We start from the raw sequence: 55,798 nt of genomic DNA, 5'->3' as shown, positions 1-55,798 counted from the left end.
GAAATAGATAAGACAAACGTGATTTTCTTATTAGTTGGGCTAATGGATTGTCAAAGAAAACCGCACAACTATTATCTTTTATTTATGTCCTTCTCTTGACACTTGAAACTCTTGAGTTGAGGAGAGTGTGGTCATCCTGAATTGACTCATCACAGTCATCACTTTTTAAGGATTGCCATGTTTATGTTAATTGTTATGGTATGTTATGACTAGGTATTAAATTGCCATCACAAATTTCTGGGGATTTTTCTTTCTTTGCAAAGAAATTTTTAAACAATACAGGGAAGTATTAAATGAATTTTAATACAAACGTATTAAAAATACTACTGAAAATATTTTTTTGGTATAATGTAGTAAAAATATTCAATATAATGGAAATTTCCAAAAATCACTAGAATTGTGCCTATTTTGAAAAGTTATCACTATTTCACTAGATTCTTAAAAAATCACTAGATCTAGTGAAATTTCACTAGACCTGGTAACACTGAGTTGGACCGTCCATGGACGGTTTCTGGTGATTGTTGGCGTCCCTGATCGAAATAAATATCCCTGCTTTATTTTTGTTGTTTTGCGGTGACAAGTGACAGCGACCTTGATTGTTTTTTGAAATATAAAATATAAACATTGAACTGAAATTTAGTATTTAGTTTAGTCAGTCATAAAATCAAATTTAATATGGAAATAAAACAAGAAATTAGCGAGAAAACTATTAAAATAGATAATGATAGGCTTGTTGGTCCATTGGATGCTTTCAAAATTGAAGTTAAGGAAGAACCAAATACAGAAACTGCACACCAAGCATTTGATTATTTAGATCATTTCCTTGTAAACACTAATGTAGAACCAGATAAATTTACAGGATTTGAAGAAAAGAAAACAACAAACGAAGAAAGTAAGTATGTAAATAAGAATTATTAACACATTCCCTGCCAGCCATATTTTCCTATTTAAAGGGGGGTTCTCATTAGTCAACCTCATTGATCAATATCCTTGATTCTATGCTGTAGAAATAAAGATTTATATGAACGTCGATTCAGCGATATTGTTCTATCATATGGTATTTCAATAAAAGTGAAAAGCCTTCCTACTTTTGATGGATCAATGGAATTGATTCTATCAGATAGAACAGTGCTTGACAGTGAGAACTAGCGGTCAGTTGCATTGACTTGTATTTTGTGGGGCTAAAAGGAAGCATATGAGTTTAAATTCTTTGTGAAAACCATAGATATATAATATCATGAAAAATGTCAAATTTTAAGTGGAGAGATAACCATATCTGCGAGTTTCTAGAATTATACCAGAGAGAGGGGTACATATGGAATATTAAAAGTGAACAATACAAAGAGATAATAAAACGGGAAAAAGCTATGAAGCTATTCGTTTTGGAATGGAAATAGAAACCTTGACTATAAAAGATATTAAAAATAAAATTAAAAATATCCGGACCACCTACAAAGTTGAACTGAATAAAATATTAGAAGCCAATAAAACTGGTACCTACACGAAATGATGATCTGTATAAACCCACACTGTTTTGGTTCAGTCAACCTGATGCATTTTTAAGAGTATTTCCGTTGCAAAAGACAGTCAAACATTTTCGTGTTTTCCTATTTTTAATTACGTTTTTTAAATATTCACCCACAATGCGAACGCCAGCATGCACAATTTTCTTCTTTGCAGCCATTTTTAAAATCAGCACTTTGTAGACCAAACTCAATATCCTTGAAATAGTGTGAATTTGAATTCTATGTTCAGTTGCATAGAATCAGCGCTATTGATGAATGCATTTGACTAATGAGAACCCGCCTTAAGATCTAAAGGCGGAAATACACCATTCAATTCCGCTGAACAATGTGAATGATTCAATAAATTACATTGTTCAATCAAATTGAATAGCACACAATACATATACATGCTTCAATTATTTTTCATTCAATTCGGTAAAACAATGTGGATGATTCAATTCGTGGTTTTTATAAGTTGAGAAATGTCGGAGTCTCTTCATCTTTCCTTCTATGCACCATTATTAAATGAAATTATTACGTATTTCTTTAAATAAAATAAGAAACTCACACAACACAAGTCAAAATGAACACAATCGACAAAAGACTAAATTTTCAATCTATCAGCACATAAAACAACATTAAAAATGTTGCTCTACATCCTACCAGATTGAAAACCATGGGAACCTTCTCTGGTTACACCTCCGAGGCTTCTAATATTTGCAAACCATAACGGATGCTGAGACTAGAAGATGAGGGAATTTTACAATTGAATCAGTCATTGCGAACACAATCTAAGTCCATATTTTGGGTAAAATGACGACGCTTTTTGACGCCATGAAATTTACATTTACACATATAAACATTTAAACTTTTTTTGCCTTTCAGAAAGATTCATTTATAACCCATAATACTTATATAAAGTATAGAAAAAGTATGAGAAAAATTACGATATACAATTTTAATAAATAATTTATTTAGGTACCCTTCTTCAATCAAGCCCTTTTGAATTCAAAAAGCATTATAGTACGAAGAATGATATCCACTAGAATTTTCACAATTATCTGGCAACTGAACCTCATTGAATTGATGACCAAGTATTTTACGAACTATTTAACATGTTCGACAATTACTCAAAAATGTTCCGTTAAATTGTTTCACTTTTTCATTTGGTGGCTTAAAATTAAAACTGTTCACACTCAAAAATAGACACAAAAACACTCCATAGTTAATATAAATTTTAATTTCCAACACACGAGGCAAACAGAAAGTCAGAGACCATGTACTTTCAAATACTACTTTGTATAGTATATAGAGCACAGTGTCACACAGACAAATGCACCCTTCTACATATTATACATACATACTTCTAAGCATGTGTCATATTTACGTCTATGCTTATAAGCACCGAATTTTTACACTCTTCACATTTTTCACCGTCGTTTACAGGGTTAAGATTTGATTGTGGAAAAAAATGTATACAACGTTTTTTGTAGCAAATTTTCCATGCTTTCTGATGCGCCCAATTAGAAAACCCTAAGAGATTGATTTCACATGTTCTATGACATTTTTTATTATCATTTTGAGAATATCTAGAATAAATTCCACCCAAAAAAAATAATTTTTTTGCAATATACACCTCACTTATATGTTTTTATCACTGATACTTACCTCACTGTTTTAGTCCACTCCAACAACAAAACGATGTTAGTGTTAAAAACGACGTTAGTGTTAAAAAAGACGTTAATTTGACTGCCTTTTCTTCAATGCAAATGAATGAAATTTTGCAAACATATGCATTCGCGGGAACAGTACACGAATAGTCGATCAAAAATTTTTTTTTGTGTTTATGAATTGTTTAAATAAAAAAAAACGATTTTAATGGAAAATGCTTAAATTCTCTTGTTTTTTACAATGTAGAAACTTGAAACTTTGACAGATTGTAGCTAATTATATGAACTATACATAATTTCACTTTTTACGTTAATTGTTTACGTTATGCTTCATACATAAATAATAAAGTTTCAAATTTATCCAGTTTCTGTCCGATTTCTATCCAATCTTAAGCGAAAAAAAGTTATGTCACCGCAGAGAGACGAATGCTGCCCTTAGTATTGTCCTAGTCTTTGACTGTCCATAAAACGCAAGGTTCGACTGTTGACTACGCTGTCGTGAACTTGGGCCCAAAAGTGTTTGTGTAAGGACAGGCTTAAAAGCCTGCATTGAGCCTGTAAAGCTTACGTTGCATTGAGCCGAGTGCGATCATTAAGATACGTATCCATACAAGGGTGAACCCCGCTCGGTGTAGCTGCTCAAATGGATACGGCATGCGCTCCCCTGCATATAAACCGCAAACCGATTGAATCGAAGAGGGTAAGCGCCGAGCGGCGATCACCGACGTATCCACTATGTGGAGCTACTACACCGAGCGAGGTTTACCCTTGTATGGATATGTACCTTTAGATAGCTTGGGCATCGAAGAACTGCAATGTGAGAAATTAACAGAGTCTACACCGTGCAATAGTATAGAGATGGGAAGACTGCAAAAACTGTAATAGGTGTAAATAATGATTTTGATTTAAGAAATGGATGAAGAAATTACAGAAAATGTACAATGTATGTATCAAAAGTTGAAATAAATGCAAAAAATGTATCTGTCATCCTTTTTTTTAAACATGACGATATATTTTAATGTTTGAAAAGTGTAAGACTAAAAAGTAAAAAATAAAAAAATATGAAAAAATAATTTTTAAGAAACTCTTTTTTTTAGTTATGAGTGACTAAAATTTAAAATATAAAAAAAATCAACTAAAAAGCAAAAAATAAAAAAAAATCAAACTCGAAGGATTATTCGAAAAACAAAAACGTTCGTTAAAAAAATGAAAAAATCTAATACATTCGTTAAAGAAAAGCGTCTCGTCTTAACTGAATAAACGGTGCAAGGATAGCGCCCCACGCTTTTCTTTAAGAGGATGGGTACGTATTTTCGGCTGCAATGCTATTCAAATGGGGATTCATTTTTTTCGAATCCTGAAAAAACTAATAAGTATTTTTGAAAAATTTGAACGCAGAATGAAAGATTACCTTATTAGTGAGGGCCGAAAGTCCCTGAGAACTTCTATAATGTTTATTTTAATAAGTTACAGAAGTTAAAATCTAAGAGAAAATTTAGTGTGATTTTTAATTTCAAATATCTTATTCAAAATAAACTTTTTATTTATTGTAAGGGACTTTCGGCCCTCGGTAATAATTTAGTCTTTCATTCTGCGTTTAAATTTTTTAAAAGTATATATTAGTTTTTTCAGGATTCGAAAAAAATGGACACCATGTCCGTGCTAATATTTTCCAAATCTATCTTTGTCTTACAACGCACTAAGTGGAATACAATATTGTCAGCATATTGTCAGTCAGTCATTGACAATCAGTGACAATTTTAAATATTTGACATGGCATCGGAAATATTTTGAGTTGTTGATTAAATAAGCAATAAAATTGATCCTCCAAAACAGTACGTGTATTTTGTGCTCCTCTAAATTCAAGTTTTTGTGTGGAAATACTTAATAATCAAAGTTAAGTTTGGTATCAAAGTAAAGTACAAGTGATAACCTTTCATCTGATCAGAAAAACTTCGTAAAACAGTTTTATTTTAATGGTCTACATTGCATTAAACTGGTAATTAACGTAATTCTTTTTACCAATATAAAAACTAATTTCATTTTTATGGTGTGAACCAGGTCATTTCTGACTCGTTTTGTTTATGTTAATGAGTTCTGAACTCAAAAGGCAGTGGCGTATCAATTTTGAACTTGAATAAATTTTATTAAATAATCCAGTACCATGGGATCAACAGGAAAATGTGCTAAATGTAATTATGATTGTGTGTTTAAAGAAAGCAAAACGGAATTGTTTGGTTTTCCTTGTGACCTATGTAAAAGAATTTATTGCAAGAAGTGTTCCAACCTCTCCTCTTCTGAAATTCGTGTTATAGTGATGGTATCTAGAGTTATGCCTTTTTCTTGCCCCCCATGTCGAGAAAATGTAATTGGGATTCCAGATCTTATAAAACGTATCAATGTATTAGAAGAGGCTGTTCAAGATCATAACTCCAACACTCAGGGAAAATTCATTTCTATTGAACAACGGATCATAAGAATTGAGGATACAATTAATAATTTAACTACTGCCGCAATGAGTCTTCGAGCATTAGTTCTAACAGTAAGCATGTCAAAATAGATGCTACTAACTCCATCTGCCCATTGGAAAGTAACGTTGATGCATTTCTGGAAGAATTGGAAGAAAGAAAAAAGAAATCAAGTAATCTGATTATTTACAATTTGGATGAATCTACCAAGCCTACAGTCCATGAGAAAGAAGCTGATGATCATAGCAGAGTTGTAGCTGCTCTAACTACCATTTGCAGTAGTGTGAATTTAAAACATGTTTTTCGTCTTGGCAAAAAAACTAATGTAGTCAATGCTAAGCCTAGGTTAATCAAAGTAGTATTAAACTCTGAAACAGAAGTGCTTAATATTTTGAAAAATAAAAATAAAGTTGATAAGACTGTGTTAGGTAATTTACAGATAAAATCTGACTTAACTAAACTTCAACGTGATTATCTTTTGAAAGTAAGAACTGAGTTAACTAGTAGGGTTGCGAATGGTGAGACTAACTTAACCATTAGGTATATTAAGGGGATACCCAAAATAATGGCAGCAAAAAACTAACAACTTCCAATACAGTAAACCAACAGCTTTCTTATTGTAATAATGTAAATATAGACAAGGCGGAAACGGCGGGTTCGTTGGGAAAAATATTCCCATGAGATATTTTTGCATAATCACATTCGTGAGACATCCCAGAATAAGGTTCAAGAAGTCGCCCACGAGAAAAGTTGGCCAATTTTTTTTAACAATTTTTTTTTAATCAAATTGCAAAAATCAATATTTTTGGCCCGAACTAATTTTTTTTAGGTTTTTTGGACCATTCTGGACAAAAAGGGTCTCTTATAATTTTTCTCTAAAGTTGATCTTTTTTGAGTTATAAGCAAGATAAAATTTGAAAAACGCGAAAATGGCCATTTTTAAGACTTAATAACTCGGTCAAAAATTATTATTTTGAAACTCAGAAAGTGACTAAATCAAAGTTTAAAGTCGCCGCTACATGATCCTGAAGAAATCTGTGTCATTAATTTACTACTAAGCTGTTATTTTTAATTAATAACAATGAGTGGTTAGATCGTATTGACGCTGCTGTAAATGTGAGTGCGAGTAAGATGCACAATTGGACTGCTGGAATGGCTTCTCACTCGCACTCAGCATTTACAGCCCCGCACACGTGCATGGCGCTTATTATTATTACTTAAAAATAACAGCTTAGTAATAAAATAATGAGAAAAATTTCTTCAGGATCTTGTAAGGGGGGCTTTAAACTTTGATTTAGTCATATATTGACTTTCATAATAATAACTTTTAACCGAGTTATTAAGCCTTGAAAATCGCCATTTTTCGTTTTTTTCAGTTTTAAATTGCTTATAAGTCGAAAACGATCAACTTTAGAGAAAAATTATAAGAGGCCTTTTTTGTCCAGAATGGTCCAAAAAATTAAAGAAAAAATTGTTCAGGCCAAAAATATTGATTCTTGCAATTTGATTAAAAAAAGTTGGCCCACTTTTCACATGGGCGACTTCTTGAACCTTATTCTGGGATGTCTCACGAATGTGATTATGCAAAAAAATCTCATGGGAATATTTTTCCCTTCGAACCCGCCGTTTTCGCGTTGTCTAATAGTATTTATCAGAGTATACCTGTTAATACGGATATTATATATGTAAATGCTCAAAGTATAATTGGTAATTATGATCAAATATGTCAAAGTTTACTTTGCTATAATCCTAAAGTGTTGCTACTTAGTGAAACTAGAACAACTTCTGATGTTGAAGAGAAGGAAATTTACATTGAAAAATACAAATGCATTCGATGTGATTCAACTAGTCGCCATACTGGCGGAGTCTTAATATATATTCAAAGTAGTTATGAGTATTCTGTTGTGAAAACTTTTGTTCTGAACAAAAATTATTGGTGCAAGGTTGTTAAAATTAACTTTTTATCATCTATTTGGTTGGTGGGTTGTCTCTATCATTCGCCTTCAAGTTCTGATGCTAAGTTCTTGGATGATTTTGAAAATATGTGTGATTGTATTATTGCTAGGAATTACAATTTTGTATTAATCGGTGACTTTAATTTGAATTTTTTTGCTGATACTTTTTATGTTAGGAAGGTTAAAAACCTATTATCAAACAAAATAAAGTTGATAAGACTGTGTTAGGTAATTTACAGATAAAATCTGACTTAACTAAACTTCAACGTGATTATCTTTTGAAAGTAAGAACTGAGTTAACTAGTAGGGTTGCGAATGGTGAGACTAACTTAACCATTAGGTATATTAAGGGGGTACCCAAAATAATGTCAGCAAAAAACTAACAACTTCCAATACAGTAAACCAACAGCTTTCTTATTGTAATAATGTAAATAGTATTTATCAGAGTATACCTGTTAATACGGATATTATATATGTAAATGCTCAAAGTATAATTGGTAATTATGATCAAATATGTCAAAGTTTACTTTGCTATAATCCTAAAGTGTTGCTACTTAGTGAAACTAGAACAACTTCTGATGTTGAAGAGAAGGAAATTTACATTGAAAAATACAAATGCATTCGATGTGATTCAACTAGTCGCCATACTGGCGGAGTCTTAATATATATTCAAAGTAGTTATGAGTATTCTGTTGTGAAAACTTTTGTTCTGAACAAAAACTATTATCAAACTATGGTATAAGACAGGTAATAGACAAATCAACACGCATAACAAATACAAGTAAAACGTTAGTTGATTATGTACTTACAAATGAGGATCAAATCACATCCAACGTTCATGATTCTCCTAAAATTAGTGATCACTCAGTAATATCAGTAAATCTTAATACGAAATCCACATCTAATATGATTATTAAACAATATAGAAATTTAAATGAAAAAAATTATTTGAAAATAAAAACTTAATTTCATATAACTGGAATTTGGATTCTACTGATGTGGATATTATCTACCAACAAATACATGAAAATTGTAAAATTGAAATTGATAATAATGCACCTATTCAGACTTGTAAACATAATCCTAAATTACCATGGTTTGATAATGAGGTTTATAAAAAAATTAAAATTCGTGATGATGCATATAAGAATTTCAAATCATGTGGTCATGAAACACAAAAACAAGTTATGTGGAATAATTTAAAAAAACATAGAAATGATGTAGTTAGTACTTTAAAGTCCAAAAAATCTGCATACTATTATAATCAAATAGATAATTATAGATCAAATCCTAAAAAAATGTGGAATACACTAAAAAAATTGGTCAATACAAATACAAAAGATACACCTAAATGTGTTCAATTTCGATGTAAAATCACTGGTGAAATAGCCGTTAAAAGAGACAGTATGGACATATCTATGGGTTTTAATGAATATTTTGTTGAGAGTATTTCTAGTATTGTTAAGTCATGCAGATTTTTTTAATGACTGGATAAATGTAAATTGTAATATTTATTTGCCATTTGACAATTTTGTACAATTAACTTTGAAAGAGTTAGGTTCATTTATGAATGTGTTGGATAATAAATATTCTAACTATGAAATTTTAAATGGTAGAACGTTAAAGGAAATTTATGAGACAATTGGTCACATCATACTAAACTTAATTAATACGTCACTGGATGCTGGTAAGGTGCCAAATCAGCTTAAAACTAGTACAATTATTCCTATCCAAAAGATCAGTAATACAAATAAGGCTGATGAATTTAGACCTATTAATACATTGCCGACAATTGAGAAACTCCTGGAGCTAGTTGTGTATGAGCAATTAATGGAACATGTAAAAAGGAATTCAATTTTAATAGAAAATCAATCTGGGTTTAGAAAGAACCATTCTTGTGAAACTGCATTACAACTAACAATCTGCAAGCTAAAGAATGATATAAAAGATGGTAAATATACTATTGGAGTTTTTTTTGGATCTGAAAAGAGCTTTTGAAACCATTGATAGAAACATTTTATTAGCTAAAATTGAACAATATGGAGTTTCCGGTAAGGTTTTAAGTTGGTTTGAAGATTATCTAAGCAATCGCAGGCAAAAAGTATGTTTTAATAATACAGTATCGACTGAGAAAGACATTTTGGTAGGGGTACCTCAAGGTAGTGTCCTTGGACCACTCCTCTTCATACTGTATATAAATGATATAGATTTGTTTTTGGATTGTGAATTTATCAATCTTTTTGCTGATGATACTTTGATAGCATGTAGTGATGTTAAGTTAGATAATGCTGTAGAGAAGATGAACAGAACACTTGATCGAGTTAATAAATACCTCAACGTGAATAAATTAAAACTAAATATTGATAAAACCAAAGCTGTTATTTTTACTACTAAATATAAGTATAGTTTAATAAATTTAAATCTGATTAATTTACACATTAACAATGAAGAGATCAAAATTGTAAAAACGGCAAAATATTTAGGTTTTCAGCTTGATAACGTATATAAGTAAAAAAATTAGTATTAAAAAATATTAGAGTATTAGTTTTTGTTATACATATAAATTATTACAATCACTGAATACATAGTTAGTGAAAAAATGATCACATTTATTAACTGAATTAATCATTTGCAATTATACAAATAACAGTTATCCAAGAACATTCAAAAGCCATCTCTTTAAGTTAATATGACATTTTCAAGTAGAATGACATTCTAGTAATGTTTACATATCCATACCAGTGTGAATTTTACTACACGTAATTTGCCGTGTAAAGACAGAAAAAGTAGGGATAGCCGTAAAATATTTGCGAATTATGTACCCATGGCCTTAACGAATGTGTTAGATTTTTTAATTTTTTTAACGAACGTTTGTTTCGAATAATCCTTCGAGTTTGATTTTTTTTATTTTTTGCTTTTTAGTTGATTTTTTTATAATATTTTAAATTTTAGTCACTCATAACTAAAGAAAAGCGTTTCTTAAACATTATTTTTTCATATTTTTTTTCTTAGAAGCTTTTCTACTCTTCCAAATACCCTATCTTCTGGCATATACGAATGGCCCCTGAGTGGAAATACAAGTAATGTTTCTGTTACTTTGACTGGAGCTTTAAATTTAAGTCAGAAGTACAGCGAATCAATAATATGGGAGTTTTTGTTTTTCCACCGCATCTGTCGCAAAATAGGTGAAGTTACAAACTACTACCATAGGCAAAGAAGTATACTTCTTTGTTTGTGTTAAAAGGAAGCGAGAAACAGCATAAAAAACCTGCAATAAGTACCCACGATATTATGGATTTACATCAGAGATGGCGAATTAATTATTTAAAAGATATATCGGATTTTGCTTGAAATTTGGATTTATCGGAATTTGCTCGAACTGGTCAACTTTGTACATCATTTTAAAGGGAAAATATCGGTTTTTGTTGGAATTTTATATTCTAGAAACAGAAAGGGCTACCAAACTTATGTGAGTCCATATTCAGGTTAAAAAATACAAAAAAATGGATTTATTGGTTTTGCATGTATGCTCCTTAATTAGCGTCTCTTTGCAAAGACGATGACGTCAACGTTGCTAAGTACCAAGACACTTACTCAACACACATACTACACATTACACTAGATACGTGATTGGAAAAATCCACTGTACCATGCCAGTGGCCATTAGTTGTCATGGCATTAGGCTAAATAAAAAAAATAATAGTTTAAAAAAATTTATACATATTTTCCTATCCTTGATGCTTCTTAGCATATATGAACAAATTATTTTTCTAAAACTACAGTCAACTCCCATTTATTCATGGAGTTGAGTGGCACGGTTGTTGCAGATAACGAACATCGTGGATTAGCCGTAAGTGGAAGTCAAATACATAAATGCAAAAAATAAAAATCCAAGGTAACTCGTTTTTGTTGGTTACTTTATATTGCAACAATAGAATAATTGTATTTCTGTTTATAATAATAAACTACAATTTTCTTTAAAAGTTGATAAAACAGCTTTTCATTAGTATGTATTAAAAAAAGCTTCTACAGAGTCGCGGATAATCTGCTCATGGACAAATGGGACTGTATTTATAATAAAACATCCTTCATTTATTAATCTCTTAATTTGAAGCAAGTGTTGTTGTTTGCCTATCCATATTCATATCCATTCATTTGTACCCTAGTGTAAACCCAAAAAACACAGTTTAATTGGTACACCCGGTATTCCAATTACAATTTACCTAGCAACAATATTATTACCGCGATATTGTCAAGGTCATGGGTACATAATTCGCAAATATTTTACAGCTTTCCCTACTTTTTCTGTCTTTACACGGCAAATTACGTGTAGTAAAATTCACACTTGTATGGATATGTAAACATTACTAGAATGCCATTCTACTTGAAAATGTCATCATTAACTTAAAGAGATGGCTTTTGAATGTTCTTGGATAACTGCTATTTGTATAATTGCAAATTGTTAATTCAGTTAATAAATGTGATTATTTTATTCATAGGAGATTCTGACCAATAGAAAGCTACATAAATCTAAATTAAATCGATTATTTTTTAATGATTTTAACTTCCAATCGTATAGTAAGATATTTGATCACGTGTTTAATTCTGTCCAATCAGATTAAAATTATACTGAGAATTATCTACTGTAGGAAATTACCGATATAATTTTTTTAAGTAGATTGTTTCTGTTTAATGGCAACCAGTTTCCTAGTTTTGACAACTGTCGTCACATTATTTTCGAAAAACTGTCGTATTATTTTCAATTTATTCTCACTCTCTTGTGATATTATACCCGATAATTTTGATTATTTCATTCATAGGAGATTCTGACCAATAGAAAGCTACAGACATGCAAATTAAGGTGATAATTTTTGATAATCTCCCGTCGTTAAGCATATTACGTCAGATGCCCTTCGTTGCTACGAAAAAATACATTCAGTGACATTAATGACAAATGTTTTAAAAATTATAAAAGTTATGACTTTCAACCGTCAAATACATATTTATAACAACTGTGTGTTTAATTTCACTAATTGGTACTTACATATATAAATTACAATAAAATTTTGGTTTTGAACAGTTTTATTCATGAAATAATCGCAACAAATTGCACTCGAACTCTAAAATTAATATAGAATTTTTGCCCTCGTGACACTTTGACATAATTTCACTCGCCTTCGGCTCGTGAAATTAAAACTGCCAAAGTGACACTCGGGAAAAATTCAATAATTTTAGAGCTCTTGTGCAATTACTACTGATAATTTCCCGTCGTCAAGTATATTACGTCAGATGCCCTTTGTTGCTACGAAAAAATACATTCAGTGACATTAATGACAATTAATGTTTTAAAAATTATAAAAGTGATGACTTTCAACCGTCAAATTAATATTTATAACAACTGTGTGTTTAATTGTACTAATTTGTACAATTTTTTAATTGTACAATAATTTTAGAGCTCTTGTGCAATTACTACTGATAATTTTTTCACCAACTATGTATTCAGTGATTGTAATAATTTATAAGTAAAACAAAAACTAATACTCAATCGAGAAAAGAGGAAAAGTGTTAAAGTGATTTTTTAATAATATATTGTTACTATGGAACGCTTACAATTTTGAACATCTTTAACAACAAAATACTCAGATCACAGAATATATTATCCTGATGTATTCTCTGCTTGGATCTTCCACAAATAATACACAATAAATAACTTTCTATTAAATCAATTATTTATCAAATACACTATAAATCAATATTATTTAATCAACAACTCAAAATATTCCCAATGCCATGTCAAATATTTAAAACTGTCACTGATTGTCACTGACAATATTCTATTCGACTGAGTGCGTTGTAAGACAAAGATAGATTTGGAAAATATTACCACGGACATTGTGTTCATTTTTTTCGAATCCTGAAAAAACCAATAAATATTTTTGAAAAATTTAAACGCAGAATGAAAGACTAAATTATTACCGAGGGCCGAAAGTCCTTTAGAATAAATAAAAAGTTGATTTTGAATGAGATATTTGAAATTAAAAATCACACTAAATTTTCTCTTAGTTTTTCACGCCTGTATCTTATTAAAATAAACATTATAGAAGTTCTCAGGCACTTTCGGCCCTCGCTAATAACGTAATCTTTCATTCTGCGTTTAAATTTTTCAAAAATACTTATTAGTTTTCTCACGATTCGAAAAAAATGAATCCCCATTTGAATAGCATTGCAGCAGAAAATACGTACCCATCCTCTTAAACAATAAGGCTAGAACATATTTAAAAAATCACCTAAATCGGACATGTTTAGGAAATTCGAGACATCAAAAATGACCCATTTTGTGAGGCGCCCGTTTTCTCTGACGCGCATTGTATAACGTCGTAGTACTAATACTGTCGCTGCGAGTTATCATCAAAGAGCTGTGTTGGTTCTCGTTAATCACCATGGCCGCTTGTCTAGCGAAAATTTCGCATTGCGATGTTGTCGTCGACGCACAGATTAATCGCAGCAATGTGTTCATTCCTTTAATCTTCTTTAGACTTAAACTTCTCATCATCATAATCAGTAGCTCCACAACCCTTTTTGGGTCCTGGCTTGTTCTAGGATTTTCCGCCATTCTGTTCTGTTCCTTGCTTTGTTCTTCCAATGGGTAATCTCAAGTGTTTTCAGATCTTGTTCCACTTGTTCCATGTATCTAAGTTTGGGTCTTCCCTTTGACTTTCTCCATACTGGTGTTTGCTTCATTATATGTTTTGTTGTTTCGGTCTCCAACATTCGTTCAACATGGCCCATCCAGCGCAGACGTCCGATCTTTATGAATGTTATGACGTCGGGTTCGTTGTATGCTGCGTATAGTTCAAAATTATATCTTCTGCGCCATACGACATTTTCTTTCACCCCCTTATATATGTGCCCATATATACCTAATAATACCTTATATATGTGTCCATGTCTCTGATCCATATATAAGGACCGGTTTTATCAGGGTTTTGTATATTTTGCATTTGGTTTTTCTGATGATGTTGTTAGATCTTAGATGTTTAATGAGTCCATTATATGTTTTATTAGCAATATGTATTCTTCTCTTAACTTCTTCGCTGACATTGTTATCTGCGGTAACTAGTGAACCTAGATATGTAAAAAAATTTTACGTTTTCGATGTTATAGTCTCCTATTGTCAGATTCTGTAGGTTTCTTTGGCCTGTCGATTTGCTGGCCTTCATGTATTTGGTTTTTATTTCATTAATATTTAGGCCACTGTTTTGTGCCGCTCTTTCTATAGCATTAAATGCTTCTATCATTTCTCTTTTGCTTCTAGCTATGATATCAACATCATCTGCATATGCCAATATTTGTACACTTTTTGTTATTATTGTTCCTCTGGTGTTGACTTTTGACTCTCTAATTATTTTCACTAATGTGATGTTGAATAGAATACAGGATAGGTCATCTCCCTGTCGTAGGCCCGTTCTAACATGGATTGTATCTGTTAGTGCGTTTTGAATTCGAACTCTGCTTTGTACTTTAAGTGTTTCTTTTACTATATCAATTAGAGAGACTTAAACACAGAAGTTAAAGACTTAAACTTCTACAAATGTTTTAAAATCGAATCCTTTTTATCAAATCCTAAAAAGCTATATTTCCAACCGACATTTCCTAGTCAAGCAGGATAATGAATACACAAGCCTAAGACCAATAAAAGCCGGAGTACCACAAGGAAGTGTCTTGGGACCGATATTGTACTTGCTCTACACTGCTGACCTACCCACAAGTAACAAAACAACGTGTGCAACTTTTGCTGATGACACTGCTGTACTAGCCTCTCACCATGATCCAAATACAGCATCCAGAACCCTTCAGAAAGACCTTAATAATATACAAATATGGCTTAAAAAATGGAAGATAAAGGCGAATGAGAGTAAATCCATCCATGTAACCTTCACCATGAGAAGACAAACATGTCCATCTGTAACACTAAATGAAACTCAACTCCCACAAACCGATACTGTCAAGTACCTAGGAATCCATCTTGATAGGAGATTAACTTGGCAAAAACACATTTTTACAAAAAGAAAACAACTAGGAATAAAATTTCGAGAAATGTACTGGATCATCGGTCGTAAATCTCAACTATCACTTGAAAACAAACTGCTGATATATAAAACTATATTAAAACCAGTGTGGACCTATGGTATCCAACTTTGGGGGACAGCCAGTCAAACTAACCTAGAAATATTGCAGAGATTCCAGAACAAAGTCCTTAGAACAATGCTGAATGCCCCTTGGTACGTGCCAAACTATGTGATAGAGCAAGACCTCAATGTGCCATCCATAAAAACAGTAATAACGGAATATTACAAAAAATATTCCAAGAGACTAGAATCTCATCCAAATGAGTTAGCCAGCAACCTTACTGATGACCACAATGATGTACGACGCCTGAAGAGATTCAAAGTAGTGGATCTAGCAAGAAGATTCGAATAGTCTGTGATAACTAAACTTATTTTAATTTGTTTTAATTTAATTTATGTAAAGAGGGTGATCACTGGATCTCCCTCTACAGGTCAAAATTTTCAATTTTTGTCAAATAATCTACCTATTGTTCTCAGTTGAGGACAGATTGTAAATATTACAACATTAAATAAAAAAAAAAAAAAATCTTCTGCGCCATACGACATTTTCTTTCACCCCCTTATATATGTGCCCATATATACCTAATAATACCTTATATATGTGTCCATGTCTCTGATCCATATATAAGGACCGGTTTTATCAGGGTTTTGTATATTTTGCATTTGGTTTTTCTGATGATGTTGTTAGATCTTAGATGTTTAATGAGTCCATTATATGTTTTATTAGCAATATGTATTCTTCTCTTAACTTCTTCGCTGACATTGTTATCTGCGGTAACTAGTGAACCTAGATATGTAAAAAAATTTTACGTTTTCGATGTTATAGTCTCCTATTGTCAGATTCTGTAGGTTTCTTTGGCCTGTCGATTTGCTGGCCTTCATGTATTTGGTTTTTATTTCATTAATATTTAGGCCACTGTTTTGTGCCGCTCTTTCTATAGCATTAAATGCTTCTATCATTTCTCTTTTGCTTCTAGCTATGATATCAACATCATCTGCATATGCCAATATTTGTACACTTTTTGTTATTATTGTTCCTCTGGTGTTGACTTTTGACTCTCTAATTATTTTCACTAATGTGATGTTGAATAGAATACAGGATAGGTCATCTCCCTGTCGTAGGCCCGTTCTAACATGGATTGTATCTGTTAGTGCGTTTTGAATTCGAACCCTGCTTTGTACTTTAAGTGTTTCTTTTACTATATCAATTAGAGAGACTTAAACACAGAAGTTAAAGACTTAAACTTCTACAAATGTTTTAAAATCGAAATTAGCTAATTCGATTCAGTCATTATGGAGCTGTTATAAAAAATATATATCCTTCTTACGGTGCCTTATCCTTAAGGACGTCAGCCGTCATCCTTAAGGACGACATTTGCCCATTTAATCTTATTTGCAGCCGTCCTGAATAGTTCTATGGAGGTCATGTTCGTCCATTGTCGTAGGTTTTTAAGCCAAGAGTTGCGTCTTCTTCCTGGTCCGCTTTTGCTATTTATTTTGCCTTCGATTATAAGTTGTAGCAGTTCATACTTTTGATTTCTTATGATGTGACCAAAATATGTATTGTTTTCCGTTCTTTTTGTGTTTCCCCATTCGTTGTATGGCTCATGTAGGATATTCTGAGCATTTTACGTTAACACCAGAGTTCGAATGCTTGGATTCTTTTTTGTGTTGCTTCTGTCATTGTCCAGGCTTCAACACCATAGAACAAGGTGCAGAAAACATAGCATTTAAATATTCTAGTTCTCAATGAGATGCCCAGCTGTCGGTTGCATAGAACTTTTTGCATTTTGTAAAACACTGTACGTGCCTTTTCTAGACGCGTTCTTATCTCTAGTGAGTGGTGCCAAGCTTCATCAAGGTTACTTCCAAGGTACGTTATTCTTGTTACTCCTTCCAGATCTGTTCCGTCGACATTAACGTTCACCCATCTGTAGTGTTGCCCAAAATCGGTCTTGGTCTTGCAGTCTTGGTCTTGTTCTTGCATTTTCGCAAGACCAAGACCAAGACCGCCTAATTTTAGCAAGACCAAGACCAAGACTGACCGTGCAAGATTTGAGCAAGAACAAGACTGACCCTGCGAGACACTTGCGTCTTGCAGTTAGGACCGAATGTCGTTTTAGGGAGTGTAGTAGTTCGGGTATATGCTTAGATGCATAGAGGCTCTATGAGACGCAAAAAAATATGTAACAAAAATTTGGAAAATTGGACTTACGCGCATTACGAATAATACCATAAGCATACATAGCCAATCAAAATATCCATTAAAAGAAAACTTGACACATTTGATACGTACTCAGAGGTCATAAAACTACAATGTAAAAATAAAACATTTTAAACAGTCTTTCCCATAGCAGACGATTTTTTCGCTCTGAAATTAATTGTCCAGATTTTGATAATAGGCGCCACAATACCCGCCGTCTAATCGTTTAGAAATATATGTCATCTTAGCTTAGCCGATAAAAAATATAATAATATAATAAATTTTGTCGGCCCAAATTATTAAGACTGAACATCGTTTGTGCTGAGTGTGCGCAGGGACGTATTTAGGGGTTGGCGAAAGAGGCGCCCGCCAAGGGCGCAAGAGGGAGGCGGCGCAAAATTAGCGGAAGAAAAACTTTTAGGAAATCCAAGATTTTAATTTTATAAACTAAGCATTTTTCATACTTTCGATGAAAAAATATGATGCCGTATTCTAGCAAAATTAAAAAGATAAGAGACTGCATAAATACCGGTACGGTGTCAGTAATATTATAAAAATAATTGTAATATATAAAGGATTTTAAGCTTCAAAATTTAACTTTGACCATGTCATAAATGAATTCGCATCTATTAAAGCACGCAAAGTGAAATTTTAACAATAATAAAAGATACCAGGTTAATTCAACAAAATTAAATTGACTAAAAATTTAAATTTTAAATCAAAACTTCATGAACTGTTGTTAGTTCTGTCGCCAGGCGGCCTCCTTAATTCAGATGGACTTACCCAAGTTTTTTTATGTATTTTGACCCGTAGAACACGAATTTTTTGGGTAACAGTTGATATGGATGTCGAAAAGGTTGTTATAAACAAGGAACTTGAGGAATTACATAACAGCGATTTTTCGCAAAACAAAACATTTTTTTGTATTCTAGGTGATTCTCAGCAAAAATGGTCTTACAAGTTTTTTCGTAGGATGCAGATATGCAGAATTTCGAGATAAACGCGGTTGAACTTTCAAAAAATCGAAAAAGTGAAATTTTTTAACCCGAATAACTTTTGATTTAAAAATAAAATAGCAATTCTGCTTACTGCATTTGAAAATTCAAGTTAAATTCTATCGATTTTGATTATTTGCATTGCTAAAAATTAAGTTTTTATTTGTTAAACAAAGCCATGAACACATAGTGTTTCCTGTGCAAAATGCATGCGTTTTAATGTAAGTAATCTACGTAGAAATTGCTGTATGCGCGCCTACTCGTTCGATTTCAAATGAGAAATGCATTGAAAACATCATTCAATCATTATGTGTTTATAGCTTTGTTTAACAATAAAAAAATAATTTTTTAGCAATGAAAGTAACCAAAACCGATAGAATTTGACTTGAACTTTCAAATGCGGTAAGCAGAATTGCTATTTTATTTTTCATTCAAAAGTTATTCGGGTTCAAGGATTGCAATTTTTCGATTTTTTTAAAAGTTCAACCGCGTTTATGTCGAAAACTATGCATCGTACGAAAAAACTTGTAAAAACATTTTTTGCTTAAAATGACCCAAAAAATACAAAAAAATGTTTTGTTTTTCGAAAAATCGCTGTTATGTGATTCCTCAAGTTCTTTGTTTATAACAATCTTATCGACATCCGGATCGACTGTTACCCAAAAAATTCGTGTTCTACGGGTCAAAATACATAAAAAAAACTTGGATAAGTCCATCTGAATTAAGGAGGCCGTTGCACTCCCACTGGCGACAGGACTATGTAGGCTATTATTTATTATTATATATCAATATGTTTTCGCTTAAAGTAATGTACCATAAGTGCATAGTTATGATAGTTTATGTAAGTATGTAAGCACATTTTCTCATGAATGTAACATATTCACAAATTGTGAACCACAATATTACATGTAAAGTAGTAGTGAGTAAAATAATTTTATACTTAAGTAAAATAAATAATGTTTCAAAAATACCTCCTTTATTGTTATTGTTTTTTGAACCCATAAATTGATTAGGGGACAAAAAATTTTACGAAAACCTCCAAAAAAATAAAGGATGGATGAAAATTTGGAAATAGGTAGTTAAAAGCTCTATTATTATATAAGAAAAAGTTTAGAATTCTACATCCCCTCCATTTTACAAAAATTGGGATATGCGGGGTGAAAAATATTTTCTCGGGAGTGGAAAAATATAAGTTCAAAATAAGTTCGAAATTGTATAAAATGACTAATTCTAAGTATCTTTTGTTCTATAGAGTTTTTTCACTAAGTTAATACTTTTCGCATTATTTGCGAGTGAATATGTTCATTTTTGACAAAAAAAAACATGTTTTGGACGATTTTTCGCAGATAACTCAAAAATTAAGTATTTTGCAAAATATAGCTTATAAAAAACTGAAAAAAAATGATGTATGCATGAGGTCTGTAGACCCAGCAGGAGCAGAGTTGTAGCTAATGAAAAGTAGGTTCTTCTTCGTCAAATTCCAAATCGAATATTTCAATTTAAAATAACCCAAAAACGGAGCCCTTTTTGGGGAAAATTCATTACAACTTTTTTAAAGTGGTTAAAAAAAGGTTTATTTGTGTTTTCTAAAAAAACTTCTAACATTAAAAGTAAGTGAGTTACGCTTAAAATATTGCTGGTCTTTTTTATGTTTTGCTAAAAAAATCGCGAAAATCACCTTCTAATTAATTTCCCAAATAAAATTAATCGATTCCGCTTCACAAGTTACTTTACTTATGTATTTTTTATATTATCTATAAGTTTCATTGGTTCAAAGTACTCATTTTTGAAAAAAATTGGGTTTAAATTAAAACATTTTTTTTTAATTTTGAAAAAAAAATTAAATTTTTATGGAATTAACTTAAAAATTATTAGTAATACCAAAAATCTCAAAGAGTGATAAAATGTTCGTCTTGCTTTTCTGAATATTTTTGATTTTTTGTTTTCTTGCTAGACAAAAATTGGATATCCTATCGCATGGCTGTTCAAAATTTGCCTTAACTCGTGATTAGTTACTCGTTTAAGTCATTTTAACTACAGCTTTTTCAAGAATAATACATAAGCAAAGTAGCTTGTCAAGTGGTAATGATAAAATTTATTTCTGATGCTAATTAGGGGGTGATTTTCGCGATTTTTTTTTACCAAAAAAATAAAAGGGACCAACAATATTTTGAGCGTAACTCACTGACTTCTGTTAGAAGCTTTTTTAGAAAACAAAAATAAACCTTTTTTAACCACTTTAAAAAAGTTCAAATGAATTTCCCCGAAAAGTGCTCCGTTATTTGAGTTATTTCACATTGAAATATTAGCTACAACTTACTTTACTTTTCATTAGCTACAACTCTGCTTCTACTGTATTCTACTATATTTTTGCTATGAATATTTTTTCAATAAAATACTTACTTTTTGAGTTATCTCCGAAAAACCGTCCAAAAACATGTTTTTTTTTGTTAAAAATGAACATATTCACTCGCAAATAACTCGAAAATTATTGACTTAGCGAAAAACTCTATAGAACAAAACTTGTTTTGAATTAGTCATTTTATTGAATTCCGGTCTTATTTTGAATGTATATTCTCCTCCATTTTTGTAAAATTGTAAACTTTTTCTTATATAATAATAGACAATTTCAACTACCTATTCCCAAATTTTCATCCGTCCTTTATTTTTTTTTGGGGTCAGATTGTTCTTTAATCGTGCTACCAGGCCTAATAAATTTTAAAGTAGTAGTTGTAGTAATTTGCCTACAACTATTTAAAAATTGTTACATTACACAGTCCTGTGAATTTTGGATGCAATTAATGGGAGTCTCGTTTTTTGTGGGAATGGGGGTGGGGCGGGAGCATTGAATTTCGCCAAGGGCGCACGAATGGCAAGATACGTCCCTGAGTGTGCGATATCGGTTAAACAAACCAAAATTTGCTGAAAAAGCGCGGCTAACTATCAAATAACAGTCTATTTCTATTATATTGAACATAATGAACAATAAGTTTCTTTGACATTTAGTGGAGTCACTGAAGGTTTTCACCTCCGGTTTCGTTGAACCTCCATCGATTTTCATGAAAATTGGTGAGTAATTAGAGGATACCTCAAGGAACAAAGGTGACATGATGCCAACTTGCGCTTTTACCCTGGGGGTGGATGCCACCCCTTCTCGGGGGTGAAAATTATTTTATTAAAAATAATACCATAAGTCGATAGAGGGACAAATTATAAGCAAAATTTGTTATATCAAGTTATTAATATAAATCAACACTTTTTGAGTTATTAAAGACCAAAGATTTTATTTTTTAGTAAAAATGCATATTTTAAATCGGTTTTTCACGTATAACTCAAAAACTATAAGCTTTTACAAAATAGTTATTCTTACTGAAATTGATGATAATAAAAAACTGAATACATTCCTCACTTAAAGAACTAAACTAATGTTAGTTCAAAGTGAGTTATTGGCAATTGAATGTGTATTTTTTTCGACGAGTACCCAAATCTAAGTATTCAAGCTTCATTAACGGGAAAACGATGCAATGTATAAAATATACCTGCTAATCATTTATCAATGTACTTTAGAATAGCTAATTAATGAGCTTCAGAACAAGTTAATGTCGTCAAAATTAAGCAAATTATGATGAAAATAAAAGAACCCTTTCGAATTTTTTAGGAAAAAGTGAAACATAAAATATACGCCATTTCCACAAAAATTAAAATTTATAGTAATCCTTACAAGAACTTCTTTATATTAGCATAAGTAATGATTTCAATAATTTTGACCAGTTTAGAATGCATATTTTTGAAAAAAAGATATAATTTAAAAAAATCATAATTTTTTAAATTATTGTAATTTTCATATTCTTTTGCTAATAACTCCAAAAATACTCAATATACGTAAAAAATGATAAATGCCCAAATTTTAGTTTTTTCTGTGACAAATATTTTACCTGTTTTACTATTTCCATAGGGTAAAAAATAACCGAGATAGAAACGTTTAAATCTTAAATTTTGCTGAAACCAAATTTTGTGAAAACCATGCAACCGGGGCCATTTAACCTTTTATTTAAAAAAAAAATGAGGGGTCTAAAATATTAAATTCAACGTAGTTAAATAGCCCTTGCAATTAACTTTCAAACGGTTTTTAAATAAACCAAATAGATGGAGTTATTAAAAAAAACAATAACATTTTTTGGAAACATTTTTAAAAATAAATTTTGAAAAAATTTTGGTGCATAAATTTTAATGCTATCAACATGTTCGGGGGCTCGTTTGATAGATATTTTTAAGTACTTTAACAAATGTTTAATAAGTTTATGTTCTAATATGCATGCATCATTTTCCCGTTATTTCAGCTTGAATACTTAGATGTTTTTACTCGCCGAAAAAAATATATATTCAATTGCCTCTAACTCACTTTCAGTTAACATTAAAAGGTTTTTCTAGTAAAGAGTTTATTTAGTTTTTTATTAGCTTCAATTTTGGTAATAATAACTTTTTTGTAAAAACTTATAGTTTTTGAGTTATTGATGAAAAATCGGCTAAAAACATGCATTTTTCTCAAGAAAAATTAAAATCTTTGATCTTCAATACCTCAAAAAGTTTTGATTTATTTTAATAACTTTATATAACACATTTTTCTTAGAATTTGTCCCTCTATCGAATTATGGGGTTATTTTCAATAAAATAATTTTCACCCCCGAGAAGGGGTGGTATTTACCCCCAGGGTAAAAGCGCAAGTTGGCACCATGTCAACTTTGTTCCTTGAGATATCCTCTAACCAGTCACCAATTTTCATGCAAATCTATGGAGGTTCAACGAAATCGGAGGTAATAGCTCATATCCACCTTCAGTGACTGCACTAATTGTTTATGACACCGACACATATGTCGCGTTGTTAATCACGAAACAGATTATGATACCTTTTCGATATGTATATCTTTGATAAAGAAATTTAAACTCATCATTCGACACACACAATATCCTACTTAGGGTATTGGATAGTAACGAGTATAAAAGAATCTTTGTATTAATTCTTGGTCAAAAAAATTAATATAAAGATAAAGTAAAGGCAAAGCAATTGCGTACTGTTCTGTAATTTAATTTGTATTGTATTTTACTTTTTATTTAAATAAATGGCAAATTGTATAACGCTTTTATTTTATTCCATTTCATATAAGGTGAGGGTCGATCATTCCTTTTCTAGACAGATAATGTTCTTTGAAATACAGTCAACTTTATGTCATTGTCATTAATTGGTTTTTTGTATTTTAACCATGTTTTAGCACATGTAAGCTTATTAAATGCAAACGTTTATTAAGAAACAGACTGTCTCCCGTGGGTCATGGTATATATTTGTGAGAGTATAGGCACGGATCGCTTAGATCGTGAGTTCATACCGTACCCAATGTCAGTTTAGACATTTATTAATTTTGTTGGTCATTATGCACCATGGCTACGATAATTCAAGATTAAAATGTACCTACTCTGTTACAGTTTACATATTCTAAAGGTGCCGGTGGGGGATGGCGTCTATGCGCAGTATTATAGTCGGTGTAAAGAGAGAACGTATTCGAAATAATGAAATAACAAATAATATAAAATTTGTTATTTCATGATTTTGAATACTTTCTTTCTCATAGACCGACTATAATACTGCGAATAGACGGCGTCCCCCACCGGCACCTTTAGAATCTGTGCACTGTACCTACGTTGTTCTAAGATCTAAACGCTTAAAGAATAGCAATAGGCTAATGTGTAACTGCGAGACTTGCAAGACTCTTGCTGCAAGACCAAGACCGAGAGCGCAATACCAAGACCAAGACCAGGTGTATTGGCGCAAGACCAAGACTGTTTAAGTCTCGTCTTGGTCTTGCATTTGGGCAACACTACCCATCTGTTTTGGTGCTTGCTGATGACCATCGTTTTTATCTTCTTTGTATTCAATTTCATTCCAAATTCTCTACAGGTTGTCGTTACTCGGTCCATTAGGAGTTGCAGTGCTTCAGCATTATCTGGCAGAATGACCGTGTCACCAGCGTATCGCAAGTTATTTATACATTGCCCGTTTATAATTATACCATCCGAGGTGCCTTCCAAAGCTTTCTTAAATATCTTTTCAAAATAAACGTTAACAGCTAAGGTGACAGGACATATCCCTGTCGTACTCCCTTTTCGATATTGATTTTTCAGATGTTTCACTTTTTATTCTGATTTTAGCCTTTTGTTCTTGATAGAGGTTTGAAATTATCCTTAAGTCTTTATCGTCGATATTACATGACCTTACTTACTTAATCCAGAACTCGTCTACCTTTCGGTGTGAGTTGTTACGGAGTTAGGTTCTCCGTCGTTTTCTTCCACATTTCGTTCCATTTCTTTCTAGCCATAGCCAATGCTTTTGTTTCCTCCCATTTTATTCCTCTTTTGTCGGCCGCTTCCCTCACTTCTTCTGTCCACGTCTTTCTTGGTCGTCCTCTCTTCTTTCTTCCCATATCTCTCGCTTCATATATCTGTCTTACTATTTTTTCTTCTCCTCTTCTCAGTACATGTCCGAGCCATCTAAGTTGTCCTTGTTCGATTGTTGTTGTAACTGGGTGTATTTTCAGATTTTGTCTAGGTTTGATTTCTAATTTTATCTTTCCTTGTTTTTCCCTCTATTGTTCTCAAAAATCTCATTTCTGTGCTTATTAGTCTATTCTTTTGCCTTTTTGTTAATGCCCAAGATTCACAGGCATAGGTTAGAGTGGGTTTCACAATCTTTTTTACTATTTCGGTTTTTATATTCTTAGGTATTTCTTTATTTTTTAAAAAGTTACTCTTAATATTATTGTACAGCTTATCAGTCTTTCCAATTTTTTCATTTATCTCATCTTCTAATTTTCCATTCCGGCTTATGATTACCCCCAAATACTTATATCTGTCTACCTGTTCAAGTTGCTTGCCATCTACTTCTATTTTGTGTTTTCCGTTTTGTCTTCCAATTATCATTGTTTTTGATTTTTCTTTGTTTATTTTCATGCTTCTGATTTTTAGCTCTTCATACAATATGTTAATATTTTCTTGTAATTGTTTTTCTGACTCTCCAATGATCACCAGGTCGTCTGCATAGCATAGTTCTGTCATTTGTATCATTCTCAACTTCCAGTATCCTACATTATATTTTCTCCATTTGTGTTTGCAGTTTTTTATTACGTCATCTAGTACTAGGTTAAAGAGTAGTGGACTCAGGACACAACCCTGTTTTAATCCAATGTTGCTGTCGAATACTTTTGATTTTTCATTTCTTTTCCTTACATAGCTTTTCGTTTTTTCATATAAACTCTGGATGCATCCTATTAGACCTTGTTCAATTTTTCTCTTCTTTAGTATTTTCCAAATATCTTCTCTTTTAATTCTGTCGAAAGCTTTTTCCATATCTATGAAACATGCATGTATTTATTTTTCTGTTTTAAGAGCTTTTTCTATTATTTGTCTGATTATGAAAATCTGATCATTCGTCCCTCTTTCTTTTCTGAAACCACTCTGGCTCTCCTCAAAGGTGTTCTCTAGTTTTTCTCTTAGCCTGTATTCTAGTATACTAGCATAAAGTTTTCCTACTGTGCTTCCTAGTGTTATTCCTCTATAGTTTGAGCATTCTTTGCTATCTCCTTTTTTATACTGTTGTAATGCCTATCTGCCAGTCTAGTGGTACTTTATTTTCTTTCTTAGCTTGGTTCATGATGTTTAATAATTCTTGTTGTCTTTCTTCATTCATGTATTTGACCATTTCTGCAGTTATATCGGCATGTCCTGGTGCTTTTCCCAGCTTGATTTTGTTGATTGCATTTGTTAATTCTTTTTGTGTTATATTTTCTATCTGTTCCTGTTGCTCTTGCGGGGTGTGTTGATTTTTGTTTTGTTCTAACTTATTTCCTTCTACTTGTTCCACTTCCAAGAGTTCTTCAAAGTATTCTCTCCACCTCTCCATAATCTCATTCTCTTCTGTGAGTATGGTTCCATTCTTATCCTTCACGTTTTTCAATGTATTTGGTTTTGGTTTTCTCATGCTCTTAAGTGTGTTATAGAACAATTTCTGGTTTTCACCGAATGCTTCTGTTAATTTATTTCCAAATTCTACCCACGTCTGTCTTTGTTATTTTTAACCATCTGTTTAACTTCTGTTCTTTTCTCTTTGTACTTGTCATAGCTTTCTTGTTTTCTGTCTGTTAAGTATTTTTTCCACAGTTGTTTCTTTTCTTGTACTATTTTTTCTAAGTCTTTTGTCCACCATGCCGTGCGTTTTTTGGGGTTATTACTTATTTTTGTTACTCCACAGCTCTCTTTTGCAGCTACTAATAGACTATGTTTATAATCTTTCCATCTTTCTTCTATATTTTGGTACTTATTTTCTCTTTTCTTATGTTCCTCTAGACATTTCTGGTATCTTAGTCTTTTTGCAGATGACACATTAATTGTATGCAGTGGTGATGATATTGTGGAGGTTGTTAGAAGGATGCAGTGTTTGTTAAAAAGAATTGAGGTATTTTTGGATGCTAACAAGTTAAAACTTAATGCGAGTAAAACAAAGTCAATGATAGTCTCTAGCCGATATAAATTAAATAATATAAGTATGGAAAATTTGAAACTAAAAGTTAATAATGAATGCATCAAATGGGTCAATGAAATTAAATATCTTGGATTTATACTGGATAGCACACTCTCTCTGAAACCTCATTTTCAATATATTTGCAAGAAAATATCTAAAAAATTATTTTTCTTTAATAGAATTAGCAAAGATCTATCATTATTTTCAAGGATCACTGTATTTAGAAGTATAATTCAGCCCCATTTTGACTACTGTTCAAGTGCTTTATATTTAGGTGATAAAGGATCAATTCAATCATTGCAAATTTTGTATAACAGAGGTATGAGAACAATTCTTCGATGCAATCGCTACACGCCAATTGAGATGATGTACTCTACTTTAGGTTGGTTTTCAGTTCAACAAAGGCTTTACTACCTTACTATGGTTTTCATTTTTAAATTAAAAAAAGGAATGCTGCCTGCATATTTTAATGAATATGTTACATTGAGGGGTCAAGTTCATTCATATACCATGAGAAATATTGAAGATTTTGATATTCAAAAAACTAATAAACATAGCACAATGACATCCCTGTTTTACAAATGTATGAATGAATTTAACCATCTTCCCCCCAGTGTTAAGAATGCACTGACAGTTCAAATTTTTAAAAAATTACTAAAGACATATATTTTACCTAGATAAAAAAATAATTTTTAATAAATCTGTATGTGTTGTATAATATTGCATGTATTGTATACTTATTGTATTTAATTAAGCAAATTCATATTTAAATATTGTTAGTAGGATTTCTATTTCAATAAAGAATTTCGAATTTCAATCTCTTTTTAACTTCTATTTCTTTCAGTTTGTAGCTTCTGATTTTTTCTTTTATTATTTTTCTCTTTTTGTCATTTTGTATGTCTTTTATTATTCTAATAGTCCGTTCTTTAACGGTAAAATATTGCAAAATCTCTAAATTTTAAAGAACCGCTTGGATTGACATGAAATTTGGCATACACATAGCTAACAAGTCAAAGAAAAAAAGTGATATTGTGCCGATCTGTGCTTTTGCCCTGGGGGTGGTTTTCGCCCTCTCTTGGGGGTGAAAAAATATTCGTCCAAAGAAAGTCAGGAAATGGATAAACTGGCTAATTTTAAGTAACTTTTGTGCTATAGAGTTTTTTCACTAAGTCAATACTTTTCGAGTTATTTGGCAGTGAATATGTTCATTTTTTCAACAAAATAACCACGTTTTTAGACGGTTTTTCGCAAATAACTCAAAAAGTAAGTATTTTGTCGAACAAAACATTCTTAGCAAAAATATAGCCTGTAAAATTTTTTAAAAAATGGTGTATATATCACGTCTCTACACCTAGTAGAAGCAGAGTTATAGCTAAGGAAAAATAGGTTCATATTCGTCAAATTCCAAATGGAATATTTTAACCTGAAATAACCAAAAATGAAGCACATTTCGGGGAAAACTCATTACAATTTATTTAAAGTGTTTAAAAAAAGCTTCATTTTTGTTTTATAAAAAAATTTCTAGCATCAAAATTAAACAAGTTACGCCCAAAATAAAGTTAGTCCCTTTTGGTTTTGGTAAAAAAATCGAGAAAATCACCCCCTAATTAGTATCTTAAATGAACTTAATCGTTACGACTTCACAAGTTTCTTGACTCGTGTATATGTTGTTTGTATGATCATGTACTTAAAGTACTTTTTAGTATCATTCACTCGCGCATATACACCAAATTAGAAGAACAGTTGAGTGAAGTTCAATTTGGATTCAGATCAGGACTCGGAACGAGGGAAGCACTTTTCAGCTTGCAAGTTCTAATACAGAGAGCTAGGGATGTCAATTGCGATGTGTATGCATGTTTCATAGATTTCGAGAAGGCATTTGATAAAGTCCCACATGGAAAACTAATCGATATCCTAAAAACATCAGGACTCGATGGTAAGGATATAAGACTCGTTTCAAACATATCTCCAACAAAAAGCAACAGTTCGATTCGAAAATGAACTGTCCGAAATCTTCACGGTTGAAAAAGGAGTCAGACAGGGTTGCATACTGTCACCAACATTATTTAACATATACTCTGAAAACATCTTTAGAGAGGCCTTGGACGAATCAGAAGATGGTATTGCAGTAAATGGACAACTTATAAATAATATTAGATATGCAGACGATACAGTATTGCTGGCAGATAGTGCGCAGGGGCTCCAAAGGATCATTGATAATGTTGTAGAAGCATGTAACAAATACGTCCTAAAATTAAACTGTAAGAAGACAAAAATAATGATCATTAGTAAAAACACCAACATAAACGCCCAAATTACAGTAAACAATACACCCCTAGAGAGAGTACAGAAAATATGCTACCTGGGCTGCAACATTAAGGATACTTGGGATCATAGCTACGAAATAAAAACTCGTATTGAAAAAGCCAGAAGCTCTTTTAACAGTCTTAAGAAAATTCTCTGCAACTTGTCTTTAAGTATCAATATACGCATAAGAATTCTTAGATGTTACGTCTTTAGTGTCCTCCTATACGGAGTTGAAAGCTGGAGCCTGACAGAAGATGCCATAAAACGGTTAGAGGCGTTTGAAATGTGCTGCTACCGACGTATGTTGAGGGTCTCATATATACACCACACAACTAATATAACTATTCTCCATAGGCTAGGAAAAGACAAAGAAATAATTAACACCGTAAAGAACAGAAAATTGGCTTACTTCGGCCACATTATGCGTAATGAAAAATACCGACTGCTGCAGTTGATTCTACAAGGCAAGATTGAGGGCAGGAGAGGCCCTGGACGTAGACGTATATCCTGGCTGGCCAATCTTAGGAAGTGGACTGGTCTAACGTCAACTGATCTATTTCGAGCTGCCGTAAATAGAATACGATGGGTCAATGTGGTCGCCAACATCCCCAGAAGATAGGCACTTTTAGAAGAAGATGATCTGTAGGTTTCATCGGTTCAAAGTCCTTATTATTGAAAGGGCTGTAGTTAAAAGGGGTTGAACGAGTCACTGATCACGAATGTATCCAAATTTAGAAACACCAAATCTTAATCAATTTTTGTCTAACAGAAAAACAAAAAATACATGTTATTTAGAAAAGCAAATCTGACTTTTTTTGTTTTTCGAGATTTTTGGTATCTCTAACAATTTTTAAGTTATTTTGAAAAAAAGCATATTTTTCAAAATTTAAATTTTTAAAAATTTTACTTTGAAACCAAATTTTTTCAAAAATAAGCATTTTGAATCGATGAAACTTACAGATCATATAAACACAACATAAGTAAAATAATTTGTGGAGCGGTAACGATTAATTTCATTTAAGTTGCTAATTAGGGGGTGGTCTTCCCGATTTTTTTTGCAAAAACAAAAGGGACCAACTTTATTTTGAGCCTAACTTGCTTAAATTTAATGCTAGAAACTTTTTGTAAAAACAGAAATAAAGCTTTTTTTAAACACTTTAAAAAAGTTTTAATGGGTTTTCCCCAAATAGTGCTTAATTTTTTGGATATTTCACGTCGAAATATTCTATTTGAAATTTGGTGAATATGAATCTATTTTTCATTGGCTATAACTCTGGTTCTACGAGATCCAGAGACCTAACGCGTACACCATTTTTTTTTTACTTTTTTATAAGCTATATTTTTGCTAAGAACGTTTTTTTCGACAAAATACTTACTTTTTGAGTTATTTTCGAAAAACCGTCTAAAAATGTGGTTATTTTGTTGAAAAATGAACATATTCACTCGCAAATAACTCGAAAAGTGTTGACTTGGCGAAAAAGCTCTATAGAACAAAAGTTATTTAAAATTAGTCAGTTTACCCATTTCCGGACTTATTTTGGACATATATTTTTTCACCCCCAAGAGGGGGTGAAAGTCACCCCCAGGGCAAAAGTACACATCGGCACAATATCACTTTTTTTCTTTGACTTGTTAGCTATGTGTATGCCAAATTTCATGTCAATCCAAGCGGTTCTTTAAAATTTAGACCAAAAACCGTGAAAGAATGGACTATAAAGCTCATTTTGATTAGATAGTGGTCACTTCCAATCTCTGCGCTTCTTTTTACTTTAATATTTTTTACTGCTTTCCATATCTCGGAGTTAATTAGGAAATAATCAATTATTGATCTCTCGCCTCTACCCCTCTCTTCCCTTGTGTATTTGTGGACGTCTTTGTGTGTAAACTTTGAATTCCGTATTATCAGATCATTTTCGATGCATACATTTATAGTCCTTGTTCCATTATCGTTTCTCGTCTCTTTTCCCTCTTTTCCTAGCCATTTTTCTATACCCGCATTTTGTTTTTCCACTCTTCCATTCATGTCGCCCATTATTATTAAATTGTTATTCTCTGTTTTGTCTATTATTTCTTGAAGTTTTTCAAAATACTCATTTTTTTCATTCTTGTTTGTATTATCAGTTGGTGCATATGTTATGATGTAACTATATTTTTCTTGTTTAATCTTTAGTTGAACTGTTAAAATCCTCTCGTTTGTAAATTGGGCATCGATGATGTTCTTCATTTAGGATGGAGTTACAATTACTGCTACTCCTGCTTTCGCTGTGCTACTTTGGTCCACTCCTGACCACCACATATTGTATCCGTCTTTTATTTCTTTCATTCCTGTTCCTTTTTTCTTTGTTTCTGTGACTCCTAATATGTCAATTTTCAGTTTTTTCATTTCTTCGACTATTTCCTCTTCTTTACCATTTATTCCTCTTGTGTTCCAAATACCTATTTCTATCGTTTCGTTATTTATTAGTTCACGCCCTTGCTGTTTTCCTTTAATATTGTTAATTTTATTATCGTTGTTTGTTTTCTTTGTCCTTATTCCTGCCTTTTTCGTCTCCACTGTTTCCGTCGTATTTTCGTATATGTATCAGTTTTTTGAATTTTTCATATTTCTGACTTCGAGTTCTCCTTTTTCTTTATTCCATATCCATTCTTCATTTTCTATTATAATTTTTTGATATTTAATCTGTACTTGTTTACCTTTATTCTTCTCTGTTTGTGCCCTTTTTCTTATGTGGTAGTCTATTTCCCTTTCTTTTGCGGTGAGATCATTGTTAATATAGACTAGATTTCTCTTTTTCTTTAATTTATGTTTATTTTCTATTACTTTCGTTTTTCCTTCTGTATCTAACAATTCCACTAGGCATTTGTTTTCGCTGATTTTCTTAACTTCTTTTATTTCTGGTTCCACTTCTAGTTCTTTTCTTATGAAATTATTTATTTCAGTTTTCATGTCTTTTTGATTTGTGCTTTGTAGACTCATCCCTGTGATTACGACGTTATTTTTCCTTTTATCTTTCTCTAATTGTTCGACGTGTTCATTCAGTTTCAATATTTCTTTCTTTAAGCATGAGTTTTTTCTTTTCAGTTCCATAATTACTTGCAGGTACTCTTGTGACTGTCTAAGTCTCGTCTTGGTCTTGCATTTGGGCAACACTATCCATCTGTTTTGGCGCTTGCTGATGACCATCGTTTTTATCTTCTTTGTATTCAATTTCATTCCAAATTCTCTACAGGTTGTCGTTACTCGGTCCATTAGGAGTTGCAGTGCTTCAGCATTATCTGGCAGAATGACCGTGTCATCAGCATATCGCAAGTTATTTATATATTGGCCGTTTATAATTATACCATCCGAGGTGCCTTCCAAAGCTTTCTTAAATATCTTTTCAGAATAAACGTTAACAGCTAAGGTGACAGGACATATCCCTGTCGTACTCCCTTTTCGATATTGATTTTTTCAGATGTTTCACTTTTTATTCTGATTTTAGCCTTTTGTTCTTGATAGATGTTTGAAATTATCCTTAAGTCTTTATCGTCGATATTACATGACCTTAAAATATCTATTAGTTTATCATGTTTCACCAGGTCAAAAGCCTTCTGAAAGTCTATAAAACACAAGTATACATCAGAATCGACATCTCTATGTCTTTCATCTAGCACACGTATTGAAAAAAGTGCTTCTCTTGTTCCAAAGCCATTCTTAAAACCAAATTGAGTTTGACCAGTGTGTTCGTCTAGTTTACTGTATACTCATTGTGTATTATTTGAAGGAAAAGCTTCAGCATATGATTTATCAGGCTAATAATCCTATGGTTTTCACATTTCTTGGAGTTTCTCTTCTTTGGTAGTGGTATAAACACCGATGTCAGCCAATCATTTGGTATTATGCCTGTTTCGTATTTTTTGTTAAATACAGTGGGTGATCATATTATTAGAGCCACCTCAGAAAATTTTACTTTTGTTTAATAATGGTATGTAAGTTTTTTCTTTATACGAACCACGTTGCCTTTGAAACTTTAGAAATGGATGCTATGTTTCTGTTGGAGTTATGAGTATTGAATATTAAAGTTTTTATTTCTGCTATTTTCCTTGGTGAGATATTTTTGGATTTGCCATGATATTCTGGTACCACTAGTGTAATGAACGCGCAATTTTTACTAAATTCACAAAAAATAGTATAGGCGTGTCAGAATATCACTCGAGTGCAATGGAAACTCACAACGTTTATTATAACTCTACACCAAGAATACAAAATAATAGGCACACGAGTTGCAAGCTAGGCTGGGAGCACTGACAAACAATGGCATCCGAGTCACGCATTGCCACACAAGCGGGTTGCCACTATTGTCAAACTATTTATTGCACTTTCATAAAGTGTAACAAGACAGCCAAATGGAAACAAACCCATTAATATATGATACAGCTCAATTATATACCCTTCCTCTAAAACATTGAATTTTACTAGGTGGCTCTAATAATATGATCACCCACTGTATAATATGTTCGGTCGAAAATGTTTATTCATTTTTAATATCTTCCATCACTTCGATGTGTTCGTCTAATAATATCTTTATTATTTCAATTGGGTTATTATCTTCCCCAACAGCGTTTCCGTTCTTTATTTGCTTTGCTGCTTTGATAGTTTCTTCCTTTGTGATATAAGGTCCAGTCGACGCATCCTACACACCAATGTTTATCCTCTCTTGGTCTTGAAACATCCCTTCCACGTATTCTCTCCATCTACCTATTTGATCTTTTATGTTCAGTAGCGGGTTCCCATGCTTATATTCGATGAAAAATGTAGGCGTTTATTTCCATATTCCAGCTGCTTCTTTTACTTTTTTAAGTATTGAAAGTATCATGCCTTTGTTCCAACTCTTCAATTTCTTGGCATCTTTCACTTAGCCAGGTTTCTTTGGCTTGTTGGATCTTTATTCTGATATTCTTGTATATTTGCTTGTATGTTGTTTCATTTTTACCTCTGTATTTTCTTCTTTCGTCCATCATGTTTAAAATTTCTTCTGTCATCCATGGCTTGTTCTTTTTTCGTGTCTCTTGTTTAAGGTAGTCTTCTGTTACTCTTGTCAGTGTTTTCTAATATAGTGCCCGTCTTCCTCGAAAGTTTTTGTCGACTGTACTGGTCTTTTGCTCAAGTGTCTATGTATTTCTTCCCTTATTTTATTGCTGGTGGAAGTGCTTTTAAAGCTATTTGCTTTAAAAAAGATATAATGACGTTTATTAAACGTCATTCAATGTTTACACTTTGAAACCGTACCCGATAGACAGTCTCGGCGCATTAGGATTTTATAAGATTATATATTTTCTCATTTTTGTGTTCTAGTCAAATGTTTATAGTTGGTTTGTATTTTAGGTTGTTCCCAGGAGGAGAACACAATGGACATTATGGGAACGTTACATTCGTCTCATAAAGATAAATATACAGGTCACCATGTTGATGGAACAATATTAAACACAAATATGGAATTTGGTACTGGACAAAGACCTTACAGATGTGAAACATGTTTCAAGCAGTTTTCTCAAATGAGCCATTTGAAATCACATTTCAGAACGCACACTGGTGAAAAACCTTTTAAGTGTGAAACTTGCTTTAGGCAGTTTTCCCGAAAAAGTCATTTGCAAGCACATTTGACACTGCATACTGGAGAAAAATCATTCAAGTGTGAAGTTTGTTTAAAACAATTTGCTACAACGACTCATTTAAAAAGACATTTGGACATTCACAGTGAAGAAAAACCATACAAGTGTGATATTTGTCTTAAGGAGTTTTCTCGACCGAGTCATTTAAAAATACATTTGGCAATGCACACTGGAGAAAAACCGTACAGTTGTGAAATTTGTTTAAAACAATTTGCTACAACAAGTATTTTAAAGAGACATTTGGAAAGTCACAGTGGAAAAAAACCTTACAAGTGTGAAATTTGTTTTAAGCAGTTTACTCAAGGATCTTCCTTGAAACTACATTCGACAATGCATACTGGAGCAAAACCGCACAAGTGTGAAATTTGTTTAAAACAATTTGCTACACCAGGTCAATTAAACAGACATGTGGAAATTCACAGTGAAGACAAAACATACAAGTGTGAAATTTGTTCTAAGCAGTTTTCTCAAGCAATTAATTTCAAAACACATTTGAGTGTGCACACTGGCGAAAAACCGCACGAGTGTGAAACTTGTTTAAAGCGGTTTATTACTACAAGTGATTTGAAAAAACATTTAAAAGTGCATACCGGAGTAAAACCGCACAAGTGTGAAACTTGTTTTAAGCAATTTATTGAAGCAGGTCATTTGAAAAGACATTTGAGAGTGCATACAAAAGAAAAATCTTACCAATGTGAAATTTGTTTAAAGCAGTTTAGTGAAGCAGGAACTTTGAAACTCCATTTGAGAGTGCACACTGGCGAAAAACCTTTCCACTGTGAAATCTGTCTTAAGCAGTTTGCTCGAGGAGATTACTTGAAAAAACATATGAGAGTGCACACTGGAGAAAAATCTGTGAAAAAAAGTGTGAAATCAGGTTAACACTTTCGTTGTGCATGACTCCCAACGGAGTGGTCCTTTGCTAGGTGCGCTAGGACCCTTATCCCTGATGTAGTGAGGTGGTATGAATGCAGACACAGGCGCGTTAACTATTATTTCACACAATTTTTGACGGGGCATGGATCCTTTCGGTCATATACATATCGTATAAGAAAGACTGAGGACGATCTGTGTACCGAGTATGGAGTAGTGGATGACGCGCACCGCGTGATATTCGTATGCCCTGTATATCATGCAGGGCGAACCTCGCTGCAGCTGAGGATGGGGTACCCTCTGGGTGAGCCCCAAGAATTAATGCATAAAGCCATTATGAATGAAAAAATGTTTGACTTGATCCTTGGATTTGTCACTGAAACGATGAAGCATAAGGAAGAAAGAGAGAGGAGACTCCAACAAAGATAATCTGTTTGTATTTCTTTTGAACATGTGTCGTTTCGCGCCGACCGGTGTGGGTAGCCAATATACAACTCCCACTTCTGCCGGGACAGAGTCATTTATAATAAAAGAATTTTTAATCCTAGTCTTAGTTAATGTTAGATGTTTTGTTTTTCATGTGCTTATATCTTGTGTTGTGAGTGTATAGATGAATGGGCCACTCCTACAGGGGGTGGGGAATGAAAGTTTAGTTGTTCGCACTAACTGTTTAGTAATTCTTAGCCAGTTTACGGTGGATGGGATGATAGCGTGGTCGCGCCCCCTCACCCATTATCATGCAGATAGGTCGATTGCCTTACGGACCCTGGCTGGCTGCATGCGTGGATGGGGTGGCGAAACCGGGTTGTCATGACAGTCACAGAGCGCACGCAGAGAGTGCTAGACGGGGGTGACGAGCAAAGCTGGTGGGTCAGAGCTATGCCCGCTAAGGTCGGTTCCTGGCCCGCCGGTTGGAGAAAGAGGTGAGTTTAGTTGGTAGGCGGCTCGCTACGGTTAGGCGTAGAGAGCTGAATCCAACACACCTGGGACACCTTCCCAGAAGTCTTTAGAAGATTCTCACCTCCCAAAAAAAAGGTGCGCATGATCCGATCGGGGACAGTAACCCGTTGATTTTTAAAACGGTATATTTTACTTAGTACGACGCCGACGTTAGTTAATGTTGTCAGGGTGTGAGTGAGGATTTAAAGTGTCAAAAATGTTTACCCCTTCTTTGCTGTTGTTGTTTCGTGATTCAAAATGGCGGAAAGTATGTCGGGCCATTAAAAATGCAAAAAACAAAAACTTGTGTTTAAAAATCTACAAAAAATTTCCTTCAGACATAGTATTTCAAAAATTCCTATGGTCAATAAGGGACGAACAAAGAGAAAGCGTTGCAAAATATGCTCCGAAAACAAAATTAGAAAGCAGACAACATATCACTTCCAAAAATATCCTGATTATATATTGAAGAATGCTTTGAAATTACTCATATGGGAATAAAATGTCTGTATTCTATGGAAGGGGTCACCAATTAGCGGACCGCGACATCCGGACCGTAGGCTAGTTTTGTGCGGACCGCAATTAAATTCAGAATATTGTGCTTTGCAATTCTGAAAATGTTTGGCCATGAAATTGTATACTATGTTTGGCTCAACTTATATGTGCGAAGCCGATTTTTCAGGAATGAACTTTATTAAAAATTGGTACAGATCTCAGCTAACAGATGAATCTCAACTCGCTAATAAAAATCAGTTGCACTAAACTCATTCCAGACTTCAGACAGGTTGAACATTTTTTTTACATAGGAAACCGGTGTTTTAAATAATGCCCGAAAAATGTATTTTTAGGTTTCTTGGGCGATTTTAAATAAAAAAGGTCTCTTGTCATTTTTCTCAAAATTTGATAGTTTTCGAGTTATAAAGCCATTTATAGTATGAAAAATTCGAAAATATGCATACGCATTTTCGAGGCTTGAAAACTCATGTGTAAATTATCACCGGTGTTCCGGTTGGCAAGAAGTGCCTAAATTGAAGCTTATACATTCTATTTCAAGGTTATAACGAGTAATCGGACCTTATTTCAATATAGACCGTTGTATTTTCATAGTCGGGCGTCCCACTCTATAATGCGACTTTGTCGCATATATACATATTATGTACTTATGCGAAAACATAGTTTTTTTTAAATAATTTCTTTATTTATTCAATTAATTATTGCAAATGTGCTAAATAAATACGCCAATCATATAGTGCGATACGCACCATATACGTGCATAATTAACAATTAAAAACAACGGTCTAAATTGAAATATGACCCGGTTACTCACCAGAAAATTGAATGTTTAAACTTTAATTTAGGCACTTGACAACCTCAAAAATAATAATTTGCAATGAGTTTTCAAGCTTCGAAATGTTTATTTTCGCATTTCTCATATACCTATTAAATCCCTTAAAACTCGAAATTTGTTAACTTTTGAGAAAAAGATATTTTTTGTTTAAGATGGCCCAAAAATGCTAAAAACATATTTTCGGGGAGAAAACGTGATGTTTTGAATTTGTTAAAAAAGTGTTAAACAATATCTGCCTAAAAACTTCGCCCGGCCGCCTTCTGATTTGTTATTATGATGGGGATGATATTTTTTATCAAGAATCCGCAAAGAAACCTAATTAGAATAACCGGACACAGGTATCATTAAGTCCGGACCCCGGAAGTGTCAATTGACCCTCAGGGAACATAATTAGTTACCCCTGTCCTATGGAATAAATAACTTATTTTTTCTAAAATTCCATTATACAATTATTTCTCTAGAAAAACGTTCTAATTTGCCTTGTGCCGATGACTCATCGGAGTCAAAAATTCAAATAGCATTTTATAAATATACACTTTATTTATTTAATTTAATAGTGTTATGTATTCTAATATCAATTACAATAATATTTTAGAAAAAAGCTTTTGCCGCTCCTGGGTAACACCTTTCGAAAAAAGTCAGAAGCGAAAGTGTTAAGTCATTTTCTCAACAAATACTTTTAAAACATTTAATACTCTGCGCGCCAAAATTACCGCATGATTTAAAATTCCTGGTAAATCAAATAATTTTAATGTTTCGATTTCTGTGATAATATATTATTGTTACCTCCAATATATTGTAAAATTTGCCGAAAGACGGGTAAAACCTGCTGATGTTTTTATCAATTTTTATAATGCTAGTTATGCTTCATTTAAATTCGAGTAAGTTTGGCTGGAATACGTTGTGTTGAATGTTTAAAGACGTTTTTAAGTCTATTTTCTTTTGAAATGAAACACTAGCAGCAAGAAAATCGAAGATTGCCGAAAAGTGACTGTATTAGAATCATTACTGTTTGCGAAGAAGGACACCGTCCAGTTGAACTGGCTGAATGGTTTAATGTCACTCAGTCAACCATTCTAAGAGTCTTAACATAATTTACTGTTACTGGAAGTAACTCGAGAGGACCCAGTCAAGGCCATAGAAGGGTTACAACTCATAATAAAGACCTGGTTTTGACACTTCGTACATTGAGACAACGGTTTGTTACCAGCACTTCTCTACAAAATGAATTTTTGGGTTGTTATAACTTTGGAATCAGCCAATATGCAATAAGGTGAAGACTTTCTGCAAACGACCTGCGTTCTGGATGAGCACTCACTGGCCCATTATTGACCAGGGATTATAGAAGGCAACGATTGCATTTTGCTCGTGAACATATTGTTTGAAATAATGACGATTGGGGAAACATATTGTTCATCGATGAATCCAGGTACTGTCTTTTTTCTGATGACATCGGAAAAGAGTACATAAGGCCGGTTTACTGTAAAGAGACCGAAATCATTAGACTGAAAGCAGTAGACCGAACTCGTTAGACCGAAAAGCACTTTACCGAAACCTCACTAGACCGAACAGCGGAAGACCGATAAGCAGTTCTTTTTACTTGTCGCAGTAAAAGAGATAAGACTAATGTAATTACAACTAAATGTTATTTGGATGGTTATTATAAACAGTTAAAATGGTGTTAACGTCACTCTACCCTTAATTTATTTTTACCTTCACTAATTTGTTTAAGGGATGAAAATTATTTCATATCAGACTGTACAGAGTAACAATTTACACAGTCTATATATAAAATAATACAAAAAAAATACAATAAACAAAAAGACAGATATACAATATCTTAGCATAATTTACTGCAAACTTTTTAAATTTATTTACCATTTCGGTCTAATGCTGTTCGGTCTAGTGAGGTTTCGGTAAAGTGCTTTTCGGTCTAATGAGTTCGGTCTACTGCTTTCGGTCTTGTCGTGTACCCATAAGGCCTGGGGAACGCTACGCACAGTGTAATAGGTACTGTAGAGACTATACAGTATGGTGGTGGCTCGGTATTGATATGAGGTGGGTGAGACATTTGGAAATTCACAGTGGAAAAAAACCTTACAAGTGTGAAATTGTTTCAAGCAGTTTACTCAAGGATCTTATTTGAAACTACATTCGACAATGTACACTGGAGCAAAACCGTACAAGTGTGAAATTTGTAAAAAACAATTTGCTACACCAGGCCAATTAAACAGACATTTGGAAATTCACAGTGAAGAAAAAACATACAAGTGTGAAATTTGTTCTAAGCAATTTTCTCAAGCGATTAATTTCAAAACACATTTGAGTGTGCACACTGGCGAAAAACCGCACGAGTGTGAAACTTATTTAAAGCGGTTTATTAGTGCAAGTGATTTGAAAAAACATTTGAAAGTGCATACCGGAAAAAACCGCACGAGTGTGAAACTTGTTTTAAGCCGTTTGCTACAGAAAGTCATTTGAAAAGACATTTAACCCTTAAACGCCCAATCTTTTTTAGGTTCCATGTACGCCCAAGGGTGGGTAAAAAATGTCCACCTCGAAAATAGCTAATATTTATTGAGAGTTGTTGAAAATGGATTAAACTTAAGAATCTTATGCTTAATAAACACAGCATCTTCTAAAATATTAATATAAACAATTTACAAACCTTACAACAAAATTACAACGTACATCAAAATTAACATACCAGTAAAAGCCAGTAATTCACATTTGTCGATTTTCTCCATATTCTTTCTTTCAGCCTCCTCATTGGCGGATAATTATGTAGATTATGTAATTATATATCGATAATTATATGGATTATCTTCCTACCAACGAGAAATTATATAGAAACCTTTAGTAACAAGTTTTGCCAAGGGTGTACTTTTTATGCCCATCCATATTTAACTCAAGATGCTGCTTTTATTTTCAAAAATATTGGTAGAACCAAATTAACATTCGATAATGGGCTCTTTTTAACAATAAATAATTTTTAAAAAAAATTTAAACACGTAATAAATATGTTACAAGGGAATACGCATTAGGTGGACATTTTTTACCCACCCTTGGGCGTTTAACGGTTAAGGGTGCATACAAAAGAAAAATCTTAGTGTGAAATTTGTTTAAAGTCGTTTAGTGAAACAGGAACTTTGAAAGTCCATTTGAGATTGCACACTGGCGAAAAACCTTTCCACTGTGAAATTTGTCTGAAGCAGTTTACTCGAGGAGATTACTTGAAAAAACATGAGACTGCACACTGGAGAAAAATCTGTGAAAAAAAGTGTGAAATCAGCTTAAGTCATTTTCTCAACAATCGCTTATTGTATAAAGGGAATAAGTCCACATCAGTACGAACCACTCGCTAAAATTCCCCCCATATAAAAGAGAATCCGTTCTCTCAGCAACAAATATGTAACATGTGCGATTAATGGTACAAATGTTAGAGCTAAGGACGTTCTAAAAATCCTTTGTAACCGGCAATGTCACATACCAGGATTCCCAAAAACATAATGTCGGATAACCGAAGGGCGGATGACCGAGACTACTGTATTTTGTTTTGGCATCGACATCGCTATAAACCGCTTTAAAAGGCGCGAGGGTGAACGGATGACCGCGATCGCGACCTACACCGCGAACATCCATGTATCTTCGGCATGTTCGTACCCTTACACATGTGTACATTAGTAGTTTTGCTAATACTTTATAAAATTTAACATTTTTAGCAATTTAAGGACTGGTCGACAACTTGTTTAAGGACTGGTCGACAACCAATAAAGAATATGATATTGATTCGTTTATTTAAGTTCTAAGTATTATACGTTAGGTCATGTTTGCAAAAATAAACGTATTTTTATACAGAAATTAGTTAATATTACCTGTAGAGTAGCAGCATTATTTCGTCTTTTATTAATTTATTTTATAAAGGAAACAAGCCCCAGCCCTTAAAACCGGCTTTTTGGCCTTAATCATTTTCAAAGCCATATTTGCTGTATCACAAATCACTGTACATACTAGTTTATTTCTACATTCCATGTAGATCAAAATTTCATAGGTCTCTTAACAAGCTGAGATTGTTTTTTTAATATATCTTTTTGCAACGTTTTAGTTGTTAATCCCGACGATCGATACAAAGTATCTAAATTAACTTTTAGCGAAAAAGTTCGACCTTTTCCATATTATAAATGAATAATAATGAATTACAGAACATTAGGTATATTTATAAGAGCATTGATAACGTTGATGAAAATAATGTTAAAGATATTCTTTTAAACAAATATGAAACAGCTGAATAACAAGAATTTTCTTTTGCAAATCGTATTAATATTTTATATAAGATAAAAATGTTACATTATGTTTCCTCTTTCATATTTTCCTTTTATCATTATTTATTTGTTTTTTTTTTAAGTTTTATTATTATGTTTCACATTTAAAGAAAATAATGTTTATTTATTATTTTTGTATTGCTTTTATTTTTTTATGGAAATAAATCATATTAATCACAGTTTTATTTAAAGAAATTGAGGCCTATAGAATCAAAACCTGCAGATACATTTTTTGAAATTTTTTAGGAGACTAAAAAAACATTAAATGTAAATATTCCAAAAAGTATCCGGCATTTCTTAATCAAAGTGGCATCAATAAATGTCATAAAATGGCACACTAATTTGGTGTAGAGTCATTTTTCTGTATGCCCCTTACATCTTCAGAAATTTGTACTTTTAGTTTGGATTTAGCAGATTTTGAAAGTCCTACCTACACATAATACTGCTCATTTTCAAGTGCTTTTAGGCGCAATTAATGCATTAAAAGTAGGTATTGAACCATTTTAATAGGAAAACATAAAAAATATACAAGAAAAAGAAGTATTTTATTGTTCATAAAACTATGGACATAACAGGGTTTAATTCTACGTTAACATTTCAGTGGTATTATATTCAGTTTATTTGCCTTTGATAGAGTAAAATCCAATATTCTTACTGAACATAAAATACAGGAAATTAAATATTTTTACTGTTCAAGCAATCGGAATTAAATATTAACGCCCCACTGTTTGTGACCCAATAATCATCTCTTAATTGCATATCGGCAAATACATTAAGGCGGCGCCAGACATGCGGTATTTGGCAAATACTGAATAAGTGCTTGCTAAATATCAAATATTTGAGTGCTCATGAAAGTGTTCGATAAACGGCAAGCACCGTGCACGACATATTCGAGATTTTTAGTGTATCGAATCACTGTGGGAACAACAAATATATTCTAAACGGACAAAAAATGTAGGCACATAACGGTTAGTGATACAGAGCTTCTTATAAATTTAGCCGCTTTTGTCATTAAGTCTGGTGGAAGCTTATTATTAAATAACAGAAAAAGCCAAGAATGAGAAGATGGTGGATGGTGTCACTTAATCAAACCACTTTTTAAGCTTTGTTTTGTTTTTTGCGAACGGGCTCTAAATGATGCCATTAATGATTCCTTTTTCTTTTTTAACTCGCTTATCGTGTATTTCTCACCAATCTTAACGTGTATTCGTTTTCATACATCGTAAACATTTCGATTTTTATGATTTAAAAGATTCGCATTCCATATTATAGGTTCATTTTCATATACATCCAAAAATTGTAAAATACTTTCATTGGTCTACTCTATATTTACTATTTTCAATATTTTTTACATTCTCTAGCAATAACTAAAGTACTTTAATAAACGATTAAATAAATTAAATTAGATATAAACTTTAACCCAATATTTAAAAACTTGCTTATGCTTGCACGAATATGTAAATGAGAATAAAAATATTCAAACGGCGAATATTTGTTTACTTTGAAGTGTTGAAAATACCGACAACGTACGGGAACACGACAAATATTCGACAAGCACTAAAATTGGTCATTGCCAAATAGCAAGCAACCCCTCCACACTAATAGGCAAATAGCGAGCACTTGTTCAGTATTTGCCAAATACCGCATGTCGGGCGCCGCTTTTAGACGATACAAATTAATACATCCAACTCCCACAGAAAACTGGAAGCACGTTGCCACTAGCGCCTCTGTCGGCTTGAGTTGAACTACGTTTTTTCAACAAATCTAATTTTAAAAGAAAAGTAAAAGAAAGGATGGTTTAGATTTGATTACAGTACAGCACCTCTACTATGTGCTTATACGTATTTCGGAATAGCCGTTTCCTCATCGGAGCACCTGGGTAGAGGCACTGAACTGAAATCAAGTCCCTTCATTCCATTCTTTCTTTCTATCAAAATAATTACCAAAGATGCTGCGGGTCGCCCCCAATTCGCCTAAACTGTGAAATGTCGGTAACACAGAAATAGTCACGAAAACGCATAATCGCCAAGTTGGATACAACTGGATACAACCCTATTCATATACACACCAACTCACATACATATTGAGAATAATATTTATATAATACATAATATAATTAGAAATTGAATTAATGATGTCGTTATTATATGTATTATATCGATTAAAAAGTATAGAACATGTATTATCCCACAAATATAATATAAGAGTATAAACAGTATTTTATACTTTTATGTTTGTTGGATAAGTTTGTATTACAAATGGGAAGAAAAAGAGAAGATTTGATTTAAGTACCTACCTAACCTATTAAAATGATATATAATAAAAATAGATCATAAAAATAAAATATAAAGTAGTTTTTGGAAAAGTAGAGTATATATTTCTAAAATATGTGTATAACCAGCAGATGATAGATAAAATATAGGACTAAGTTGTTAAAAATGAACAATTTTTACAATCCTGTTCCTTTGGAAATTGCTGAAACTTACAGATTTAAATGCAGACAGCAAGTAGAAGGAGAATCAGTGCAATAATTTCTATATAAATTGAAATTTTCAAGCACATCTAAAGTCTGCCATAAGGAACCAATTTGTTTTTGGATTATGTTCCAAAAGAATACAAGCAAGACTATTGGGCACCAGGCACCAGGAATCTAGACTTGGAGGGAGCAGTGGAGATTGCCAGTAGTTTGGAAACTTCTGAAATGGACAGTAATCAATTAAGTTACAATAATTCAATTCATTTTTACAATCTAATAAATCTAGATCAAATTGTATCTAAATTTGTAAATAATCACAATAAATATTTTTAATTATAATAGATTATAGGTACTATAATATACATATTCTAAAGACAGTGCGATTTATGTAAATACAATTGCAATTTTATACCCTGAAAATATAGGTATGTATACCATTGTAATATTTATAACATGGGGGTGAATCCTTTATATAAATAAATCTTAATGAAAATTCATCAGAAAAACATTTTCTTAAAATTAATGGTATGTAATGGAGATTGTAAACAATTACCTATTCATAGTAATAGGGTATTTAAATGCTAGACTAATCATAAAGAATGAGGAAACAGGCAAAGCAATAGGTATACATGGAGAAAATAAAAGAAGCAACAATGGCTTCAGACTGTTACAATAGGGCTTTTCATTGACTGTCATTTGTTTCGAGCTCCTATCATATGTTGTATAATCCGTGTATTATAGGGCTTTTCATCTATTGTTATTTGTTTCGAGCTTCTGTCATGTGTCACATAATATTAATATATCTACGTCATACGTCTTTGGTTTGTATCATTGTTATATACCAATAACATATGGCGTAGATATATTAATATTATGTGACACATGACAGAAGCTCGAAACAAATGACTGTGAATGAAAAGCCCTATATTAATATACTCGAATTATACAAAATGTGAGAGAAGCTTATGTTTGTTGTACTTATAGTTGTGATGTCAGTCACAACGATGACCTCCCGTGGATTTTTGCTGAACTAGTTTTTAGGATGTTTTCAATGTCAAACGCTAAGCGCACATGCATTTGAAACAAGTAGGTAATATTAATTTTTTATTTTTACATGTTTTTTACAAATATTATATATGTTACAGTTCAAGTTGATTCTCAGTTAGTGTTGACTATTTCTGCTTCAAGTCGGTGGTGTCATGGTGCCGAAACGCCGTTCCGGCACTGGATAAGAAAAGAAAAAAAAAGAATGTGTGTGTACTTTGTACGCACGTAAGAAGTTATACTTCTATTATATGATTTAAACGAAATTAATATACTTTTTATTTATATTTTGTTTAAATATTAAACTAATTTATACTTACTACTTCTCAAACATTTTTATTAGAACAGTGCCAAAAATTAAAATAATAAAAGAATAAAACACACACAAACACATTAAACAAGCCACAAATGATGTCTGAAAATTAATTGTCGAAATTTTTTTAACTAAATACGTATTTTCTGAAAATACAATTATATAATAAATATACTTACAATCATAAAATGTATTAAAAAAAAAACAAAAAAAAGTTTCTATTGGGACTCGAACCAGCGCTGATAAGAGCGGTTGGTATTGGAATTCACTCACCTTCTCCGCTTAGCCGCGGACACTATGTGTCATTATTTACGAAGATCGACTAACTAAACGGATTAAACTTCTGATATTTTGATATTTTGAAAATTGATCAAATTATTTTAATTTTGAAATGAAATGATTTAGAATTGAAAAAATACAACAAAACATAGAGCAAAAAACCAATATATTAGGTGAATATTGATAGAAATTTTGATGGTAATCAAATTATATAAATAAAAGTATTACATACTATGTATTTTGGCAGATCAAATAGGTAGGTTTATACCCATGATACATTAACAATTATTACGTACCTGTTGCTTTTAAAAACTATTTAAAAGTCACTACAATATTATAAACTTTTTTGTTTCTGTCCTCACAATAATAAAACTAATATATTATACATTTGTTTACCTTTACCTCCAAACCACAGCTGCCATATCGGATAATTTTTGACATGTCATTTGAACATCCAATCAGAACAAAGTTATAATGCGCATGCGCCGGGCTGATAGGTTTTAACATATAAAAAAATCACCCTCTATCGCCGGTAAAGAAGTATAACTTCAAAAATAAATAGAGAATTTAGGTTTTGTAAATAAAACACGGATTATAGAAAACATGCAAAAGTGCCTTCCGGCCCTGCTAATTTTGCTGTGACACCACTGGTTCAAGTCAGCTAAAACGAGCAGTAAGAGTTGATTTGAAAAATTTAATTCAACTTTTACTAGTTGAAGTAGACTCTTCCTAGCCCTTGTTGGTAAAAGTAGATCGCAGGAAAAATAGAATCAACTCTTACTAGTTTGAGTTGAATATTCCTGGAACGATTCAGTAAATGTAGAATATATAAGTTTAATCTCACATGCTTTTTTGATGAGTGCGTGTCTTTTTGTTTTGACTGCTTATCATGATTTTAACATATCCAGTAACATTTAATTTCTAGAATCGGTTGTAAAAGATGTTCAGAGACTGTTAGGTATGCTGACTCACTGCCGGATTAACCAAGGGCCCGCATCCCACACAAATGCGTTAATTAATATTTAATTATTTAAAAAAAAATTTAAAATGTTGCGTTTTTTTTTCAATTTCTACCCACCGATGGGCCTTATAGTCCATTTCACTCACGGTAAAATATTGCAAAACCTCCGGATTTGAAAGAATCTTTGGATTTGAAACAAGAGCTTGGATTGACATGAAATTTGGTATAAGCATAGCTAACACATGTCAAATAAAAAAGTGATATTGTGCCAATGTGTGTTTTTGCTCTACAGTCCACCCCTTCTCGGGGGTGAAAAAATATATTGTCAAAATACGTCCGGAAGTGGATAAACTAACTAATTCTAAGCAACTTTTGTTCAATACAGTTTTTCCAGGGTTGGTAGGTAAACCAACATGCTTAAAACCTTGGTTTAACCATGGTTTAAATCAACTGGTTTTTTTAAGAAAAAAACCTGGTTTTTTTACTGAACCTCCAAACTGGTGTTTTTATTTAAAGTTTTTTTATACAGCTGTCGCAAATGAAGAAAATTATTTTTTAACACTATAAAAAAAATATGATGATTTTTCACCGAAAAGTGCTTCATTTTTTGGTAATTTACATTGAAATATTTGATCTGGAATTTGTCGAATAAGAATCTACTTTTCATTAGCTTCAGTTCTGCTTATACTGGGTATACATACTTCATACATACACCATTTTTTTTAATTTTGTATAGGCTATATTTTTTCTAAGAATACTTTTTCGATAAAATACTTAATTTTGGAGTTATTTGCGAAAAACTGTCTAAAAAGGTGTTTTTTATGTTGAAAAATGAACATATTCACTCGCAAATAACTCAAAAAGTATTAATTTAGTGAAAAAACTCGATAGAACAAAAGTTACTTAGAATTAATCAGTTATCCATTATTTTGAATGTATGTTTTTTGCCCCCGAAGGGGTGGCACTCATACCCAGGGCAAAATCACATATCGACACAATATCCCTTTTTTTCTTTGGCATATATTGAATATTAATGAGCAGTTGTTGCGAAATATAAAAAAAAGAAAAATGATCTTTTTTACATTGTCGTAATTTATTTTTGGAGTAACTACTTCCCAAAACAACAAATACCTATCTGTAAATTTGTTTTAAGTAAATGGTCGATATAAAGGGGCCTACTTCTTATGGCCGCCTAGGGCCCCATGATGCCTTAAACCGTCACTGTGCTGACTTATGTAAGTAAATTTATTGGTAATTTCTCAGACATAACATATCCGATATCCACTACATCAATTACTTAAAAAAAAGAATTCATTTGGGAAAATGAACATGCAATTTCTTTTGAAAAATTAAGACAAGTTCTAATTAATAAACCTGTATTACAATTTTATGATATCGTTGATTGACCCATATCAATATTTCAATCAAGGATGAGAGACAGTAGTTTCAGTAGACGCATCGCAAAACGGGTTAGGTGCTGTGCTTCTTTTGTTTACTTCAATCATCAACTAGTCTAATTAATAAAAGAGGCTGCTTTCATATTTATCCTTTATTTCCTAGGATTATATTGGATTGTTACAAAAATCATAGAGAAATAAAGACAAGGAATAAAAACAAGAAATAAAAAAGGAATAAAAACAAGAAAGAAAACAAGAATTAAAAACAATCTTGTTTTTATTTCTCTATGTTGTAGAATGAATATTATGTATAAATAAACACTAAAAATAAAAATTTATTTATTATTTGTTTTCCAAGCTAGGCTGTCATCTGTCAATAATAGTGGTCTAGTCTAGTCCGATTAAGGAATTAAGCTTGAAATCGAAGCTAAAACGAATAATTTCACCAGAGTATGTAAAATGTTAAGTATATGAGTTGGGGCTCTCGATGAAGTGACTGTATACGAGTTGGAGCGTATAGGACATGCGCGTGACGTTTGACAAGTTCAAGGTTTTAGGTGAATTGGACGGCGCCCGGAAAAAATAAAGCATAACAGAGTGGCGAAATCTATCAAATCTAAACCATCCTTTCTTTTCTTTTAGTTTATACTTTATTCACTTTTGTGGATATAAAGGGAAATAATTCGCTAAAATTATTATCACGGTAAATGACAGGACGTGAAATGCATTTTTAGATTTCCCTTGTCGAATATTTCGCCACTCTGTTATGCTTTATTTTTTCCAACTTAAAAAGCTCGAAGGATAAATAATTTCGAATTTTATTTCCTGACTCAACTTTCAAATCTAATTTTGTTAATTTTTGGATAATTAATTAGCTAATTTTGGTAAATTGTGTGTATTTTTACACAAAATGTCATAAAATAGGTTCGGTAAAATGGATTCTCAGCAAATACCTAGGATGACAACAAAATTAACTAAAAAGTGTATTACTTTGCCTCCATTGACCCCGATAAGGGGGTGGTTAGCTGCATCTGCAATTTCTTTTTACAAGAAGGCTAACCGAAGACTGTATAGAAAATTTATTTTATATTATTAGGGCTAAGGATAGACCTGATATGGTGATATGTAGTGTGAAATTTAGGTGTAACTTGTAAAGGAAGATTCAGATAAAATTAATGAGATATTTAAAAGGTATTTTCAAAATTATATACAAGAGAGTGTTGAAAATGTTAAATATAATTTAAAATTAAAATGTTACTTACAAGAAACTCTCCAAAATGTTTCTACCTACAAATTGTCACAAAACTTTTATAGATAAACAATTTGATCTTTTAATAAAAGCAAGTAAAAAGGAAAAATTATGTACCTAAATTAAAAAGTAAGAATATAAAATTAAAGAAAATAGCTTACAACTAAATTTGTATTTTGATTTAATCCTATAAAAATACCTTTCTTTTAAATGCATAGTTTGTGGTTACAACCCATACCACTAGATGGCGCTATTTTGTTTGCTTCCCAAAAAGATTCTCACCCAAGAAAGTCACTAGAATAACCGAATACATCTTCTTTTTTGGTTGATCGAATCGGCCCTCGACGGTAATCCATAAATATTATATTAAATTAATACGTCGCTAAAGAGTTGCAAAAAACAACTGCTTTTTATCTAAAAGCAGACTAACAATCTAAAAATTAAAGGAATAACACAGAAAACACAAAAATCGCCACCCGTGTTGAGCTGCCCCCCCACTTGCAAAAATTAAAAAACAAATAGCCCTAATTTATGAGCTCTCATATTCCGCAAATTAAAAATTTTCAGTCCCACTACTTTAAATAGGAATATTGAATCGATTTTTGTGGCAGAATTACGAGCTATTTATGAGCTCCTGAAATGATATATAGTTTCGATTTTTGAGCTCATCCCCTTCACCCCCAAACAACCCTTTAATTGATTTATCTTAAGAGAAAAATGCTGAGAAAACTTAAAATATATCGTATTGCGGATATAATTCCTATAGCTTATATCTTCTAAGAATAAACTATTAAATCACGTGCATTTCGATTATTGAGCTACAACCCCTTCGCAAGAAAACTACCCCATCTTCCCGGCTTAAGAGAGAGTTGTACTTAAAATGCATTCAATTAATTATTTGGCGACTACATATCATTTAATAATTTATGAGCTCACAAATTACGCGCATTTAGATCAGTAAATTGCAATTTATTTTGTATAGTGCAGTCACTGAAGGTAAAAATCAACGATTACCTTTTCACTCGATCGATTTTCACGAAAATGGGTTAGTGGTTAGAGGATACCTCAAGAAACAAAGGTGACATGGTACCACTTGCGTCTTTACCCTGAGGGTGGATACCGCACCTTCTCGGGGGTGAAAATTATATAAAAAATAACTGCACAAATCAATAAAAGGACAAATTATAAGCATCATTTGTTGTATAAAGTTATTAAAATGAGTCAATACTTTTTAAGTTATTAAAGATCAAAGAATTTTATTATTCGTGAAAAAAATCCATATTTTGAAGCCGTTTTTCGTAAATCACTGAAAAACTGTAAGTTTTTACAAAAAAGTTAATAGTAGTTTAATTCGTATAGCTTATATTCTAAGAATAAACTCTTAAATCACGCGCATTTCAACTATTGAGCTACAACCCCTTCGCAAGAAAACCATCCCATATTCCCGGCTTAAGAGAGAGTTGTACTTAAAGTAAAGTATTGTTGGAGCTATTATTTTAAATACGATTTAAAAAAATCTAAATTTTTCAAATTTTCGTAAATTATTTGCTTTTGATAATAACTCCAAGAATACTCGATATACGTAAAAAATTATAGATAACGAAATCTGAGTTTTTTTTATTACCAAAGATTTTACTTGTCTTTTGATTTCTGTATGAATAAAAATAACGAAGATAGAAACGTTAAAGCCTAAATTTTACTACGAGAACAATGTAACAGAAGCCCTTTACTATTATCCTAAAAAAATAAAGTATTTAAAAGATTAAATGTAATACAGTTTTATAGCTCTTGAAATTAACTTTCAAATAGTTGGATGTGCCAAATATAATAAAACTTAACAGAGTTATTAAAAAAAATTAATTTTTTTTTAAATATCTTTGGAGTATAAATTTTGATGCTATCAACTTTTTCTGGAGCTCGTTTGATAGGTATTTCTAAGTACTTTGAGAAGTATTTAGTAAGTGTTACATAAAATGCATCTATAAATGCAATTATTATAAAGCAATTTATTATATTTTCTATTAGCTTCAATTTTAGTGATGAAAACTTTTTTGTAAAAACTTACAGTTTTTGAGTTATTTATGAAAAATTGCTTTAAGGCATGCATTTTCTTTCACAAAAATTAAAATATTTGATCTTTAATAACTCAAGAAGTATTGATTTATTTTAATAACATTATGTAACAAATTTTGCTTAGAGTTTGTCCCTCTCTCGATTTGTGGGGTTATTTTTAATAAAATAATTTTAACCCCCGAGAAGGGGTGACATATACCACAGGGTAAAACCATAAGTTGTTATTGTTAATTTTGTTTCTTGAGGTATCCTTTATCCACCAATTTTCGTGAAAATGAATGGAGATTTACCGAAATCGAAGGTCATAGTTGATTTTTACCTTCAGTGACTGCACTATAGAAAGAAAATTGCAATTCAATAATTGAGATGCGTATATTTTGCGAGCTCATAAATTATTAAACGATATGTAGTCGCCAAATAATTAATTTAAATTATTTTAAGTACTACTCTCTCTTAAGCCGGGAATATGGGATGGTTTTCTTGCGAAGGGGTTGTAGCTCAATAGTCGAAATGCGCGTGATTTAAGAGTTTATTCTTAGAATATAAGCTATACGAATTAAACTACTATTAACTTTTTTGTAAAAACTTACAGTTTTTCAGTGATTTACGAAAAACCGCTTCAAAACATGCATTTTTTCACGAATAATTAAAATCTTTGATCTTTAATAACTTAAAAAGTATTGACTTATTTTAATAACTTTATATAACAAATGTTGCTTAAAATTTGTCCTTTTATTGATTTGTGCAGTTATTTTTTATAAAATAATTTTCACCCCCCGAGAAGGGGCGGTATCCACCCTCAGGGTAAAGGCGCAAGGTGGCACCATCTCACCTTTGTTTTTTGAGGTATCCTCTAATCACTGACCAATTTTCGTGAAAATCGATGAAGGTTCACCGAAATTGCAGGTAATCGTTGATTTTTACCTTCAGTGACTGCACTATACAAAATAAATTGCAATTTACTGATCTAAATGCGCGTAATTTGGGAGCTCATAAATTATTAAATGATATGTAGTCGCCAAATAAATGATAGGTATGTATTTGAAGTACAACTCTCTCTTAAGCCGGGAAGTTGGGGTAGTTTTCTTGCGAAGGGGTTGTAGCTCAATAATCGAAATGCATGTGATTTAATACTCAGCCCCCCACTAAAATGTTAAATTCCTGCTCAGTGGAACGAGCTCAAAATTTTTAATTTGCGGAATATGAGAGCTCGCATAAATCAGGGCTATTTGTTTTTTAATTTTTTCAAGTGGGGGGGGGGGAGGCAGCTCAACACGGGTAAAATCGCCGATATAACCGTAGAGGTATATATTAACATAGAGTGAGCCTACCTTCCGCGCTTCCTGACGACAAGATCTCATGGACTGTTTTGCGGCATCTCTTTCTAACACATTGTATCGAGAAACTAAGATGACATTAAGTGTGAGTAAAGGCATGTAAAGGTACGGAAGGGGAGGACAACTGTCGCAGCTTTACTATGCGTAAGGGTAAAACGGCACTAATCCAAATAAAAAAGATGGTGTCATCACTTTGCCCTGAATGACTCTATGCTAATATACATTGCTAATATATAACTTTATGGATATAACCGATATAACTTAATTATTAACCTATGGAATGTCACTATTGTTTGTTTTTTAACCAAGAGGAGTGATTCAAATTTACCGCGCTGTATTGCTTGTTTGTAATTGGTCCAACCGCAGGCAAGTTTACTCCACTGTTATAAAATTTTGACACTAATGACATTTATCAAATTTTGACACTAGTGACATTTCATAGGTTAATTAAGTTATATCGGCGATTTTTGTGTTTTCTGTTATTCCTTTAATTTTTAGATTGTTAGTCTGCTTTTATATAAAAGGCAGTTGTTTTTGGAACTCTTTAGCGACGTATTAATTTAATATAATAATTATGGATTACCGTTGAGGGGCGACTAGATCAACCAAAAAAGAAGATGTATTTGGTTATTATTCTAGTGACTTTCTTGGGTGTGAATCTGTCTTTTTAGTTTACTCCTCCTGGTTAAAAAATAAACATAGTGTCAAAATTTGATAAATGTCATTAGTGTCAAAATTTTATAACAGTGGAGTAAACTTGCATGCAGTTGGACCAATTACAAACAAGCAATACACAGCTCGGTAAATTTGAATCACCCCTCTTGGTTAAAAAACAAACCATAGTATTAATATTCGATTCCTGAAACCTGAAAGTTCTCGAGAAAATAAATGTACAGTATTAGGATTCGATTCCTGAAAGTTCTCGAGAAAACAAATGTACACATTAGTCCAACTAGATGACCGTATATCGGGCCACAGAATTTAAATAATTATCTCTGTGATAAAATTTCCCGATTTCTATTCTAGGAACGTGGCAACACTGCCATCCACTATATCGTATCTATGGAGACCTGTAAGAAGGAGTGGAAACGCAATGCATCGTTTGTGGGCTAACTTTTCAACCTCTAATTCAACTTTCAGCAATCGCCGCTAGAGGCGCAAGTGTTCGAATAGGTGCTACAAATACATTAGCTCTTATGGACTTATTTAATATTTAACTCATTTTATTTTTGTTTTTAGCGTAGTTAGATATTAATTTATTGGTGGATTGTAGCTGAATATGTTTTATGCCAAAAATAAATTATTTTAACCTTATAACATATCGACGTGTGGTAAAAAGTGTATTCTTTATATACCATTGTAGATGGAGATGTGACATCAAATTTAAATTTGTCATTACTTTAATATGTAGGACAGCTTATTTTGAAGCGGAAATATTTTGTCACATTATCTAACTGCCACATTTATATACCAATGGTATTTCAACTGCAAATTAATTTTTTAATATCTTTGTAACTGATATCAAAAAGTTTGTTAGTTGAAAAAATTGACTTAACTGTACGTAATTGTTTTTAAAAAGTTTAAAAAGTTATTTAAATAATTTGAAGTTTATTGATCAATTTTTTTTAATTATTCTTTTTATCAAAATTTAAACTGCTTTTTTTTTTAATACTTCATTTATCTATATTCTGAAAGCTTACCTATCAGATGTTTAAATTTAGTTAATAAAAATAT

General features: G+C 32.2%; 1 protein-coding gene across 1 annotated transcript; it reads left to right on the top strand.

Annotated features, from left to right (window-relative positions):
* The first annotated feature begins 597 nt into the window (after positions 1-597).
* LOC126884200 (zinc finger protein 235-like) lies at positions 598-36,873 on the top strand. The gene is made up of 2 exons (XM_050650068.1): positions 598-892; positions 35,167-36,873. Exons 1-2 carry the CDS (start codon positions 676-678, stop codon positions 36,333-36,335), a joined length of 1,386 nt encoding a protein of 461 aa, XP_050506025.1. The 5' UTR covers positions 598-675; the 3' UTR covers positions 36,336-36,873.
* The last annotated feature ends 18,925 nt before the right edge of the window (positions 36,874-55,798 follow it).

This window comes from Diabrotica virgifera, chromosome 5 (genome assembly GCF_917563875.1).
Source record: "Diabrotica virgifera virgifera chromosome 5, PGI_DIABVI_V3a".
Taxonomy (NCBI): domain Eukaryota; kingdom Metazoa; phylum Arthropoda; class Insecta; order Coleoptera; family Chrysomelidae; genus Diabrotica; species Diabrotica virgifera.
Note: the sequence above shows the minus strand (reverse complement) of the source record. Positions and strands in the feature narration are given on the sequence as shown.

What these genes read in the sequence shown, in the direction of transcription:
- LOC126884200 (XM_050650068.1), top strand. Translation starts at nt 676, where the DNA reads ATGGAAATAAAACAAGAAATTAGCGAGAAAACTATTAAAATAGATAAT. An exon ending in GAAAACAACAAACGAAGAAA is followed by an intron (nt 893 to 35,166) that starts GTAAGTATGTAA and finishes TTTGTATTTTAG; the next exon opens with GTTGTTCCCAGGAGGAGAAC.